This window comes from Lontra canadensis, unplaced genomic scaffold, assembly GCF_010015895.1.
Source record: "Lontra canadensis isolate GAN:19392208 unplaced genomic scaffold, GSC_riverotter_1.0 scaffold63, whole genome shotgun sequence".
Lineage (NCBI taxonomy): Eukaryota > Metazoa > Chordata > Mammalia > Carnivora > Mustelidae > Lontra > Lontra canadensis.
In genome coordinates this window covers 7,237,993-7,310,081 of record NW_022631057.1, presented here as the reverse complement: position 1 = coordinate 7,310,081, position 72,089 = coordinate 7,237,993, and the positions used below count along the sequence as shown (strand labels likewise).

Below are 72,089 nucleotides of genomic sequence, written 5' to 3'. Positions count from 1 at the left end.
GAAACCACTTGAAATTCTAGACATGGAGAAGATCCTAAGTAGGATGCCTTTTACTCAAACCTAAGGGGAAACGTGGGAAAGATACATAACCATCAAAATCAATGAGGATGGATGTGAAAAGTAATTATACCTACATTTTTGCATTTCTTGAAATGTTGCTTTAAATTATACAGTTTTGGGGCACCTGGTTGGTTCAATCAGAAGAGCGTGCCACTCTTGATCTCTGGGTCATGAGTTTGAGCCCCACATTGGGTGGATTACTTAAAAAAAAAAAAATCAACTTAAAAAAAAAGTTTCTATTTAAGTGTAATTTTTTAACTTATTTAACATAATTACTTAAATTCAGTGTTAGTGTTACTGATTTTTTAAAAATTTTTTTAAAAGATTTTATTTACTTATTTGACAGATTACAAGTAGGCAGAGAGGCAGGCAGAAAGAGAGGGGGAAGCAGGCTCCCCGCTGAGCAGAGAGCCTGGCTCAGGACTCGGTCCCAGGATCCCGAGATCACGACCTGAGCCAAATGCAGAGACTTAACCCACAGAGCCACCCAAGTGCCCCTGATATATATTTTTTTTAAGTTTTTTTAAAATTTATTTGAGAGAGAGGGAGCACAAGTGAAGGGGGAGGTAGGGAGGAGGGATAGAGGGAGAGGAAGAAGTAGACTCCCCATTGATCAGAGAGCCCAACACAGGGCTCCATCCCAGGACCCTGAAATCAAGCCTGAGTGAAGGCAGATGCTTAACCAACTGAGCTACCCAGGTGCCCAAAGTATTAGTAATATTTAATGATAGTATTTAATGTAGAGCAATGATCAAATTTAATGAAATTATTTAGTAGCCTAGAGAAAAGCATAACCAAGTGGGACAGTCTGCCAGATTGTTACCTTAGTTATTTATATTCATTCATTCAGTATTATTTATTGAGTTTCATTGTGCCTGGCACTGTGGATGTAACTGACAAGCAGCTGTAGGGCTTAATTGTGGGAGAAACAGATATTGAACAATTAATTATAAAATAAGTGTTTGAATACTATTGTGGGGAGTGCATCAAAGAAGTAGTACAGGAGGCTAAGTACATGTCAGATGTCCTGTTGGAAAGCTGGGAGGTGGGGTATTTTGGAGATGAGGTCGTAACTGAGGTCATAACCATACTTGGATCTAGTAGATGATCTAGTCATCTACTAGATCCAACATCTCCTAAAGTTGTATAACACATACCTAAAGAAGAAGGAAACAGTCTACAGTGAAGATGGGTCCTGTAGGCTCATAGTCACCCCTGGTGGATGGTTGATATAATTGCCCGTGGGGTGGGGGGTAGAAGAGGGAGCAAGAGAAAAATGCACTCCATATAAGAAACACAGAAGAAAAAGTCACAACTTGGATTTTTTCCTAGACTCAGGAATACTCAGAGAGTGGTTTAAAGGTGGTATTGGACTTACCTTAAATGTTACCAAATAAGGTCTCTGATAACAAAGGACAGGAAGCAAATGCCAGAAGATTTAAAAGAGGTTGAGGGAGTGAGAAAATGTAAAAGGGGTTTAAGGAAAATTTGAAAAAGAACTGAAAGAAGAAAGGGGGAATATATGACAACATTTCAAGTTATTATGGGACAACTTATTTAAATTAAGATACTATGTCTTATTTAAATTAAGATACTTAATTTAAATTAAGATATTTGTGGTGAATATTCAACTGAGTGCCTTAAGTGTGCTAGGTAATGTGGTAGGTAGTAGGAATACCAGGGTGAACAAAACCAGACCTTATTCCTGTTTTCATGACGTTTGCAGTAAATCACAAAGTGAAATAAATTATAGGGAGAAATGTATAATTAGAATTGGATTCAACGCGATTACACTGGCTAAGTGCTATGAAAGAAAGGTATCCACAGCTCTGTGAGAGAATGCCCCAGGGGAACCCCTCCTGGTCCAGGCCCCAGGGCATTAGGCAAGTGATAGCTGGCTCAGAAGGAGAAGAAAAAGTATAAGGGTTCCCTAGTGGGAGTGGAGTGGTCCGGGGAGAGGGACTACCCCGTGCAGGGGCTCTGTGGCTGAAAAGAGCATAACGTGTTGAAGAAACTAAGACGTTCGGTATGGCTACAGCCGAAAGCAAGGAAGTGTAGTCCGTGAGACAGGAGAGTACAGAGGGGTCAGGCGGGACAGGGCTTAGTAGATCATGTTTAGGATTTGAGCATTTGTCCCCAGAGCAGGAGGATTTGTTAAAGAGCTTTTAATAACCAGTGCTATAATCCGAATTTTGTAAAGATCTCTACTGTGTGAGAAGAACATACTGGAAAAGGGCTTGAATGGATTCAGGATGACTGGTTGGGACGCAGCTGCTGAAGCCTACAGGAGCGATCCTGGAACTGTGTGCGAGGGCGCTGGTGCTGGGGGTGCCAAGCAGGAGAGGAGCGGACAGACCAGGCTTGGATTTAGGAAGTAGAATTGTCTGGAGTGGAAGAAAGTTTCTGGCCCATGGAACTGGCTGTTATTTCAGGGTAAGGTCATTTCTGGACAGAGGGAAACCTGAAAAGGGACCCGGATGTGCTTCTGAGACAAGCAAGTGGTAGAGATGTCAAACAGGTTGGGTATTTGTGTCTGGTGCTCGAGTAAGTGATCGAGGTTAGAGATAAAAATGTGAGTGCATTGGGCTGTGGTCACAACTAAGAGCCTCAGGTGTGTTCAGTGTGAAAAAAGTACAGCGTTTAGGACTAGCCTTGAAAAATTCTAGCCTTTAGAGTTTGGGGAGGGGGGAATAAGGCTGAGAAGGAGCCAGAAAATAGAGTCCGGATTGCAAGTCTGGCCTTCTGAATTTTGGTAATATATATGTTGATATATATTCATATTCATTCCACTCTTTATGGAAAACAAAATGCCATTATCTCATATTCTATAAACCCTGATCTGTGTCATAACATGTCTTGAGACAAATCTACAGCACTTCACGATCTTTAATTGAATAAAGATATGTTGACTTGCAAAGCATTTAGCTGTTTGGGGGTGAAAAGATGGAAACTTTTATTTTATTTTTTTAAAAATTTATTTATTTACTTATTTGGCAGAGAGAGAGAGAGCACAATGACAGGTAGAAGGAGAAGTAGGCTCCTGAGCAGAGATCCCGATGTGGCGCTCCATCCCAGGCCCCTAGGACCATGACCTGAGCTGAAGGCAGACACTTAAGGACTGAGCCACCCAGGTGCCCCTGGAAACTGTTTTTTTTTAAGATTTTATTTATTTATTTGACAGACAGAGATCACAAGTAGGCAGAGAGGCAGGCAGAGAGAGAGAGAGGAGGAAGCAGGCTCCCCGCTGAGCAGAGAGCCCGACTCGGGGCTCGATCCCATGACCTTAGCCAAAGGCAGAGGCTTTTACCCATTGAGCCACCCAGGCGCCCCTGGAAACTGTTTTTTAAGTGAGTAGAGAGTAAGTGGGAAGTGAAGAAATATGTCAGAAGTACAGATGACTCTTTAGAAGTTTGACTGTAAAGAGAAAGAAAACAATAAGGCTGGAGAAGGATACAAGGTTTAAGAAAAGTTTTTGGGTTTTTGGTTTTTGTTTTTATTGAGAGGGGAGAATCTTAAATGCATTTAAAATTCTTCGGCAAGGGTCCACTCGAAGATAGTGAGGTGAACATGTCTAGACAGAAGAGGGATAATTAAGAGTAACTGAAACTAACATTCCTAAGAAGGGAGGAGAGAATGGGATCCAAAGTTTCTGGGGCACTGGCCCATATGGAACAGAAGGGGAGGGAGAAGCAAGGGAGCTTAGGAAGTGGGCAAAGATGCTCTTGAAATAAGGACTGTGTCTTGTCATTTTGAAAATGAGGAAAATGAAGTAGTTTTAAAATAGGGTAAAAAAAATTCTCCCATTGGATTGTGAGTTCATGGAGGTTAAAGACTCTATCCTAATTATTTTTGCTCCAACAAAAAACACTCAATAAATGTGTGTCGAACTGAATTGATAAAAGCCCTACTATTTCTTAAATCTCTAGCAAATGAGTGTTAAAATCCAAATCCAAATCCTGTGGGCTATTGATTATAATGTAACATCTAAAACATACAGAGCTTTCTTGGCCCAGTGAGAGGCTATATTTTAAAAGTCTTCTGCACAGCAAAGGAAACAGTCAACAAAACAAAGGGGTAACCCATGGAATGGGAGAAGATATTCGCAAATGACACTACAGACAAAGGGCTGATATCCAAGATCTCCTCAAACTCAACATACACAAAACAGATAATCACGTCAAAAAATGGGCAGAAGACATGAACAGACAATTCTCCAAAGAAGACATATAAATGGCTAACAGATACATGAAAAAATGTTCATCATCATTAGCCATCAGGGAGATTCAGATCAAAACCACATTGAGATAACCACCTTACACCAGTTAGAATGGCCAAAATTAACAAGACAGTAAACAACATGTGTTGGCAAGGATGTGGAAAAAGGGAAACCCTCTTACACTGTTGGTGGGAATGCAAGTTGATGCAGCCACTTTGGAAAATAGTGTGGAGGTTCCTTAAGAAATTAAGAAGAGAGCTACTCTAAGACCCTGCAATTGCACTACTGGGTATTTACCTTAAAGATATAGATATAGTGAAAAGAAGGGCCATGTGTACCCCAATGTTCATAGCAGCAATGGCCATGGTCGCCAGACTGTGGAAAGAACCAACATGCCCTTCAACAGGGGCACCTGGGTGGCTCAGTGGGTTAAGTCTCTGCCTTCAGCTCAGATCAGGTCATAATCTCAGGGTCCTGGGATCGAGCCCCGCATCGGGCTCTCTGCTCAGTGGGGAGCCTGCTTCCCTCCTTTCTCTGCCTGCCTCTCTGTCTACTTGCAATCTCTCTGTGTGTCAAATTAATAAATAAAATCTTTTTTTTAAAAAAGATGCCCTTCAACAGACGAATGGATAAAGAAGATATAGTCCATACGGACCATACCCAACTTTTTTATCAACATGGAGGAGATTATGCTGAGTGAAATAAGTCAAGCAGAGAAAGTCAATTATCTTATGGCTTCACTTACTTGTGGAGCATAAGGAACAATACGGAAGACATTGGGAGATGGAGAGAAGTGAGTTGGGGGAAACTGGAGGGGGAGAAAAACGATGAGAGACTGTGGACTCTGAGGAACAAACTAAGGGTTGGGAGGGGGTGGGGCTTGTGCCTGGTGGTGGGTATTATGGAGGGCACATATTCCATGGAGCCCTGGGTGTGGTGCATAAACAATGAATTTTGGAACACTGAAAAAAAATAAAATTTTTAAAAAAAATGCATAGAGGTTGATAAAACAAAGTCTCGCCATATTTATAAGCAGCATTATCACTGACAAATTTTTACTTTAAGCCAGCAGAATTTAAGAATATGTGTCTTGCCTGAATGTGAATTTTAATTTTAGTTGTCCATTTGCCTGATTTAATGCTTGAGCTAATGCTTCAAGACAGCCTCTGACTGGTATGTTTGCATTCTGTAGAGTCTTAAAACTAACCTTATTTTATAGTATTCAAGGTATATGGTGGTACTCAAGGTAGTCCCATAAATTAGGAAGAAGTAATACCAAACAAAAGTCTAACTTGTTGGCAACCACAAAGACAACAACCGAGAGTATTTTATTAGAAGAGAACACTGGATTGTGACTTCTGGTTTCACAATAAATGATTATCATAAGTGACTGAATCAGCAGTAACTCTGGCAAATTTCTAATTCCTTTATTAAACTAGATTTTTGTAGGTAGAGAATAAGCTTACCTTCCTGTTTTTAAATAAAGTTCATCTGCCCCTGACTTAATGTAACCTGATACCTGCTAAGTATCTAACAAGCTGTTTGCATTAGATACTTGCTTGAGTCACTATTGAATGACATCATTAGAATGTTTATTCATGGGTGCTGGATGGCTCAGTTGGTTGAGTATCTGCCTTTGGCTTGGGTCATGATCCCAGGGAGCCTGCTTATTCCTCTGCCTCTGTCTCTTCCCCGTTTGTACTCTCTCTCTCTCTCTCTGTCAATAAATAAATAGAATATTTTTTAAAAAGAATACTCATTCATATTTATTTATATTAATACTAATTTGTTATCCCACATCAAGTTTCAAAGGTGCCCTGTCTCTTCTGCACTCATATAATTTTTGTATTCCCATTTTTTTATGCCTATTTATCAATGCTGAGCACAGAGCCTGGCTTATCAGTCAGTGATTGTCAACTGAACAAATCAGTGCTTCCCAGGGGTACGTGTAGATGTCATGTATGTATCTTCTCCATTCAACAAAAAATACAGGGCAGGAGCTGAATCCCCCTCATCCTTCCATCTCTTACATTCCCAGGCATGCAGTAGATATTCCACAGACATTTGTGGAATAAATGCATAATACGATCATTGTAATTAGCACTGAGTCTGCCTTTAATTAGTAGTAACTCCTTTCATTCATTTTCTTTACTTAATTTTGGTTGGTTTATCCCCCTGCTCGTTTTCTCTCCTTATATTTGGTTAATTTCTCTTTCTTTGCCTTTTCAAGTATATTTTGGTATTACTTGGTTGTAAAGACCCCACATTATCAATAATATGATTAGTATAGTCAGCACAATGACAACCCAGCATGACAGGGAAACACTTGAATGTCCTTCAAAATTTGTCAGCTGAGATGACTTCAGAGTGTGTATGTGGGGAGGTGGGGGGGTGCGTGCATGCCGCGTGCATACAAGTGTGTGTGACAATGTGTATAAATATGTATGTATGTTCCATTCATCACCCATCCCTACTGTATGTAACAGAGATAAAAACCACTATTTCCCCCTTCTCTTTTTGTGGTTTATTGACTCTTCCTTGTCATATATTAATAATAATGCTTTTGGCATTGGTAGGTACCCCTGATCATTACCTTTGTGGCTACCTCAGCTTCACTGGGCTGTTGAATCACCCACAAAAGCAGCTCATTATGTTTTATACTCCACTGCCATGAACATGATTTCTTAAATATACTTTGATTTAGCTCAGTGGGATTCATTTATTTTCGAAAAATAAAGTGACAGTTATAAGTTTTTTGATATGACGAGTCTAATACTCAGGATCATTCTTTTTTTTTTTTTTTTAATTTATTTATTCTTCAGAAAGAGAGAGCACAAGCAGGCAGAGTGGCAGAAAGAGGCAGAGGGAGAAGCAGGCTCCCCGCCAAGCAAGGAGCACAATGCAGGATTCAATCCCAGGACCCCTGGATCATGACCCAAGTTGAAGACAGCCGCTCAACCGAATGAGCCACCCAGGTGTCCCTACTCATGATCATCCTTGTTTGCACATTCAGACACTATTTTTTTAGTCGGAGAGGGGGCTTGAGGAAGTAATGTTAAGCTATGGTTTGAGTCTGTTTTACATCTCAACAAACTGTATCCAGGTGAAGAAGAATTACTGGCCTTGATGGAGTGCTTGCCAAGTGACACTTGTGCTCACTAAGATGGGGAAACTCCTAATTTAGGGGAAGGGCCAAGAGATTTGGCAGGCGGGGCTGGGAGATAGGTGCCAGGACAGGAAATCATAAAGGAAAGATACTATAATTTAACATTTCCAGCTTAATCTTCAGAACTGACTTGCAGTGCCTGCTTTGCCAGCACATATACTACAAATAATTAACAAGCAAAAAAACCCCAAAAAACAAACAAAAAAACCCCAAAAACAAAAAAAAAAAATTCCAAAGAAATAAAATTACTTATAATTTAGTGGGATTATTTTTAGAAAAAAGATAGGGAATTAAGGAAAATAGAAGACAATAAAAATAACAGAAAATTCCACAGCTGGAGAAAAATCCCCGTTACTATTCTGGCCATTCCTGTCAATATTTTTCAGTATCCAAATCTCCATATATTTATATAATTGGGGTCACACTCTTTATACTCTTTTCTCTTAATATTGTATCTGTCATGAGCAATTTTCAAGTTGCTGAAGATTCTTTGAAAAATTGGCTGCATAATATTTTATCATTTAAATGAAACAATTCAATGATTTTTTTTCATCACTGGAATGCTTTCATTTTCCCCCTAATTCTATTCAGTACACCCAATATAGTTTTTATTATTTAAAATTCAACACTACTGAGTTAACTAATCTCTTTCTTTTGTCTCTCAGAAAGTTCAAGGAAGGTTCTGAAAGATATGTGTTTCAGGTTTTTTTTTTTTTTTTAGTATTTTTAGTATTTTTGCATCCTGAGATGCGTGTCCATCTACTGGGGCCCAAGGGAAAGGATATCTCTGGGTACACAACAGGGATTGGGTAATGAGTTTGGCTTAGAAGCATATTATCAGAAAGAATGAATGGATGAAACAGTTATCTTAATAAAATCACAACCAGGGATTTCGCTGAAGCTGCTTTCAAAACATAAATGACCTAGGCTGACATAAGGAAAGAAGAGAGATTACAAGGTTTGATTTCTATATGATTGTCTTGGGGGTTTTCCAGTTAAAAAGTGTTATTTACTAGTACTATAAAAGTATGCCAAAAATATGTCTTCAAATGCAGAAGAGATCATTGGGTTGCATTGTCCCAAGTCAAAAGAAAAAGAATGACTTTCTGTCCAATCTCTAAAACTTTGGCCGCCTGCCTGGTATTTCTCTTCAATTTCACACTTCGCAGTGGCCTCCGGGCAGACACCGTTCAGTATCAGTACCGAAGAACAAAGCTGCCAAAGTAACCTTTCCACCCATTTTTCAAAGCAAACCAGCCATATTAAATCTATAGAGGAGGGATTGCTAAAATTAACCTTTGCTTATGGAAATTATTGTTTTTGTGTCATATTTCTTAGAGTATGCCTATCCCTGATTATAAGCCAACAACATTCATGGAATTTACAATAAATATAAGCTATCTCACCTGAATCTTCAAGCTTATAAAATTTTAACTAGATTGTGCTCATTTCCCCACAAAACTAACCCTCAGCAAATTTTTGAAAAAGACAAAGTATGTCATTGCATATTCTTGCACTGATGTTTTTGGGGTCCTTACATATTTTTTCCTTTTTTCTCTACATGCAAATCATTTACACCAAGTTACAAAGCATCAATACCACTTAAAATGTCACCCCTCCCAGATATTACCTCTACACAATATTTCTCAAAGTTTGGAGTGCAAAAAGTCCTTGTTAAAATGCAGTTCCTATTCTCCCTTCCTGGGTGAGGTCCAGGGATCTACATTATTAATAACACCTTAGGTAAATTGTGTTGCAGGTGATAGAAAACCACACGTGTTGGGCAGGGGGGGAGCTCAGATGGATGGGATTATAATACTATCCAACGGGTAGCTGAATTATCATATTGAATATTGGACTTTTTTCTGTGGTTCCTAAAATGGATGCAGGGAAATACTTCTTTTAAATTGAATTATAACTGACATGTAACATTATATTAGCTTCAGGTGTATAACATAAAGATGATTGGACATTTGTATACATTGTGAAATGATCGCCACAATAAGTTACTATCTGTCACCGTACAAAGTTACGAAATTTGTTTTTCTCCTGATGGGAACTTTTAAGATTTACTTTCTGATGGACGCCTGGGTGGCTCAGTTGGTTGGACGACTGCTTTCAGCTCAGGTCATGATCCCGGAATCTCAGGATCGAGTCCTGAATCGGGCTCCCAGCTCCACGGGGAGTCTGCTTCTCCCTCTGACCTTCTCCTGGCTCATGCTCTCTCTCACTGCCTCTCTTTCAAATAAATAAATAAAATCTTAAAAAAAAAAAAAAAAAGATTTACTTTCTGAGCACCTTTCCAATTTGTGATACATTGTTGATTATAGTCATTACTTCCCCATGACTTATTTTATGACTGGAAGTTTATACCTTTTGATCCCCTTCACCCATTTTATCCACCCCCAACCCTCCCACCCCTCTGGCAACCGCCAGTATTGTTCTCGGTGTTATGAATTGTGTTTTGTTTGCTTTGTTTTTTAGATTCCGCATATAAGTGAAATCAAATGACACTTGTCTTTCTCTAACATTACACTCAGCATAACACCCTCAAGGTCCATCCATGTTGCTGAAAACAGGTAATATTTTATTCTTTTTAATGGCTGAATGTGTGTGTGTGTGTGTGTGCGTGCCCATGTGTATACACCACATGATGGACAATTAGGTTGTTTCCATATCTTGGCTATTGTAAATAATGCTGTAATAAACATAGGGGTGCAAATATCTTTTCAGATTAGTGTTTCCATTTTCTTTGGGTAAATACTCAGTAGTGCAATTGCTGGGGAGTGGGGTAGTTCTATTTTTAACTTTCTGGGGAAACTCATCTGTTTTTCACAGTGGATGAACCAATTTACATTCCCACCAACAGTGTATGAGGGGTCTCTTTTCTCTACACCCTCATTGATGTTGTTACTTCTTGTCCTTTTGATAAAAGCCATTCTGACAGGTGTGAGGTCATACCTCATTGTCCTTTTGATTGGCATTTCCCTGATACCTAGTGATGCTGAGCACCTTTTCATGTACCTGTTGCCCATCTATGTACCTTCTTTGAAAAAATGTCTATTCAGAGCATCTGCTCATCTGTAAAACTGGATTGTCTCTTTGGTTGTTGTTGTTATTGAGTTGTAGTAGTTCTTTATATATTTTGAATATTAGCCCTTTATCAGACACAGGATTTGCAAACCTACCAACCTACCTATCGTTCGGTAGGTTGCCTTTTCATAGTGAAACCATTCCTTTGCTCTTAGTTTGATGTGGCCCCCTCTGTTTATTTTTGCTTTTGTTGCCATTGCCTTTGGAGTAAGATCCAAAAAACATAACTAAAACCAAGGTCAAGAAACTTACTGCCTTTGTTTTTTTTCTAGGATTTTCATGGTTTCTCATCTAACATTCGAGTCTTTAATATGAGTTTATTTTTGTGTATAGTGTAAGATGGTCTGGTTTCATTCTTTTGCTTGTGGCTGTCCAGTTTTTCCAACCTCACCTATGGAAGAGGCAGACCTTTTCTCACTGCAGATTCTTGCCTCCTTTGTCATAAATTAATTGACCAAAAAGCATAGGTTTATTTCTGGGCTCTTTATTTTGTTCCATTGATCTGTGTGTCTGTTTTTATACCAATGCCATACTGTTTTGATTCCTAATACTTTGTAATATATCTTGAAATCAGGAAGCATGATGCCTCCAGCTTTGTTCTTCTTTCTCAAGATTGCTTTGGCCATTCACGACTTTTTGAAGGTTCCATACAAATTTTAGGATTGTTTGTTCCAATTCTGTGAAAAATGCCACTGGAATTTTGATGAGTATGTCATTAAATCTATAGATTGTTTGGGATAATATGCACATTTTAATAATATTAATTCTTCCAATCCATGAAGACAAAATAACTTTCCATTTATGTGTGTCTTCTTCAATTTCTTTAATTGGTGTCTTAGAGTTTTCAGTGTACATGTCTTTCACTTTCTTGGTTAAATTTTGTCCTAGGTATTTTACTCTTCGTGATGCAATTCGAAGTGGAATTGTTTACTTAATTTTTTTCTGATGTTCACTGTTACTGTATAAAAACAGAACAGATTCCTGTATATTAATTTGGTATCCTGCAACTGTTCTGAATTTATTAGTTCTAACAGTTTTTGGGTATAGTTTTCCATTTATTAAAAAAGGGTTTTGGGGCTCTTGGGTGGCTCAGTGTGTTAAAGCCTCCGCCTTCGGCTCGGGTCATGATCCTGGGGTCCTGGGGTAGAGTCTCTGCTCAGTAGGGAGCCTTTCCCCTCTCTCTCTCTCTGTCTGCCTCTCTGACTACTTGTGATCTCTGTCAAATAAATAAATAAATAAAATGTTGTAAATAAAAGGATTTTTTATGTATAAAATCATGTTACACAAATAGTAACAGTTTTACTTCCTCCTCTCCACTTTGGATGCCTTCTATTTATATATTTTCTCTGCCTAATTGCTGTGGCTAGGACTTCCAATACTATGTTGAAGATAAGTGGTGAGAGTGGGCATCCTTGCCTTATTCCTGATCTTAAAAGAAAAGCTATGAGCTTTTCCCTGTTGAGTATGACGTTAGCTGTGAGTTTGTCATTATGTTCCATCTCTACCCACTTTGCTGAGAAAGGAGTCTCTTAATCTACCTTTAGCTAGGTGAAATCTATTCATTAACTGTTTTTTTTTTTTTTAAAGATTTTATTTGACAGACAGAGATCACAAGTAGGCAGAGAGACAGGCGGGGTTGGGGGGTGGGGAAGCAGGCTTCCTGCAGAGCAGAGAGCCCCACGCAGGGCTAGATCCCAGGACCCTGAGATCATGACTTGAGCTGGAGGCAGAGGCTTTAACCCACTGAGCCACCCAGGAGCCCATTAACTGTTTGTTTAACCATTCATTCATTCACTCACTCACTCTCACTCACTCACTCATTCAATCATTTGATACATTTTAAATACATGATCTTTTAGGGAATAGTTGGGGATGGGGAGTGCAAAAAAGAAGAAGGTGGAAAAGACTTCATATTTGCCCATGAATTCTACTATGGAATTTGGGTATCTTAACAAGGAACCATAGTATTAATTTTTTGGAAGTTTTGTTTGCTTATTTCTACCTCATTTGGTTTCAAAAAAATTTGAAATTGAAAAAAAATTTCAAAAAAATCCTGGTGACTCCAAGGATACATGTAATGCAATAGAATGAAAATAAAACAGGAGGAAATCAGAAATATATAAAGGTAGGAAAAGATGATGAAAGCAGAGCCAATACCATACACAAAATGTCCATCTTAAGCATACGTATAGTAATACATATGAGAGATGGGAAGCACATTTGGGTCTGAGCTTTCACAGCTGCCAAAGAAAGAAGTGTCTTATACTGTGGCAAATTCACTATGTCCATAGATACAGTGACTTCTGGGACTAAGTCCTGAGAAAAGTCTCTTTTGTAGGTCTTCATCAGGGATACTTTGTGATGTAGTGGACACTGCTACCAACCACACTCCTTCAAAAGATACAAAGTTGTGTTTCACAGAGCAGTTTATTATAATGCTCAAATGCTTCTCGGTAAAAACAATCCTAGGACAGCCACATGCAAAAGAATGAGTTAGTTCCTTACCTCACACCCTATACAAAAAATAACTCGAAATGAATCAAAGATCTAAAAGCAAAATCTAACAGTGGAAAACTCTTAGAAGAAAATGTAAAGGTGGATCCTTGTGATCTTGGATTTGACAACAGGTTCTTTGATATGACACTAAAAGCACAAACAAGTACATGAGACTACATCAACACTGATTTTTTTTTGTTCTTCAGTGTGGCAAATCCACAGTGGAATATTATTCAGCCATTTAAAAAAAAGATGAATACTGGGGCGCCTGTGTGGCTCAAGCAGTTAAGTGTCTGCCTTAAGCTTAGGTCATGATCTTGGGGTCCTGGGATCGAGCTCCCTGCTCAATGGGGAGCCTGCTTCTTCCTCTCCCTCCGCCCTTCCTTCCTTCCCAACTCACTCATGCTCTCTCTCTCAAATAAATAAAATCTTAAGAAAAAAGAGATGAATAATATGACATGCTACAACATGCTGAACTTTGAAAATATTATGTTAAGTCATGAAGGAAGCCAGGCACAGAAAATACGTGTAATTTTTTTATATGAAATGTCCAGAATAGACAAATCTGTAGAGATGGAAAGCAGTTTAGTGTTGTTTAAGACAGGTGGAGATAGACTATAGAGAGGTGATAACTAATGAGTACTTTTGTTATTGTTGTCATTAGATGATAGAAATGTTCTAAAAATTGATTGTGTTGATGGTTATACAACTCTGTGAGTATTCTAAAAATCATTGAATGGACACTTCTTTAAAAAATTTATGTATGTATTTATTTATTTGTCTTAGAAAGGCGGGGAAGGGCAGAGGGAGAGGGAGAGAGAGAATTTTAAGCAGGTTCTAGGCCAAGGTGCAGTCCAGCACGAGGCTCAATCTCATGACCCTGATACTATGACCTGAGCCAAAACCAAGAGTTGGGTGCCCAACTGACTGAGCTACCCAGGATCCCCTGAATTGTACACTTTATTATATCTCGATAAAGATGTTACTTAAAAAAATGCTGCAATCAACTACATGGCTGCCTGATGGTTTGCCTTGGCCCCAGACAAAATCGAGAGTATCTAGGAATAGACAGGCTGTATATCTTTCTGGAAATTGTCCATTAATATCATTTCTTATGAGTGGGCTGTGATAAGAAAGGGGTAGCAGAGAACTCAAGTTACATTTTCTGGCAGGATCCTAAAATGCAGTTATTTTTTGATGACTAAGGATGAATTCACTTACTTTGGCAATCCAAAAGAGAATTCTTTCTACACCTGAAACTAATATAACACTGTATGTTAACTATACTGGACTTAAAATAAAATTTTTAAAAACAGAATTCTTTCACCAGGCCTGAAAGTTTAGATACATTCTATTGAATGTGCTTTGAGGTCTTCTGATTCGAGCACTGCTCAGTATTGAAGAAAGAGCATGGTGATTTCAGTCAATAGTCAGAATAGCTGTTCTCAATGCAGAGTGGACTTTTAATGATTAAACTAGCAGTGGTCCCAAGTAATACAATGAACTAAAACAAAAAAATAGTGGTATCTATTGTGGTTTTCTTAAAGTTTTTAAGAACCACAATAACTTAAAAAAAAAAAAAACTTTTTAAAGATGAGTATTCAGGGGCGCCTGGGTGGCTCAGTGGGTTAAAGCCTCTGCCTTCGGCTCAGGTCATGATCCCGGTGTCCTGGGATCGAGCCCCACATCGGGCTCTCTGCTCCGCGGGGAGCCTGCTTCCTCCTCTCTCTCTCTGCCTGCCTCTCTCTGCCTACTTGTCATCTCTGTCTGTCAAATGAATAAATAAAATCTTAAAAAAAAAATTAAAAAATTAAAAAAAAAATAAAGAGTATTCAGCCAGACCAGCAGAGGGAGAGGGAACAGGCTCCCCACTAAGCAGGGAGCCCAATATGGGGCTCAATCCCAGGACCCCAAGATGATGACCTGAGCTGAAGGTAGCTATTCAACTGACTGAGCCACCCAGGTGCCCCAAAAGCTCCCTAGGTATTTTGATAAATAAACGTATAACGCATTAAATGTGTAGAAATTTTCTGGGTAGTATAGACATTTTAATAATATTCTTTCAATCCATGAGTGTGGGATGTTTTTCCATTTCTTTGAGTCATCTTCAATTTCTTTCATAAGTGTTTTATAGTTTTCAGAGTACAGATCTTTTACCTCTTTGGCTAGGTTTATTCCTAGGTATCTTATCTTTTCTGGTGCAATTGTAAATGGGTTTGGTTCTCTGATTTCTGTTTCTGCATCATTATTTACAATGATTTATACATCATTATTGGTGTATAAATATGCATGTTTTTCCACAGAGCTAGAACAAACAATCCTAAAATTTGTATGGAACCACAAAAGACCTGAATAGTCAAAGCAGTCTTGAAAAAGCAAAGCAAAGCTGGAGGTATCACAATTCTGGACTTCAAGTTATATTACAAAGCTGCAGTGATCAAGGCAGTATGGTACTGGTACAAAAAACAGACACATGGATTGGTGGGACGGAATACAAAACCCAGAAATGGACCCACAACTATATGGTCAACTAATCTTTGACAAAGCAGGAAGAATATCCAGTCGGAAAAAGACAGTCCCTTCAAAACATGCAAAAAATGAAACTGGACCACTTTTTTACATCACAAACCCCCAAAATTCAAAATGGATGAAAGAAGAAGGAAGCCTGCTTCTCCCTCTCTTTGTTCCTCCCTCCAGTCCTGCTCTATCTCCCAATTTCTCTCTCTCCAATAAATAAGTAAAATCTTTAAAGATAATAAAAATTAAAATTTAAAAAAATGGATAAAGAGCTAAATATGAGACAGGAAACCATCAAAGTCCTGGAGGAGAACATAGGCAGCAAGCTCTTTGATGTCGACCATAGCTACTTCTTATTAGATATGTCTCCTGGGGCAAGGAAAACAAAGGCAAAAATAAACTATTGGGACTTCAAGATAAAAAGTTTCTGCCTGGGGCACCTGGGTGGCTCAGTGGGTTAAAGCCTCTGCCTTTGGCTCGGGTCATGGTCTCAGGGTCCTGGGATCAAGCCCCACATCGGGCTCTCTGCTCAGCAGGGAGCCTGCTTCCCCCCTCTCTCTCTGCCTGCCTCTCTGCCTACTTATGATCTCTTGTCTGTCAAATAAATAAATAAAATCTTCAAAAAAAAAAGTTTCTGCCTAGGGAAGAAAACAACAAAACTAAAAGGCAACCCTCAGAATGGGAGTAGATATTTGCAAATAAAGTATCTGATAAAGGTTTAGTATCCAAAACAAATAAAGTACTTATAAATCTCAACACCCAAAAAACAAATAATCCAGTTAAAAAATGGGCAGAAGACATGAATAGACATTTTTCCAAAGAAGACATCCAGATGGCTAACAGACACATGAAAAGATGCTCAACATCACTCAACATCAGGAAACACAAATCAAAACTACTAGGAGATATCACCTCACACCTATCAGAATGGCTAAAATCAACAACATAGGAAACGACAGATACTGGCAAGGATGTTGAGAAAGAGGAACCCCTCTTACACTGTTGGTGGGAATGCAAACTGGTGCAGCCACTCTGGAGAACCGTATGAAGGTCCCTCAAAAAGTTAAAAATAGAAACGCCCTATGACCTAGCAATTGCACTACTAGATATTTACCCAAAGGATACAAAAATACTGATTTGAAGAGATATATGCACCCCAATGCTTATAGCAACGTTATCAACAATAGCTAAATTATGGAAAGAGCCCAAATGTCCATCTATTGATGAATGGATAAAGAAGGTACAATACGTATATACAGTGGAATATTACTCAGCCAGAAAAAGGAAGGAAATCTTGCCATTTGCAATGATGTGGATGGAACTGGAGTATATTATGCTAAGCAAAATAAGTCAGAGAAAGACAAATACCATATGATTTCACTCATATATGGAATTTAAGAAACAAAACAGGTGAACAGAGGTGGGAGAAAAGAGAGAGGGAAACCATAAAACAAACTCTTAACTACAGAGAACAAACTGAGGGCTGCTGAGGGGAGGTGGGCAGGGTGATGGGTTGAATGGAGGATGGGTATTAAGGAGGGCACTTTGTTGGGACAAACACTAGATATTGTATGTAAGTGATGAATCACTAAATTCTACTCCTGGTACTAATATTAGGTGGTATATTAACTGGAATTTAAATAAAAACTTGAAACTACAAAAATATAAAATAAAATGAAAGCTCCTCATATGATTATAAAACACAGCAAAGTTTGGGAATTGCTGTATCACATGTTTACTTTTCCAGATGAATTTTAATAGGATTTTATGAAGTCTTACCCCTCTCCAGATTCCTATTGTTCCTATTGTTATTGTGATGGGAGTGCATTGCACTTTGAAATTTCGAATTGACTTAGGAAGAACTGATATCTTTACAATGTTTAGTCTTCTTGCCCAAGTCCAAGACACGTGGCTTTACATGATTTATATTTTTCCATGTGCTTGAAATCTTTTTTTATGTTAAATTCTTCAGGACTTTGTCTTATTTGTTACTATTGTGTATGGAAGACTTTCTTCTATATTATTTAACTATCTGAATACATGTTGGAATGCTAGTGGTTTTATTTTTCTCACCTGTTTTTTTTTTAAGATTTTATTTATTTATTTGACAGACAGAGATCACAAGTAGGCAGAGAGGCAGACAGAGAGAGAGGTGGAGGCAGGCTCCCCACTGAGCAGAGAGCCCGATGCAGGGCTCGATCCCAGGACCCTGGGATCATGACCTGAGCTGAAGGCAGAGGCTTAACCCACTGAGCCACCCAGGCGCCCCTTCTCACCTGTTTTTAACCCACTTCTGCTTTCTTTAGCCTCCCTCGCTTTTACACATGGAAATGAAGTTTCCTTTCCCATTGTTTCATATCATCTATTTCTACCTCAAAGACCCAAGATGCAGTGTGCCTGGGTGGCTTAGTTCCTTAGGTGGCCAGTTCTTTTTTTTTTTTTTTTAATTTATTTATTTGACAGACAGAGATCACAAGCAGGCAGAGAAGCAGGCAGAGAGAGAGAGGAAAGCAGGCTCCCTGCTGAGTAGAGAGCCCGATGCAGGGCTCGATCCCAGGACCCTGAGATCATGACCTGAGCCAAAGGCAGAGGCTTTAACCCCCTGAGCCACCCAGGTGCCCCAGGTGGCCAGTTCTTTTTTTTTTTTTTTTTTTAAGATTTTATTTATTTATTTGACAGACAGAGATCACAAGCAGAGAGGCAGGCAGAGAGAGAGAGAGGAGGAAGCAGGCTCCCTGCTGAGCAGAGAGCCCGATATGGGGCTCGATCTCAAGATCCTGGGACCATGACCTGAGCCGAAGGCAGAGGCTTTAACCCACTGAGCCACCCAGGCGCCCCAGGTGGCCAGTTCTTAATCTCAGCTCAGGTCTTGATCTCAGGGGCATGAGTTCAAGCCCTGCACTGGGCTCCACACTGGACATGTAGCCTACTTTAAAAAAAAAAAAAAAGTTAGGATTTAGTAGCGTGCTGTGGGAATTTTTCCTTGATTCTGTGTTGAATCTTTCTTCTTCTGTCATTCATAATCTCCTACTATGTGCCAGGAACTGTCCTTATTTGGGTGGAAGCAGATGAGTAAAACTCAGAAGCCTTGGACTTTGCTGCCTAGTAGACTTTACAGGAAAGCATATAAGTAATAATAAGAATGATAGAGTATTATCATATTGACTATAGCAGTCTGAGTGGAGTTAACTAGAAACACAAAGGAAAGAGCAGTGGATACGAGGTGGGAGGCACTGGGAAAGGCTTTACAGAGGAGGTAACCCTTGACCTGAGTCTGTGTTTGACCTTTTTATCAAGTACGCAGGTTAGGAAAGAAGGTGTGCTTATCACATTTACACATAATACAAAACTTGGAGAGACAAACCAGATGACAAACTCAGGAATTAACAAAAAAAAAAAAGTGATAGAAATACTTCTAGGAATGTATACAAAGAAGATAATCACAGGGAAAGTCTGTTTATCATAGTTCTGCTTATAAGAGTGTAATTTGGAAACACATTATTTATTTTTTTTAAAAGATTTTAGTTATTTGGAGAGAGAGAGAGAGAGAGAGAGCAGCAGACTCCCCACTGAGCAGGGAGACTGATTCGGAGCTCAATCCCAGGACCCCGAGATCAGGACCTGAGCCAAAGGCAAACACATAACTGACTAAGCGACCCACCCAGGTGCCCCAAATTATTTGTTTAAGTGTGCTTCACAAATGCAACAGAATATGACACAATCGTTAAAAATAATGTTTAGTTCTGTATTACCTGAAAAGATGTATATGCTGAGAGAAAGCAATATTACGACGGAATACAGTGTGATCCCATTTTAAAAATTGTGCATGCATATCAATATGTGTGAAGTTATTTTTTAATTAATAAAAGTGGAATCATACTTCGGCAACTCACATTTTATATGTGTTACACAATAGGCTTCTTTCTATACTTGAAAATGACAAAATTACCAATGCAAAGTAAATTTAGGATTATAAATGTTTTCTTTGATACCATTATAAACATATACTTGTATGTTGATTTTTTTTTTAATGTCATCACTCCTAGATAGTAGAATTTGGGATGATTTTACTTTCTTCTTGAAGTTTTTACAATGAAAAATAATTGCTTAAAGCACCAAACTACTCTTTTAATCATAAAAAGCTACCTCCATATCAAAATAAGCAAGGTGAAATAAAAGAGGGGTATTTCGTATCTTCCAAATAAAGGAAACAAAATGGGGGAGGGGCGACTTGATAGTTTACATGAATAAGAACTGGAATTTTAATTATTCATCTAATTACATGTGTATTGTGCATAGCCCCATGATATGAGGTAGTTGCTAAATTTGATTGCAGTTTTAGGCTACATTAACAGAATTATAACATGGCAGCCAATGGATTGTGAGCTTGTCCAACCACGTGTGGCTTCAGTTCCAGCTTTGCACTATAGTGAGAGACATTATAATTTAGGGTGTGTTCCATCAGCAGAGAGAGATCAGAAACGGTCATAGATCAATGTTGAGAAAACTCACAGCAATTAGCCTGGGACAGAGAAGATGCAAGAGGGCACATGTCTGGTATTTTCAAATATTCTGAAAATAGGGTACAGCATAGAGTTCTGTGTTGCCCCAAAGAGCAAAACGGGCACAGGAATAGGATTTATAGAGGAGCAGGGTTCAGCCCAGTATCAGAGTATAAATCAGAGCTGCTGCAAACAGACCCGACTGCCCACAAAGCAGGAAATGTTCAAAGCGGGGAAGTGATCATTCCACAAGGAGGTGGTAGTGCTGGGAAATGGTTTCAGATGACATACGGATGAAGGTCCCTTCTGTTTTTAAGATTCGATGGTTTATTTTTTTTCCTCCATAAATAGGAATCCTCATTGGCCCCATATTTTGTTCATTTTTGACAACATCTTCATTTGACCCATCATTTTAAACTACAGTTTCATAGGGGCGCCTGGCTGGCTCAGTTGGTAGAGCATGTAACTCTTGATCTCAGGGTTGTGGGTTTGAGCACCCATGTTGGGTGTAGAGATTAGTTAAAAATAAAATCTTAAAAAAAAAAAAAGCTGTAGGGGCAGCGGGGTGGCTCAGTTGGTTAAGTGTCTGCCTTTGGCTCAGGTCATAATTCTGAGATCATGGGATCGAGGCTCATGTCTGGCTCCCCATTCGGTGGGAAGTCTGCTTCTCCCTCTGCTCCTGCTCATTCTCTCTCTGTCTCTCAAATAAAATCTTTTTAAAAAACGTTTTTAAAAATTACAATCTCGGGGCACCTGGGTGTCTCAGATGATTGAGCGTCTATTTTCTGCTCCATTGTGATCTCAGGGTCCTGGGATCAAGCCCCATATCAGGCTTTGTGCTCAGCGGGGAGCCTGCTTCTCCCTCTCCCTCTGCCTCTCCCCCTTTGCTCATGTGCTCTCTCTCTTTCTCTCAGATGAACAAATAAAATCTTTTTTAAAAAAGATTTTATTTTTGTTTATTTGAGAGAGAGAAAGAGAGAGCATGAGAGGAGAGAAAGCCAGAGGGAGAAGCAGACTCCCTAAGGTGCTGGGAACCCAATGTGGGACTCTATCCCGGGGCTTCAGAATCATGACCTGAGATGAAGGCAGTCGCTTAACCAACTGAGCCACCCAGGCTCCCCTCAAATGAATAAATAAAATCTTAAAAAAAAATTTACAATCTCATAATCCTTAGCTTGGAAAGCCCACGACCCATTGATGATTATTAAGAAGATATTTCTTGGTATAAGTTCATGCCAAAAGAAATTGGGAAATGTATCAACCTTGTGTCTTTTTGCTTATAGGATTTGTCTCAATAAAGGAAAGTTTTGTTAATAAAAGATATGCAGTGATACCTTAAATAGGTGATGATAATTCAGTTTCCTTCCCTTGATGGCCCATCCAGATCACACAGAGCAGGTCTCCTATGGAGTGTACCACCTTCTCTTGGCAAGGATACTTTTACAGGAACTACTGATGTTGGCAACAGTTACAATAAGTTTACCAACAGTTAGTAAGTTATTAAGAAAGTTATTCTAACATAGGTATTTAAAGATGATCATTTTGACAAAGTATCCTGTGCAAGAGACATTCTAAATACTTAATGCCATCCTTGAACCTACTGCCAGTTCTACCCAATTTTCTGTCCCATCCCTGAATCTTGTCCCATCACACAACCTTATCAGTTCCTTTATCCCTACTCTATGACAGAGCCTGAGCTTATCCTCACCCTCCCCCATCTAGGGAAAGAGTGTGGTTCCTTGGGAAACTGAACGGAGAAGGCCTAAGGTAGGTAGGTGGGAGAAATAATTTCTCATTTCTCTCTGAAACTGCTTTCTTAGAGGCAGACATCTGGAAGACAGGATGTCTAATGAAAGAGGGAGTTAAGGGGGGGTGCTAAGATAGTGCCCACCACAGGGAAGCAGGCCATCAGCTAGAGTGGGGTAAAATCTCCAAATTTCTGAGCGGAAGATTAATTTTTAAGCAAGATTATTTATTGCTACAAATCCACGTATTTCCTATTATACTCTATAATGTTAAAGCCTTTATTTAGTCTTTAGTTAGAGTTAGTTAGAATTTAGTTAGAGGCTTTATTTCCATCTGATGATCTTAACTGAACCATTTATTACTTTGTTGATTTGTTCAATCATTCATTCACTGATCCGTCAAAGATTTACTGAACACTGCAGTCGGCAGCAAGAACACAAGAAGGAACAAGATACAGACCTACCTTCAAGATGCCCGTGCTCCAAACTGGATGGGATCTCCATCCTTGATGCTCCCAGAATAAAAAAGTCAAATTCTGGGGGAGTGCAATGGACCAGCAGTCATTTCTACTAGTGAATTCTCTTCCCAAAGGCGAATCTTAAACACGTGGGGTTTTGTTAAGAATGTAGCTCCCGGGTGTGTGTGTGTGTGTGTGTGTGTGTGCACATGCCTGGATGGCTCAGTTTGTTGCGCATCTGACTCCTGATCTGGGCTTGGGTCATGATCTCAGGGTCATTAGATCGAGCCCCATATTGGGCTCTGCACTCAGTGCAAGTCTGCATGAGATTTTCTCTCTCTCCCTCTCCCTCTGCCCCTATCTCTGTTCATGCTATACCTCTTCTAAAATAAATAAATAAATCTTTAAAAAAGAATGTACCTCCCTGGGAAACTCCTATTCATCCTTTGAAATTTAGGTAAAATCCTTAGGATAGTGCCTGGCATTGTATTTAGGAAACCTTCCTTGACTTGCCCTGATACTGAAGTCGTATGACTCATCCCCCAGACCACTTTGTACTTCACTGTTGGCCTTTCTGTCTCCTTTTCCAATAGTTAATCCTCAAAAGGAGGGACTGCATTTTAGCATGACTGTATCCTAGTGCCTGGCAGGGTTCCTGGCACGTAGCTGGTGCACAGTAACCGCACCCCCCCACCCCAGAAATGAACTCCCCTTAAGACTTTGTGGTCTGCTGTTGCCAAAGCAATCGACTTCCTGGTGTTGGGGTCACCTCTGTCTTCAGATGATATCTCTCCCCACACAATCTGGATACCAAGGTTCGTAGACTTGATGAGTCACCACAGGAGAGAGACTCGGAGGAAACCTTTCTACTTTAAGGAACAGTTATTTTCATTCTCTTAAATGTCAGCATGGTCGCTGCTTCCATTTTAAGATTCCAAATAGGGAGCTCTTATATGTGGGAAGAGCTGATGGTAGCTCAGTCGTTTCTGGACACGTCTGTCCTTTATCCAGAGTACCACAGGATGGAATCCTTGTGTTTTCACACAGGGTTTCTCTCCTCTGAACCCAATTTGCTGTCCTGAGCTATAAAAAGGAGTCATTATCATTAAGCCTGTTATTCAGGATGACCTCTACTGATGCTGACAAGGTTTTGCAAACCAGAAATCAGAGCTCATGTTCAGTTGAAGAGGGAAATAATCATAGGTTGAGGCAGAAATTAGGACTGTCACAAATAATTGGGACATAGGATCACTGGGTCTAGCACTTCCCTCCCCAAATAGAATTCTCCTGAATGTCAAGCATGTGCTGTACTCTCCAAAGAGCATACCACGATCGTCACTAGATACACTGCACACACACCCCCGCCTTGTTCTTCCATCTAATTCCGCAAGAAGGCTGTGTGGTCTCACAGAGTTTGAATTCCTGGTTTTGTTACTTACATCTTGTGACTTTGGGAAAGTTGGTTTGCTTCTCTGAGCCTCTTTTCTTACCCACAAAAAAGGTTATCTAGGGATGAAGTGCATGTCTAGCAGACACCATAAACCCTTGATATATCCTAAATTCTCTTCTGTCTTCTTTAGCTCCTGTGAGATACTGAAATGATCACTTTATAAAAACAAACCAAACTAAATCAACACAAGATAAAAATAAATTTTAAAAAATAAAGTAAAACAACAACAACAACAAGAGCCTGCTTCTCCCCCTCCTTCTGCCTGCCACTCTGCCTGCTTGTGCTTTCTCTCATTGGCAAATAAACTTATAAATATTAAAAAAAAAAGACAATAGGTTTAAAATTCTGACTTCTTGAGTATTTTGCTCCAGGAGCAGTAGTCACACACAGAATAACCTGGGCTACATCTGGGTTGAGGCCCAATGGCTCAGTATGGGCTCCAAAATAGGACAGTTTTTTTGTTCATTCATTTTTTTGTTTGTTTTTTATTTTATTTTTTATTTATTTGACAGACAGAGATCACGAGTAGCAGAGAGGCAGGCAGAGAGAGAGGGGGAAGCAGGCTCCCCGCTGAGCAGGGAACCCGATGCGGGGCTCGATCTCAGGACCCTGGGATCATGACCTGAGCAAAAGGCAGAGGTTTTAACCCACTGCACCACCCAGGTGCTCCTGTTTGTTTGTTTTTAAGATTTGGGGCAGAGGGAGAGAGAGTCTCAAGCAGACTCAACACTGAGTGCAGAACCTGACTCGGGGCTTAATCTCGCCACCCTGAGATTAGGACCTCAGCCAAAGCCAAGAGTCAAATGCTTAACCAACTGCACCACCCAGGCACCCCTGGACATTGTGTTTTCCTTTGGGTTGACTGTGTCCAGTTTCCCTAAATCAAATTCATGAGACTTGCCATGTTGATTCAACTTTTGTCATGTATATTGATAGATGCCTTTCAGAACACAGTTCAAAATTTTGTCCAAATTGTATTCTCCATTCCTTCAAATTCAAGTAGTGAAATTTATGGATCATCATTTTTGGTAGAAACCCAAGTTCTCTGTAGAGCTCCAATGCTAACATTTCTCAGCAAGTAAAGTTGTGAAAGATCGGTTTTTGTCTAATAAGTGTTCTTTGTTTCAAAATCAGTTAGTTTGTTATTAGTTTCCTTAAAAATGTTTTCAAGTTCATTCTTGATGGTTTTTCCCTAAAATTTTCCAAGCTGTTCAAGTGAGGCTGACTAATACATTATGCACAATGTAAACAAAACTGTGAAAGGAAAACAATTGAACTTAAATTTAAGGACAACACAGATATGTTTATAATACGTTATGTAAAAACCACGGGCTATAAAACACAGAATGAACTTCAACTTCCCTTCAGACACAATAGGTATATACATTTGAGTATGAAAAAAGTCCAGAAAGATATGTATCAAAGTGGTAACGTTGGTTATCCCTACATTACAGAATTAAAAATAACTTAAACATTTTTTTCTAGTTTCTGATTTATGAATCAGTTGACAGGTAGTCTAAAATGAGCATATCCCATTTGTTTAATATAGGGTAAAAAAGCCCCAAAAGTTATTCGAGTTTTTTAAATCTTTCTTCCTTCCTTCCTTCTTTTCTTTTCTCTCTCTTTTTTTAAAGGTTCTATTATTTATTTGACACAGAGAGAGAGCGCACAAGCTGGGGAAGCAGCAGAGGGCTAGGGAGAAGGAGACTCACCTGATTCCAGCTTGACCCCACGACCTTGAGATCATGCCCTGAGCAGAAGTCAGATGCCCAACCAACTGAGCCACCCACATGCCCCTAAAATCTGACTTTCAGAATGCTAAGCTGGTTGGACAATTGTGTTAATGCTATTTATATCTCAGGCTATGACATTTTAAGCCACTAACCCAGCCCAGATAACCATTTGGTGAAGCTCCCAAACCCAGGCACAGAGCTTCCAGGCAATTTTTTTGCGTGTCCCTCTCTTAAATGATCAGACAATTTTTTAAATACCCCCAAATTCTATTATTAATATCATTAGTATCCATTCCACCAAGACTGGTGGAAAGAGTTCAAAATATAGCTTACAGAAATTTCACTTTGAATTTTGAATCAAACATTTCTTGGAGAAGAGAGGAATCTTGTTTCTTCATCTTCCCTCTCCTTTATTGCTTTGCAGTCCTTTTTTTTTTTTTTTTCTTTTTCTTTTGCTGTAGCATTTCTTCCCTTTTTTGGGTGACAGTTTTTTTTTTTTTAAGATTTTACTTAATTATTTATTTGACAGACAGAAATCAAAAGTAGGCAGAGCAGCAGACAGAGAGGTGGGTTGGAGGGAAGCAGGCTCCCCGCTGAGGGGAGAGCCCCAAGCGGGGCTCGATCCCAGCACCCCGGGATCACGACCCGAGCAGAAGGCAGAGTCTTAACCCACTGAGCCACCCAGGCACCCCCACTTTGCAGTACTGATTGTTTAGCCACCAATTTGGTGTATATAATACAATTCTGTTTAGTTCTCTAGTAAGGTATTAGAAGTCTGTTTACATTTTTATTTTATTTTTTTTTAATTTTTATTTTAAGATTGAGTGTCATCTTTAATGTGGAAGCGTTTAAAAACAAATACCGTTTCTAGCTTGCAAACCTTTATCTGTAATTTAGTTAAGGGCCGATCCCTATTTTTAAAAAAACTCATCAGTATTGCATGACTGTAGAACTGGTACTTCGACAGGGTTAAAAATTATTTTGTAACCTAGAGGACCAGATCTGTAGTTGTGTTGGCACTGCCTGTTCTTGAGCGTAGGGGAAATGACTGGTCACAGAGCTTTCACAAAGAAATCACTAAAAGTGAATGGTTTTTAAAAAGCCGAGCAAAACTTGTTAGTTTAGCTTCACTTCCCACGAAACTGCCACTACAAGAAAATAATATCTTGCCACAGTAACTGTCGGGTTGGCGTTCTGCTTTATGACTTAAGTCACTTCTTACCAATGTTGAAAGCAGTAACTAAATGCAAACCAAATTTTCGTTCAAGTACAAATATTTCTCTCTCTACTGTTCTTTATTTTTGTTCAAAACATTTCCCTCTCTCATTTAACTCTGTAAGCAGCCTTAGTCCAGATTAACAGAGGTGGAAATTATTCAGAGAATTGCCATCCATTGAAAGAATTAATTGACAGAGGCAAGATTATTTCCAGAATAAAATATTGCTGCTTTAGGACTAGTTAGGCCCGTTATTGTCATAGTTCATTGATGGGTTACAGATCTGCAGTTAGATGATTGTTACTATTGTGTGTGAAATGAGGATAAGAGACTGTTAAAAAAAGATTCAGAGAACAGGGCGCCTGTGTGGCTCAGTGGGTTAAGCCTCTGCCTTCGGCTCAGGTCATGATCCCAGGGCCCTGGGATTGAGTCCTGTATTGGGCTCTCTGCTCAGCAGGGAGCCTGCTTCCCCCTCTCTCTGCCTGCCTCTCTGCCTACTTGTGATCTCTCTCTCTGTGTTAAATAAATAAATGAAATCTTAAAAAAAAAATTCAGAGAACAAAACAGTTTTTGGCAATTAATATATGATATGACAAACACAATAAAAGGTAGGAAGATAAAGTCAAGGAAATAACCCAGGAAGCAGAATAAAACAATAAAGACAGGGAATATGAAGGAAAAAAAGATTAGAGATTCTGTTCAGGACATCCAATATTCAATTAATGGGGCATTTTAAGAGTGGAGGAGGGGACAGAGAAATTAGGAGAAGGGAGAAGAAACTATTGAAGAAACAAGAAAGTTTCCCAGACACAAGAGGTAAGTGTTCTCCAACGGAAAGGGCCTCCAAATGCCCAGCTCAAGGAATGAGACTTCACCCACATCAACAGCACTATCAAACACTGGGAATAATGAGAAACAAGCTTCCAGATGGAAGAAAGTAGGTTTCACAAAAAGGATCAAATATAAGAATGGCATCTAACTCCTCATTAGCAGCCCTGAAAGCTAGAAGGTAATTGATAAGCATCTTCAGAATTCTGAGGGAAAATGCTTTCCCAACTAGAATTCAGTACTACTAATTAATATGAGGGAAAAATAAAAGTATTTTAAGATATGTGGGATTGCAACTTTGCCCCCCATTTCTGGGAGCATTCTCTCTCAGAAAGCTACAGAAGGATGTTGTCCAACAAGAATGAGGAGTAAACCCAGAGAAAGGAAAGCAAGGGGTCAGTGAGGCAGAACCAAATTCACATTTGGTTAAAGAACCAAATTCACATTTTCCATTGTGGCCGGTCAAAGATAGAATGGAAACTGAGCAGGGCTTGGCTGGCTCCGTCAGGGCTGTGAGTTCAAGCCCCACATTGGGTGTAGAGATTACTGAAAAAATTTTTTAAAAATTAAAAAAAAAAAGAAAACTAAAAAGTAGGAGGTAGCAATAGAAGCATGTTATTTAGACATTGAGTTAAGCATGAAAACCAATCAGTGAAAATTAGTGGCCTCTGGGAAGTGGGAACCAGGAGGTGGAGGTCGGTGTTTTCTTACTACATGTCTTGAAGAACTATTTGATTCTAGAAACCTTACGCATGTATAACTTTGATAAGAATAAAATTAAATTTAAAAGTCAACACAGAAAATGTCATTACTTACTGGAGGCACTTTTGTAGGGGAGCAGGGCCGATGTGATCTGAATATATTGCTTTCTGATAACCTAACTTACTTTCTTTCTTTCTTTTTCTTTCTTTCTTTCTTTCTTTCTTTCTTTCTTTCTTTCTTTCTTTCATTTGTTTGTCAGAGAGAGAGGGGGAGAGAGAGTGAGAGCACAAGCAGGCAGAGACAGAGAGAGAAGCAGACTCCCTGCCGAGCAAGGAGCCTGATGTGGGACTTGATCCCAAGACCCTGGGATCATGACTTGAGCCGAAGGCAGAGGCTTAACCCACTGAGCCACCCAGGCGTCCCCTGATAACCTAACTTTATACAGAAATAGCACTCAAATAATTAGAACTGTTGCCATATCCTACAGGCCGCCTCTCACAAATACCAGGTATCTCCAAAAAGCCTTTGGCAAGTTCTAGGCTGCAGTGCATGGATGCCTGAAACCCCGTCACAGGCCTATGGAGCTGATATTCCATACTGTTGATGGAAGGGCGTCCAGTGAGCCTAGAAGCCCGCTGTATGAGTAAGGCAGAGCCATCCTTTCCTTGTGCCATACTGACAGCTTCTGTGGGGGCGTCTGGGTGGCTCAGTCGGATGAGCAGCTGCCTCAGCTCAAGCCATGATCCCAGGGTCCTGGGTTCAAGCTCCTGGCTCGGCGGGGATCTTGCTTCTCCCTCTCCCTCTGCACGCCTGCAGCTCCCACCCCCGCTTGTGTTCTGTCTCTCACTACCTCTCTCTCTCTCTGGGTCAAATAAATAAATAAAATCTAAGAAAAAGACTTTTGTGTACTCTTGCAGATTGTGGCTTAGCATACTCGTACATGGATGTGAGGGGAGAGGTACATGCACATATGCTTTAGAGGACTTTTAGAGCACTAGAGAAGTCCAGAAATGTCTTGCAGTAACACAGAGGGTGTTATTTTGCCCTGAAGAACTCTTACCTGAAAAATGCAACCTAACAGGGCTCTCAAGATGTCAGCCACAAAAGCATCCCCAAGTATCTGAGTATCATCCCACGGAGAGGTCGGTTCACAACTACATAAATGTTTAAGAGGTCTCTTACAACACTCCTACTGTCCGTATATTTGACGCTGAGCTGTTGCTTCCTGCTCCAAGAAAGTAACTGGATTAGTTGCTTCTGAAGTCAGCACCCAGGTGAGAGAGAACTCTCCAGACCGTCCGCTAAGAGGTTGGTGTTACTCAGTTCATAGACTAACCGCTATTTAACAACAAGTTAAAGTAATGAGCCTCCAACAAAGCCTTATTTTATACTTTTTAGGACTGAAAGTTCTTTCTCTGATTTATTCAGTAATATTCTACAAGTTTTTATTTTTTTTTTAAGATTTTTTTAAAATTTATTTATTTGACAGACAGAGATCACAAGTAGGGAGAGAGGCAGCAGGGGAAGCAGGCCCCCCACTGAGCGGAGAGCCCGATGCAGGGCTCAATCCCAGGACCCTGGGATCATGACCCGAGCCGAAGGCAGAGGCATTAACCCACTGAGCCACCCAGGCGCCCCAATATTCTACAAGTTTTTTAAAAAATGGCTACTAGTCGAGGATTTAAGGACAACTTACTGTTCATGGAGTCAAGAACTAAAAGTCTGGTTATGTTGTGGGGATCCACACTGCCCTCAACTACTCATGGTGAAATACAGCACAGTGTAAGCTCTCGTGGACCCACTGCCTTTGCAAGCTACTCAATCTTCTCAGGAGACTGTAGTTTGAGGGGCACCCGGGTGGCTTAGTCAGTTGAGCATCTGACCCTTGATTTTGGCTGGAGTCATGATCACAGGGTCCTGGGATCGAGCCCTGTGTTGGGCTATGTGCTCAGTGGGGAGTCCACTTCAGGATCCTCTCTCTCTCTCTCTGCCCCTCCCCCTGCTCTCTCTCGCTCTATAATAAATGAACGTTAAAAAAAAAAAAAAAAGGAAGGGAGGCCTGGGTGGTTCAGTCAGTTAAGCATCTGCCTTCAGCTCAGGACATGATCCCAGGGTCCTGGGATTGAGTCTCCCACAGTCCTGGACAGTCCCTGGTGGACCTGGGCAGTCGTGGAATCAAGTCCCAGGTCAGGCTCCTTGCTCAGAGGGGAGTCTGCTTCCCCCCCGCCCCGCCTGCTCTGTCTGCTGCCCCCATGCTTGTGCTCTTTCTCTGTCTCTCTGACAAATAAGTAAAAATCTTTTTTAAAAAATTTTTTTAAATTTAAAACTAATATAACACTGTATACTAAAAATTTAACATTCTAATTAAGTAAGTAAGAAAAGATGGGTTAGGTAAGATTTTAATTCCACCTTGGGAATTTTTATTTATATACTACCTTCTACAAGAAATTCACCGGTGAATTTTTGGCCTGCCGAATGAAGAAAGCAAAGGTGATGACTGTAAATATAAAACAAAGAGAAACACATGAATAAGACATTTTACTGGTTAGGTGGAGTTGTGCACTAGTAGAACAAATGCCAAACTAAGAGCCCCGAAATCCAGGTTCTGTCTTGGCTCTGCTACTTTATTTTGTAGTGTGGGTCAAGTCACTTATTTTCCTCATTTTTCAAAAGGGATTTAGTGAGTCCAAAATGAGACCATGCTCCATAAAAGCAACTGACAAAGCATCAAGTCCTACACAAATGTTTAAAAATGAGCAAATTAAATGTTGGGAACTAGAAAAGGGAACTCGAACGGGGCTAGCCTTAGGAGTTCTGGCTCTTACAAATATTATGACGAGGATTACAGACTTCAGGGGAGATTTCCAAACATTTTGGCCTTGTGCCATTTTTATTGTTGATTTTTTAAATTTCATACTTGTTCTTTATTTCACAGTGTGTTTTTTTGATATATATAAAATACACCAAATTTTACACCAGTTGGCATGTGTGTAATAGAGAGACCCTTGGATTTGATGAAAAGTCTGGAAACTAGAATTCTGAAGGTGGAATATCCAGGTTATTTAAACACTCGGCGGTGTATGTTCATAGTAAGCACTCAACAATATTTGTTCAGTGAATGTAGGTCCTGATGAAGTTCAACCTGAAGGGTACGTCAGGTCAACACAGCACCTTGACATGAGAACGCTAGTGGACTGCACTCTGAAGTCCAGATGGTACGCATTCCAAGAACAGTAGTTGGCTTTGGCAAAAGATACAGGTTGGTTCAACTTGCCAAGACTTTTAGGCTTTCTTTGTTTTTCAAAAATTTCCACAGACCATGGCGATTACTAAGTTAATTTGTTTGCCTGGAACAATTTCCCCAAATTCCCCAAAGAGGCTACTGCAGCCTCTTTTTGGTTCATATCAACAACTTGTCTCCTCCATGTACTGTCACCAGATGGCAAAGTAGCATAATACCCCTATGTAATTATGTCTACTCCGTGTGATTATCTCCTAGACACAACAGGAAGTACGGAAGTTGTTGTTAGCTCTGATCTTCTGGGAAGTTCTAGGAAACTTAACAGGTTGTTAGTTTCTGCTAAAATGTTAAGATGCTTTTGTAAAACTCTTTCCTGGAAATGTGTAGTGACCTTTCAAAATGAAAGTAGAGGTTTGGATTTATGACAGATATAGTTCATGCATAATTAGCAGAGCAGCTACTCTGGGCATTTCAGATTTATTAGGTTTTTTGTTTGTGGAGTTCTTTTCATATTATTTGGAGAAGCAGTTCTGATTATAAAAGAAACATAAACCCATTGGAGAAACGGAGAGAGAGAAAGGATAAAAAAATGCAGGAAAAGACATTTCGTTAAATTTTACCACATAGTAGCAATACTTAAACATTTTGGTGTATTTTTGTCCATTTTTAAAATTTGTTTCTTACATAGTTATGACTATACTGTGACACAAATTTATATGCAGATTTATCTTATTTAACAGTTTATAATATTTATTGCCCCATGCTATTAAAAATCTATTAACATCTGGGGCGCCTGGGTGGCTCAGTCAGTTAAACATCTTCCTTCAGCTCAGGTCAAGATCTCAGAGTCCTGGGATAGAGCCCCATGTCAGGCTCTCTGCTCAGCAGGGAGCCTGTTTCTCCCTCTCCCTCTCCTTCTCCCTGCTGTTCAGCCTGCTTGTGCTCTCTCTCTGTATGTGCTAAATAAAATCTTTTTAAAAATTCAGTAAAGGGGCACCTGGGTGGCTCAGTTGGTTAAGCCATTGCCTTCGGCTCAGGTCATGATCCTAGAGTCCTAGGATCAAGTCCCATATCGGACTTCCCCTGCTCTGCAGGGAGCCTGTTTCTCCCTCTCCCTCTGACTCTCCCCCTGATTGTGCTCGCTCTCTCTGTCAAATAAATAAATAAAATCTTTTTTAAAAAATTCAATTAAAAATAAAAATATTTTAAAATCTATTTTTAGAAAATATTTTCTGATAATAAGAGATTTGGAAACTTTTAGAAATATATAGTAGTATAAGGAAAATAAAAATTATCCACAATCCTACAACTCCAAGGTATTCATCAATACTTTGGAATTTTCCTTCCTGTCTCTTTTTTTTTTTTTAATTCTTTCTTTTTTTTTTTTAAGATTTTTATTTATTTATTTGACAGAGAGAGATCACAAGTAGGCAGAGACGCAGGCAGAGAGCGAGGAGGAAGCAGGCTCCCTGCTGAGCAGAGAGCCCGATGTGGGACTCGATCCCAGGACCCTGGGATCATGACCTGAGCCGAAGGCAGAGGCTTAACCTACTGAGCCACCCAGGTGCCCCCCTTCCTGTCTCTTTAAATGCACTTCCTTTTACACAGAAAATACTTTTAATACTGTTTTTCTTCACTCATATTCTTAAGGAGTTTCCCATATGATTAAAATCTTTCCATAAAGCTTATTTTCAATGCCTCCATAATGTTCTATCGTATCCATATACCATGATTTGCCTCACCATTCCTTTCCTTAGGGCTTTTTTTTTTTTTAACAGTTCAATTCTTTCCTTGAATGACCCAGCAGACCTGAATTTTATATTAATTTTTTTTAAGATTTTATTTATTTATTTGACAGAGAGACAGACAGCAAAAGCAGGAACACAAGCAGGGGGAGTGGGAAAGGGAGAAGCAGGCTTCCCGCCAAGCAGGGAGCCTGATGCAGGGCTCGATCCCAGGACCCTGGGATCATGACCTGAGCCAAAGGCAGATGCTTAACCATCCAAGCCACCCAGGTGCCCAAATTTTATATTAATTTTTTAACAAATAATGAAATAGCTTGAGAAATTTACAGCAATAAGCTATGAAAGAAAAAAATGAGTCATTACAAATATGAAGTCAGGATGTAGTCATTCATAGGGGTGCCTGGGTGGCTCATGTAGGCAACCAACTCTTGATTCAAGTCATGATCACGGGGTGGTGGGACTGGGCTCCGAGTGGCATTTGGCTCTGCCCTCAGTGGGAGTCTGCTTGGGATTCTCTCTTTCCTTCTTCCTCCGCCCCTCTCCAACCTGTGTGCAACCTCTCTCTTTCAAATAAATGAATAAATCCTAGAAAAAGAATGAAGATGTAGTTATTCATAGTCACAGGTACTGAGCTAGACTGTAAATATATTGCTTGGACATTGATTTCTCACCTTTTCCAAGGAGGATTTGAGATGGTTTATGGAGATACTCAGAATTTAGGACAAAGGGGGAAAAAAAAAAAGGTGCTAATGGCAGGCCACAAATTTAATTCTGAGCATCCAGCAGCCAAAGAAATTAATGTTAAGATTCACAATTTCCTTACAGTGAAACCCAAGTTCAACTCAGAAGGGCCGCTTCCTGGTATTGGAACGGAAGCTCAATCTTTACAATGGGGTTCAAGATGGGGGGCATAGTCTGTGGATTATAGCTGAGTCTAGGAAATAGGGTGTCTGAATTCTAGTACTGGCTTTGCCACTATCCGGCAATGCAAACCGGGTAAGTCACTCAGTCACTCACTCAGTACGGCCCTTATTTCTGTCATTTAATGTTCATTGGTAAGTACCCATTTTGTGCCACTAGGGTCACAAAAGCAAGTAAGAAGTTTATGTCTTTACAGAGTACAGATTCTCTTTGGGAAGATGAGCTTATAAGCTGCTTATGTGGATAAACATCACAATAACATCACAGGAGAGGGGTGCCTGGGTGACTCTGTCGGTTAAACGTTAACCTCTGTTGACTCAGGTTATGATCTTGGAGTCCTGGAATGAGCCCCACAGCCAGCTCCGCGCTCAGCAGGGAGTCTCCTTGTCCCTCTCTTTGCTCCTCCCCCCACAAATGCTCGCTCTCTGTCTCTCTCACAAATAAATAAATAAAATCTTAAAAAAAAAAAGAGAAACATTATAATAGAGGTATGAACAGGGATGTGAATGTCCCTTCTGATGTCCTGACTTCCAGGCTAATCTAGACACCAAATACTACCTTCTGTAAAGTTCCATTATGTTTGTTAAAATCAATATCCTGAATTAAGAAATATTAAAATCTTAATAGGACTGAGCTGACTAAAGTGTCAACCGTAGAATCGTATTACCGTAGAAAGCTGGGTACAGGCACACGACAGAGAAAAACGACTGTCCTTTTCCCACTCGCTTTTGTAATTATAACGTGGGTTGTTTTGCAGAATCTGTTCCATCAAAGGATTGTCTTTTTTAATTGTATGCTTTGTCAGAAAACCAACGCTCTCTATTTCTTTTCTTTTCCTACATCTTCTCGCTCTCTTTCTTTTCCTATATCCTCTTGTCTGCTTCTCCTGGAAAATGGTCTGGCTCAGCTCTCCTTTCTTCTTCTTTTTTCTTTTTTAAAGATTTTATTTATTTATTTGGGTGGTGGGGAGGAGAGCAGAGAGAGAAAGAGAGCATGTACGCACAGAGGGAGAAGCAGACTTCTGCTGAGCAGACAGTCCAGTGCAGGGCTCATCCCAGGACCCTGAGATCATGACCTGAGCCAAAGGCAGACGCTTCACAACGGAGCCACCCAGGGGCGCCCCTCAGCTCTCCTTTCAAAATCCCCACCAAATGCCCCTCTCTGTCTTCCACATTGTTACTACCAATCTCCCTTTTCCATTTTACATTCAAACTTAACATATTCACGTTTCCTTTGCACTTATTTTTCCCTGGCTTCTTGTTCCCAGTCCATCAAATTCTACAACTCTTTTCTGAAGGACACGTTCAGATGTTTCATCTGCCTCTGTTGTCACTGACAATTCCTTGCCTTCCTGGTGGTAAACTCTCCTTTGGGATCCTCTAGTATCTTCGTGCGGTTCTCGGCCTTTGTTTCCCACAGCCCATTCTAATTATTTCTATGCCTCTTTCTATCTCTGGCTTCTATGGTGATTTAATTCTTAAAATTCCTTTAACAACGCTGCCGCTTTGCAGAGTAAATGACTAATTTGGTCTTGATAGAAAACGACAAAGACTGATCGGGATTCTTCATCCAAACAAGTTTCATTGCACACATGCTCTCTTTTCACATAATCTTTGCCTCTCAGATGTGAGACCTCTTATTGGTTACTGTGATTATTTCCTCTCTTCTTTTTTTAAAGATTTTATTGCAAGAAAGAGAGAGAGAAAGTGTGTGTGCGCACGCGATGGCGAGCAGGGGGAACAGAAGAGGGAGAAGCAGACTTCCTCTGCAGGGCTGGATCCCAGGACCACGACCTGAGCTGAAGCCAGATGTTTCACTGAACCACTGAGCCACCCAGGCACCCTATTTCTTCTCTTTTAAAACTCAGAATCCCAGTTCTCCCCGGATCCTTTAATATTTAACTTTGTGTGTTTATAATACCGTAGTCCACAGGTATAAGCCTTTATTTCATATGAACACATTTCTTTCTTGCGCTTCCCCACTAAGCTGTGGGTCCTGAGGATAGTGACCATATGTGCAGTAAACACTGACTGGGGAAGCCAACATTCCCCAGGTGACTGCTTCTATCCAAACCCCTTCCATCCTCCAGCTCGAGAGCTAAGTGGTTTGAATGGAAATGGTCATCTTCTTTGATGATCTTGCATTCCTGATCACAGGATTGGTTAAGGGGTAGACTTGTAAACCAGCATGAGCCAACCATAATCGCTCATTCCCTGGACCACGGTGAGTGATTCAGAGGCACATGGGACCCAGATGGGGTCAGAGTCATATCTCAAGAGTTGAGAGAGAAAAGCCAGTTTTTCCCTTGAATTAAAAACTGTAAGAGGGGCGCCTGGGTGGCTCAGTGGGTTAAAGCCTGGGCCTTGGGCTCAGGTCATGATCCCAGGGTCCTAGGATGGAGTCCCGCCTTGGGCTCTCTGCTCAGCAGGGAGCCTGCTTCCCCCCCCCCCCTCTGCCTGCCTCTCTGCCTAGTTGTGATCTCTGTCCGTCAAACACATAAATAAAGAATCTTAAAGAAAGAAAGAAAGAAAGAAAGAAAAAGATCTATAGAATAAAACTCTGGTTGTCAAAACTGTCTAAATTCTATCCTGAAATTCTTCCTAATTTATTTACTCCTTAAGCCTTTTGGTTACCATACCTGAAAGTTGATGCAATACAGAATTCCTTTCATCTTCAAATAAAGCAAATGCCTATACTTCTCTAACATTATAGACTCTCTTATTTGCTGATTATGCCTTAAAACAGTGATTTGTTAATTTTACATGACAAAGACATACAGAAGGCTTATTTTGAGCCAGGTGTTGTGCTAAAAATTCATCTCTTCAATCTTCCCAACAAACTATTATTATCTCCATATTCAGTGAGAAAACTGAAGTGCAGAGAGATTAATTTGCCTTAGGTCACAGAGTTAGTACATAGTAGAGCTGGAATTAATTCTTTTTTTTTAAGATTTTATTTATTTATTTGATACACAGAGATCCCAAGTACACAGAGAGGCAGGCAGAGAGAGAGAGAGAAGCAGGCTCCCTGCCGAGCAGAGAGCCCAATGCAGGACTCGATCCCAGGACCCTGAGATCATGACCTGAACTGAATGCAGAGGCTTAACTCACTGAGCCAGCCAGGCGCCCCTGGAATTAATTCTTAAATTTTATTATGCATCAGAACAACTCGGACGTGTGTTAAAAATGCAGATTCCTGGGACCTGCTAATTCAGAATCAGACCAAGGAAAGAGAAGACTGCTTTTCAGATTTTTTTTACCTTTACCAAAAAATTTGGATCTCTCCTCTCCAGCCTTCAGCTATGTTAAATTTGAGACTACATTTCATCTTCTTTGATTTTGGTAATAGAATGAGATTCTGCCACACGTGGACCTGGTATTTAAGTTGTACTGACCTAGCTTCAATGAATAAACTAGAGATCTTAATCTTGAACTGACTGCCCCACGGCTCCCGCAAAGGAAGAGTAGAAACCGGTATTTTGAGAAATACTTGACCCAAGAACATGCTCACGACTTAATCCTGTAGCGTTCCTTACTCTGTCACCCAAATTGAATAAATCCCCCACAGATCCACACACTTGGACTTTGTCAGGTGGGTTCTCTGTGGAAATGCTTTCAGCCTTTCTCAGCCTCTCTCTCTGTTAACTACCTCCCGTTCAATGCTCAGCTTCCTACGGTCTGGTATCGTCCCCACCATGCTTCGGAGCCGCTGCTCCTAAGCGCACCAGCAGCCACCTGCAGACAGTATGATTTAGAAGTTGTGGAGGTGTTCTCAGGAGCCGGTCCAGCTCAGTTCAAATCCTGCTCCCTCCACCTCCTGCCTCCGGCACCTTGCTAAGCCCCTCCATGCAGCTCAGTGTTTTTACTCATAAAAATGAGGATAATTTTTGGGACCTCGATCCCGGGTAATTGTGAGGAACGAGCAAGGTCGTAATGCTTGCCAGGTGATTAGAATAGGGCACACAGTACAAACTCAATACATGCTTTTCACCAGAATAGAAGCTCCTCGAGAGCAAGATCAGTGTTTTGTTCATGACGGTCTCCTCAGTGCTTGACATAGAGTAGGTACTCCAACAGAAATGCAAAGAATCAGGAACTCCCCAAGTCCAATGTCATTTTCAGGTACTTTCTTAATTGATCTTACTGTGACAATCAGTCAAACACTCATATAGCAAAGACCTGTGCTAGGCGCTGTTCTAAGCACTTTACAATCACGAACTCATTTAGTTCCCGTAACAGTCTTACGGAACAGGTCTGTTACTGTGAGCATTTTATACATGACGAGAGTGAGGCACAGAGATGTTTAGGAATTTGCCCTAGCTCGCACAGCTAGTGAGTGGCAGAGCTATACTGGGACCTAGGCAGTTTGGTTTCAGAGTTTACGCCTTTAACCTATGTTTGCCACTCATCATTACTTCTTTGAAACTTTTTTCCATTGGCTCTCACGAAAACATCCTCTCTCATCCTCTCTGATTCTTCCTTCATTGGTGTTTTTTTTTTGTCTCTCTCTGTTCAACTCTGAAGCAGGGATGACATTTCCAGAAGTCTGTCCAAAGCCATTGCCTTTTTTTTTTTTTAAGATTTTATTTATTTATTTGACACAGAGAGAGATCATGAGTAGGCAGAGAGGCAGGCAGAGAGAAAGGGGGAAGCAGGCTCCTTGCTGCACAGAGAGCCTGATGTGGGGCTCGATCCCAGGACCCTGAGATCATGACCTGAGCTGAAGGCAGAGGCTTAACCCACTGAGCCACTCAGGTGCCCCCCCAAAGCCATTGCCTTTATTTACTTACACACTCCCTAGTCGAGGGCCTCCACTTCCGTCCATACTGAGATGATTCCCAAACCCATATCTCTATCCCAGATATCCTTCCCAAGGCTCAGACTTCCGTGTCTAATTACTGTCTCTCTAGTCACCCTTCCTTCTCCTTCAAGAATCAGATCTTCAGAAAAGTAGCAACCAAAGGCAAAATGCAAAACAAGTCATCACTTAATAGATTTTCGCTCCCTTGCCCCCTGGTACCCTCTTTCCCTGGCAAAATTAATGATGTGTTCTCTTGTATAAACTGCTCATATTTCTTTTAGTCTACTAATCACAATGAATATACATTTATTATTAAATTATAAACCCATTTAAAAATAATAAATTCACTTTAAATAAACCTACTTATATCTTTTTAAATTCAAACGTATTATACTCTTTATATCAAAATAATAGGGGGCACTTGGCTGGCTCAGTTGGTAGAGTGTGGGACTCTCGACCACAGGTTATGAGTTTGAACCCCACATTGGGTGTAGAAATGACTTAAAAATAAAATCTTGGGGCACCTGGGTGGCTCAGTGGGTTAAAGCCTCTGCCTTAGGCTCAGGTCGTGATCCCAGGGTCCTGGGATCAAGCCCCACATCAGGCTTTCTGCTCAGCAGGGAGCCTGCTTCCTCCTCTCTCTCTCTGTCTGCCTCTCTGCCTACTTGTGATCCCTATCTGATAAATAAAATAAAATCTTTAAAAAAATCTATATTGCAATTAAAAAAAAACTTAAAAGTTTATAGTAATAGGGTACCTCAAGTCAGCTAAGTGGCTGCCTTTAGCTCAGGTCATGATCGAGCCCCATGTTGGGCTCCCTGCTCAGCAGGAGTTTGCTTCTCCATCTGACCCTCCCCTATCTCATTCTCTCTCTCTCACTCTCTCAAATAAATGAATAAAATCTCTAAAATAAAATCTCTTTAAAAAATAGTAGGAATCAAGAAGAAAAACCCCACAATCTTATCCCAAATCAAGTCAATATTTTATTTATCCATTTTATCTTTAGATCCTTATCCAGTACAGATCCTGTGTTCCACATTCATATCTAATATGCTCCAAAGAATTATATATTCCATCTCTTTTGCTAAGGTCATGCATGTTTCTCTGGTGTGCTTCTATAGTGTTTGACTTGCCTCCTCTCCTCTCGTCCTTTCCAATGGGGAACTAGTGACAACAGTTTGGTGTGCACCTTTCCACACCTTTCTCCTGTTGAACCAGGTATATTTGGAGTGGGGAAGGGAGGGTTTTGTCATTTGTTTTACAAAAATGAGAGCGTATCACACATGTGTCTTCTTGCTTTTCTCATTTAACAATGCACGGAGGGGCGCCTGGGTGGCTCAGTCATTAAGTGTCCGCCTTCGGCTCAGGTCATGATCCCTGTATCCTAGGATCGAGCCCCATATCGGGCTTCTTGCTCAGCAGAGAGCCTACTTCTCCCTCTCCACCCGCCCCATGCTTGTGTTCCCTCTCTTGCTATCTCCCTCTGTCATAAATAAATAAAATCTTAAAAAAAAAATGCATGGAAATCACTCCAAGCCAATAAACATAGCTCTACCTCATTCTCTCAGCCGCCAGATATCATAAGGGATGAAGGTATCACAATCTGTTCAGCCACTCCCGTGTTGAACGGCACTCGGGTTGTTTCCAGTTCTTTCCCACGACACACAACAAGCAACCTCAAACGCACCTAGCCTTGCACACGGATGCTTTTGTTTCTATGGGATTTAGTCCCCAAAATAGGAATTGGTATAGAAACTGAGCATGATTTGTAAATAAACAAAAGCACACGGCCTAGTGCCATACATTCAAAGAAGTTCAGTAAATGATGCTAATGATAAAGGGTATTTGACTATGTGGTTACCTAGCAGCATTTTGATGGGAAAAGATATGTTTCCAGGCAACTAGCAAGTATACATCATTGAAGGAGAATTTGTAAGGAAAGTACAAAAGACAGAACCTGGCACATAGCAACTGAGAGTGATTGTTGCAAAGCATTATTTCCTGTTGCACTTGCTAGGGCCTCTTAGACTGGGAGGGCCCCCGGGTGGCAGGGGGGTGGGGGTGGGTTGAAGCCCTATTACTGCATAGTGAGTCCCTGACCTTCTAAGCTAATCAAACAGTAATACGCTTTGAAAAAAGCCTCAGCTTTGAAAGATCTCCCCAGTTGTGTTACCCTGACGCTGGTGACTTCAGAGTTACGCAGGTGTCTCTATTTAAGGCAGCTGTAGGGGAAAGGGAATTAGATGAGGAGTCAGAACACTAATCCTTGCCTCTGCAAACTTGTCAGCACTGTGGCATTTTGAGCAAGCCTCAAAATCCTCGTATATTAAAAAAAAAGCTAATAATACTCATGCTGCCTACTTCGCAGTATTGTAGTGAGGAACAAATGGAATTATGTAAATGAAAGTGCTTTGAGAGTGCTATACATATATTAGCATTGTTAATATTATTCTGATTGTTGAGTAGGCAGTGTGCTACCAAAGTACAGAACAATCCATGTAAAAATAACAGACTCGATGTCAGCCATTGAATCTATCGGCCGACATTATTCAATGAACATTTTTGACAATGGAGATATTCACAAAGCTGCCTCAACTTTTAATGTTCCATATATAAATGAAAATAAAATCATACAGTATGGTTTCCCCCCCTCTATCCTTTAAGTTTCTATTTTTAACTCCCCTACAATATCAGATGTAATACCCTTGTGTTCTTTTCCTAGTCCTGGCTTCTACCCACAAAATACACACATGCTACAGGAAACTAGGCATAACCTGGGAGGCTTCCTACCCAATTACTGTTATTTTTATTGTGATTAAAACATTGAGAAATTGGTTCCATTATAGACCGATACTCCATATCTATTATTGATGGAATAGCAGAACTACCTAACAGACATGATGGGTCATTCATTTCAGAAATGTGGCATACGTATAGTATTCACTCTGGGGTGGGACAGAATGTTCGTGTAAGGAGTTCAGAAACCTCAGTGCCAGTTGAAATTTGGCAGTTGGTTCCGCCCCGCTGTTCTTAAAGGTATTCTCTCTTCGAAGATTTAAAAGTGGCTCCTAGCCATGGCTTAAGATTTTTATGTTTCACTGTTTCTGTTTAGATTCTGCAATATGTATCCAGTAGTGAAGGGTTATGAAGTTCCCTAGAGTTAGAGCTAAATGATCACAACTGTCAATAGTTGGTAAAATCCGAGGGGAAAACAGTCATATAACATATACAATTAAATTAACTAATTAACTAATATTGTTATTAACGTTTTACCTTTTGACAGGTGATAGTGGCATCCAGTAGACAACCCACAAGAAGGAAAAGCAGAGATTCCTTGGAGTGGTTTCAAGTTTCAGGCTTTGTCAGGGTCTTTGAAGTCATCATTTTGGGGATTGCTGGTCATGCTCTCCAGTGTGCATCTGTTGAAGAAAAAGGAGAAAGAGCCAGAAAACTCTGAGATTGGAGCTGCCTTTATTTAAAATCGTTTTTCTGTCTAAATCCTTTTTTCAAAAGGGAGACTTCTGTTGTTGATCATTTTCTATTCCTTTGAAGAGTTAAATGTATTGAAATTTAAAATATGTAATAAGAAACATGAACGTACTATAAATAAAAATATTAGGACATGCTCCATATCCTCCTCACTTTACCGAGACATGGAGAATAAATGTGATTTTTTTAAAAAATTCTGTTTTCTTTTAGAGCAAATTGAATTTACAGAATGGATAAATTATAGGAGTGATGGTACACATTGTAGAAGGGCTATTTGATTTTCAAAGCACCATATAGACTTCATGGGAACAGCTGAATTTCTTAACATATACAAATCATAGTGCATACTGTTCAATATACAAGACATTATAGTGAAAAACTCTATTGCACAAAGCAAAATACTCCTATCTCATAAATAGAAGTAAAATTTGAGTGGCCTACTCTTAATTTTATATCTATATAACACAACATGAAATAAAAAATTAGCAATATGAAAGGAAGGAGGACTGTTGATTATCTTATACTTTTGCCATAAATGAGAGGACACTTTTCTTTAAAAAAAAATTTTTTTTAAAAGATTTTATTTATTTATTTGACAGAAAGAGAGATCACAAGTAGGCAGAGAGGCAGGCAGAGAGAGTGGAGGAAGCAGACCTCCCTCCAAGCAGAGCGCCCGATGCGGGGCTCGATTCCAGGACCCTGAAATCAGGACCCAAGCCAAAGGCAGAGGCTTTAACCCAGTGAGCCACCCAGGCACCCCGAATTATCTAGAATATAGGTAGACAAGTAGCCTATAAAATGAGTACCATCTAAGCAGCCTGAATTCACTCTGCACTATGTAGACCTTGAGAAAGGCTACTTGAAAGATGGACTTGAGTGTTGGCGTTGAGCTATGGGACATCATGTATGCACAGTGAGAAAACTCCCACTGTGTTTGAATTTTTAATAGTTTATGACCCAATGGATACTTTTGGTTGTTCAAAACTCTATCAGTTTTTCTTCTTAATACAAATACATATAATGCAAGTTTGTTTCTGTAATCCTATAGAGAGCAGTATTGAAAACTACTAAGATTAATTGTAATGAATATACATTTGTAAAATGTATATGTAATATAAAACGTAAAATGTATCAAGGACACCTATCTGGCTCAGTCAGTAGAGCATGCAACTCTTGATCTCCGTGCTGTTATGAATTCAAGCCCCATATTGGGTGTAAAGATTACTTTAAAAAGAAATTTAAAAAGTAAATTTAAATTTTAAATTTTTAAAGTAAATTTAAAAAGCAAAACGATGAAGGGCACCTGAGTCACACAGTCAGTTAAAGATCCAACTTTTGGTTTCAGCTCAGGTCCTTATCTCAGGGTCAGGAGATTGAGTCTGCTTAAGACTATCTCTCCCTTTCCCTCTGAAATACATACATACATACATACTCTTTTTTAAAAAGTAAAATTATGGGGCGCCTGGGTGGCTCAGTGGGTTAAGCCTCTGCCTTCGGCTCAGGTCATGATCTCAGGGTCCTGGGATGGAGCCCCACATCAGGCTCTCTGCTCAACAGGGAGCCTGCCTCCCCCCACTCTCTGCCTGCCTCTCTGCCTACTTGTGATCTCTCTGTCAAATAAATAAATAAAATCTTAAAAAAAAAAAAGTAAAATTATGATTAATTGAGGAAACTGGGTGTGGGATACATGCAAACTCAGTACTTTCTTCTCAATCTTTTTGTAAATCTAAAACTGTTCTTGAAGTACCTGGGTGGCTTGTTGTTACGTATCTGCCTTCAGCTCAGGTCATGATTCTAGGGTCCTGGGATCGAGCCCCATATCAGGCTCCCTGCTCAGCCGGAAGCCTGCTTCTCCCTCTCCCACTCCCCCTGCTGTGTTTGCTCTCTTGCTGTCTCTCTCTCTCTGTCAAATAAATAAAATCTTTAAAATAAATAAATAAAACTGTTCTTAAAAAATAATGTCTATTACAAAAGAAATAAGAGCAAAACTTTTTCTGTTTTATTCAATCTCGTTATAGGATTTTTTCCATTATCTGTAAGATGTTAAGTACTCAGATATAAAACAAACATTAAGATAGTCCCGTAATATTTTCCTTTTGAAACTGTCAAATTTCTTAACTTTTTGAGCCATTTCCAGAAGTTAGAACACCTCTATCTAATATTTGGTTTGCTAATACCTAACAAGAAGAGGACAATATAGATTTTAACTTCCTCTGTAAAGCAAAAACACATGGAAGATTTCTTGCTATTATCTCTAAGTTTATTTACTTAAAAACTTTAATCTTTTAGATTTAAGAGTGAGATTTATTTTATACTTTACAATTAAGTATTTTCTAAAACTAAGGACAAATAAATAGCAGATCTCTGAACTTTTTTTTTTTTACAAAGGTTACAATAAAAATGTGTGTAATCTTCCAAGTAGTAATGTGAAATTTTACCTTAACTTGAAGTAGTATTTTAAATATTCCTCAAAAACTACTCATATTTATTACCCTAAGTTTATCCATTTAGCTGTTTTAATTAAAAAAATTTTTTTTACCCCATTGAAGATGGTAATAAATATATTCTAGTTGCTGTATTCCAAAACAGTGCTTAGAAATACTGATGCTGAGCGCTATTTCTGTGATTACTTCGATGACATTTCCAGAGACTGGCATACTGATTTTTAAAACTAATATTCTGTGTACGAGGAATGGTATTCTTACTTTCTATTTGTGGAGAATTGAACAGCACCACCACTATAAGTGATGTGCTGGTATGTTACCTTATAAATGCTCAAGGTACAGCTTCTAATGTTGAAAAATAGAAAAATAAATTGACCTTGATGAAGTGTGTCTTCTTTTGTCTGTTCCCAGGAAAGTTTATTTCAGATATTTCTACTGCTGAAATGATTAGCGTTAACAGCTTTTTCCCTCCATTTTATTTTACAGGGTCTCTTCATCTTCCTGATATATGGGGTATACAACACAGAGGTAAGTCTGCTTGGAGTATCTCAAGGCTGACAGAGTGAATGAGAGAAATGACAGGTTTCTTATCTTGATAACTGAAGAACAAAGTTGGCTTTTCATATGAGTGTCCTACTGCCCTTCATGCTTGGACTAGCTTATATGCATCCCAGCTTACCATTAAACACTGACACCCTGAATAAAGGGACAGCCTCATTTCTCATAGGCATTGACTAATATTTTACTACTGCCTTAAGTTTTTGAATTTTCAGGTTTCTTTTAACACTTAACTAGACTTGACGGTATTAAAGTTTCACAGTTTTAAGTGGTAGAATGCTTATATGTAATTGCATGGAATTAGAAAAATATTCTTTCTTACCTCAAAGTGATGATTAAATATTATCTTTTAAGTTTTTAAGCAAGCTAAGAGAGTCCTGTAAGGAGTAATGGATGATATTTATGGTTTCAGTGGTGGAATTTCTCAGAGAAGTCATTTATTATTTAATTATGAGAAGTTATTTAGCTAGGAATATTATTGAGAAATTTGACTTGGAATTTCATTAAGAAAATATACTATGTAAGTAAATTATTGTCATAGTTCTAGTTCTTTTATGAAAAAATACTGTGATTTATAAATAGTCTGTTAGGCAAGTTGCTGGTTTAGATTTCTGCATGCTTAATTTGAAAGTGAGTGCTCTGTGTATATTCGGCACTGAGTAAAGACCTGTTTGGTTTTTGTTGGTCTCTGATTTCAAGATTTTACTTTGTAATTTTTCCTTCAGAAAAAATTCGTAATTTCGCATGCGTTTCTCAGCATTCTGTGCTCGGGGAGGGCAGGGTGAATCCTGGTACAATCTTAGAAGGACCTAGTAATCAGTTTTTCTTAAGTAACGTAAGGGGCTAGGCAACAATATAACATAGCAAACAGACTCATTAGCCAGACTGAAAAGGTATGTGGGCATTTAAATAACCTCTGATGATGATGAAGTATGTGTGTGGGCGTGTTTTACAGGGTTGCTGCACCTGGATTACACGCGGTTTCCTTTTCCAGTAGCCTTCAGGTAGGTTGGCAATTAGACAACTTTTTTTTTTTTTTTTTGCAACGGTACCTCTATTGCGGTTTCAAAGCAGTCTCCTCCTATAAATGCAAAAGCCCATTACTTTTTCCAAACTAAGAGGTTTAACAGAAGCAATGGTTTTAATAAATGTTGAGCACCTGAAGTTTACTGCTTTTAGGTAGAACCAAAAGTGCCCTAAGTGATCCACTTCTGGGTTTGGATTTTGATTCCATACCTGGACTGCAAACTGTAAAGCACAGAAAGCCCCCACATTCAGTCCTCAGTTTCCCCCACCTCTTCTACCAGGCTCTTTCTCTGCAGCCCCCAAGCCACGCTGCATTACGGTCCCGCGTAATCCCGCCCCTTGGGTTCCACCTCCTGAGCGTCCTCCCCCAGAAGCCCTCATCCACGTCCATCTCCGTCAGTGCAGCCCACCAATCACGCCTGCTCGCCTGGAAGCCTCTTTCTGCAGGGGATCCAAATCCCCACCCCTCGAGCTCCGGGCCTCCCCTCCGCCCAACCGCCCCAGTGATTGACAGGCAGGCCGGGCGGAAGCTGTGGCGCAGGCGCCCTGGCTCCACAGAGCTCCCCTCTGGCTGGGTTGAGGAGTTCCCAGCAGACACCGCGCCGCGGCTGCGCAGTACAAGGGAGGCTTTTAATTCCATTGTGGAGAGGACGGCGTTATTTTTATTAACTGGAGGCGACGGCGGCTGCGGCGGCGGCGGTACCCGTAAGTGTTGCCGGTGGGCCGGAGAGGGAGAGAGCGAGGCCTAGGGAAGAGTCACAGGACCTTGCGTACCGGTGCCGGAGGCAACAGGGCTGGGAATTAGTGCTGGGCGCGTTGCGGTCTGGGCGGCGGCGCGGCGGGGTCCTGGGCGCTGCGGTGGTCCCGGCCCGGGGCCCGGTTCCACCCCCTTTCCTCCCTCTTCCCTCTTCCTCCTCCTCTCCTCAGCCAGGCCTCCTCCGGGGTATGAAAATCGGCAGTGGGTTCCTGAGTGGCGGCGGTGGTACCGGCAGTAGCGGTGGTAGCGGCTCCGGCGGCGGTGGTAGTAGCGGCGGCGGCAGCGGCAGCAGCAGCAGGAGGGCAGAGATGGAACCCACCTTTCCCCAGGGTATGGTTATGTTCAACCACCGGCTTCCCCCGGTCACCAGCTTCACCCGGCCGGCGGGGTCGGCCGCCCCTCCCCCGCAGTGCGTGTTATCCTCCTCTACCTCCGCAGCCCCGGCCGCTGAGCCCCCCCCTCCGCCAGCCCCGGACATGACTTTCAAGAAGGAGCCGGCGGCGTCAGCCGCGGCCTTCCCCTCGCAGAGGACCTCCTGGGGATTCTTGCAGTCTTTGGTCAGCATCAAACAGGAGAAACCCGCAGATCCTGAGGAGCAGCAGTCCCACCACCACCATCACCACCACCACTATGGGGGGCTGTTCGCTGGGGCTGAAGAGAGATCTCCAGGCCTAGGAGGTGGGGATGGGGGGAGCCACGGCGTCATCCAGGACCTCAGTATTCTCCACCAGCATGCCCAGCAGCAACCAGCCCAGCACCACCGCGACGTATTGCTCAGCAGCAGTAGCAGGACTGATGACCACCATGGCAATGAGGAGCCAAAGCAGGACACTAATGTCAAAAAGGCAAAGAGGCCAAAGCCAGAATCTCAGGGAATCAAAGCCAAGAGGAAGCCAAGTGCATCTTCCAAACCTTCTTTGGTTGGAGATGGAGAAGGTGCCATCCTCTCCCCAAGTCAGAAACCTCATATCTGTGATCACTGTAGTGCTGCTTTCAGAAGCTCCTATCATTTGCGGAGACATGTCCTCATTCATACTGGAGAAAGACCTTTCCAGTGCAGCCAGTGTAGTATGGGTTTCATTCAGAAATACCTACTGCAGAGACATGAGAAAATTCATAGTAGAGAGAAGCCATTTGGATGTGATCAGTGCAGCATGAAGTTTATTCAGAAGTATCATATGGAGAGACACAAGAGGACACATAGTGGAGAAAAGCCATATAAATGTGACACTTGCCAACAGTATTTTTCAAGGACTGATAGACTGTTGAAGCACAGGCGCACATGTGGTGAAGCCATAGCTAAAGGAGCCGCTAGTGCAGAACCTGGGTCATCAACCCATAACAGTATGGGTAATCTGGCTGTGTTGTCTCAGGGAAATACAAGTTCTTCAAGGAGAAAAACGAAGTCAAAAAGCATAGCTGTTGAAAATAAGGAACATAAGACTGGTAAAACAAATGAATCACAAATTTCTAATAATATAAACATGCAGAGTTACTCAGTAGAAATGCCTACTGTGTCTTCCAGTGGAGGCATAATTGGCACTGGTATTGATGAACTACAGAAAAGGGTGCCAAAATTGATCTTTAAAAAAGGAAGCAGAAAGAATACAGATAAAAACTACCTTAATTTTGTGTCACCATTACCAGACATAGTTGGACAGAAGTCCTTGTCTGGGAAACCAAGTGGCTCACTTGGCATAGTATCGAATAATAGTGTGGAGACCATTAGTCTTCTCCAAAGTACGAGTGGCAAACAAGGTCAAATAAGTAGTAATTATGATGATGCCATGCAGTTTTCAAAGAAAAGAAGATATTTACCAACTGCCAGCAGCAACAGTGCCTTTTCTATAAACGTGGGACACATGGTCTCCCAACAGTCCGTCATTCAGTCTGCAGGTGTCAGTGTTTTGGACAATGAGACCCCATTGTCCCTTATTGACTCCTCAGCTCTTAATGCTGAAATTAAGTCTTGTCATGACAAGTCTGGAATTCCTGATGAGGTTTTACAAAGTATTTTGGATCAATACTCCAACAAATCAGAAAGCCAGAAAGAGGATCCTTTCAATATAACGGAACCACGAGTGGATTTACACACCTCAGGAGAACACTCAGAATTGGTTCAAGAAGAAAATTTGAGCCCAGGCACCCAAACACCTTCGAATGATAAGGCAAGCATGTTGCAAGAATACTCCAAATACCTCCAACAGGCTTTTGAAAAATCCACTAATGCAGGTTTTACTCTTGGACACGGTTTCCAGTTTGTCAGTTTGTCTTCACCTCTCCACAACCACACTTTATTTCCAGAAAAACAGATATACACTACATCTCCTTTGGAGTGTGGTTTCGGCCAATCTGTTACCTCAGTGTTGCCATCTTCATTGCCAAAGCCTCCTTTTGGGATGTTGTTTGGATCTCAACCAGGTCTTTATTTATCTGCTTTGGATGCTACACATCAGCAGTTGACACCTTCCCAGGAGCTGGATGATCTGATAGATTCTCAGAAGAATTTAGAGACTTCATCAGCCTTCCAGTCCTCATCTCAGAAATTGACTAGCCAGAAGGAACAACAGAAAAATTTAGAGTCCTCAACAAGCTTTCAGATTCCATCTCAGGAGTTAGCTAGCCAGATAGATCCTCAGAAAGACATAGAGCCTAGAACAACGTACCAGATTGAGAACTTTGCACAAGCGTTTGGTTCTCAGTTTAAGTCGGGCAGCAGGGTGCCAATGACCTTCATCACTAACTCTAATGGAGAAGTGGACCATAGAGTAAGGACTTCAGTGTCAGATTTCTCAGGGTATACAAATATGATGTCTGATGTAAGTGAGCCATGTAGTACAAGAGTAAAGACACCCACCAGCCAAAGTTACAGGTAAGGTCCCAAAAGTGACCAGGCTGGAGGTCTAATGTAATTTTGTTTTATTTTGAGAACACTGCCATTGGAATGTTTCTACACGATCCTATTAAGAATAATGTAATGCCCTTTCAATGCAACTTTTCATATTTAGTTTATTTTGTTAGCGTGATTTTAGCTCTGTTTGTATTATGATTTTTAATCAAAATCAATAGATTAAAAATAGTTTGACATTCAAAGTGACAATGTTTAGCAATCAAATTTACATGTATAGATCGTCAGGGAATAGCCCAAAAGTTTTAAATGCAAAAAAAAAACAAAAAAAAAACAAACAAAAAAAAAAAAAAAAAAAAAACAAAAAAAACCCCAAAAAACAAAAAAACCCTACAAAAAAAAAACAAAACAAAACAAAAAATACACAAAAAAAACTTTGTTGCTAGGATTAAGGTTATTCTAATTGCTTTACTCTCAGGAAAGTGTAATAACGCATGGGAATTCTGTACGTTATCACTGTAATGGAATATCCAATTTACAGATAGTATGATATACATTTCATCATTTAAGTAAGGGATCGAAAACATTTCAAATTGCTCTATCTGGGCTGATAAACATTTCATCATTTTTAAGTAAGGGATCGAAAACATTTCAAATTGCTGTCTCCATCTAGGCTGATCCAAAATTCTGAGATGTTGGCTACCTATATTTTGTTGCAGCTTTTAAATGTACTCTGAACTTCCAAACCGTTCATTCCAGCCTGGTAGAACAAATATTCTTGGATCTTTGATCAAAGCCTGGAATGATAGCTTTAATAAAAGAAGAAAAAAAAAATAGCACCCTCTCCTTATCCCAACTGTAACAAGGCTGTAGTTCCATTAGAAGTTAATGATATCTGGCAGTGTTGATGACTGAGTGGTTCGTTGGTACCAGTATTAGAACCCAAGTTGGAATTACATAATTCTTTGAAATTTGGGGTATGCGTTATTTATTATACATGGCTTAAAACATTGTTCTCTTGTCTGTGTTATTACATGTCACCCACACTTCTGTTTTTTTGTTCTTGTTCTTGACCTACCCTCTTTCTTAGAGTTCTGAGCCTGCCTTGTTTCCTCTTCTATCTGGACAGTTTCAATTTTAGAATGATTTACATTCCATTAGGTAATTCATTAGGCATTTTATATGCCTTATGGCATTCAAATACTAAACAATGGGATAAATAACCCCCACGTACCTTTTTAAAAAAATAAAACACATACAGATTTCCATGTATAATAAAGCCCCACATACTCTGAGCTATAGATATTACTAAGGTTGTAATTCCAACCAGTGATGTTTTTTTTCTAATGTGAGGGGTAAGAGTGTCTGCATTTAGTAATGACATCAGAACCTCTTTGTGTAATTGCAGCCTTTAATGTACATTTTAAAAGGGTGCATTAGTCAGTATTGTACAGGGGTCTTGTAAAGTCATCAAAACTTGCTATGAACGCTAATTGCCATTTGAAGCTACTGATAAGACAGTAGCTCTGCTCTAAACCACTTTTTAGCAATTGTATTTTTTTCCTGATTATATTTTTTAATGTACTTTGATGTTTATGCTGATGAGTTTTTTATGTACTTTCGGTGATGTTTCAGTCTTATGTACTCTTCTGACGTCAGAAAAGTACCACTGGTTGTTTGCAGTCTTATTGTGTAATCAGCCTACCACAGGCTTCCATGTATAATAAAGTAATTAATATTGTGCAAGTGTAAAACACTTCTGTTATGAAAGCAGTGTTTGGAAAATAAGAAATTATTAAAAATGGTTACAAAATATTAGTTAATTTCCTTTCCCCACTTTCCTCCCTTAAGTCTGCTTACCAGCTAAAGGTCACTGATTTGTCATTGCAAGATTCTTAGAAAATGTGTTTAATCCTTTTAAATACACTCAATACTAAAAAGTCTGTATTTCTTATTTTGGTAAGTGCGGTAAGTTCTATTGGGTACAGAGTACAAGCTGTAATCAAAGGATGGAGAGGACCTTTACCACTGTATCTCTTAAGCTGTATGATTTTTCTCCAGTGTTTGTTTTATACAGGTTTTGAATTTCTTTAACTTTTATTGTGTGTACTGAATACTGCATATGTATTATTCTGATTGTTTGCTCTAGTTTACTACCAATAAAAGACCTGTTAATCACAAAATTGAAGAAAGGAGATATCACTTAATATCCAGTAACATTTTTCAGGGTTTTTTTTTTTTTTTTTTTTAGTGACGACATTTTCTAAAATAATTCACATCAGTGTTACAAAACTGCATTTTAGGGACTTGTATTTTTATTGTGGGGTGTTTTTCTTTTTTTTGAGCTCAAGTATTTTCATATTTCTAGGTTTATTTTACGTGAAAACTGGGTGACTATTTTCTGTGTTTGAGGTGTACTATATATATATGGAAGTGTAGAAATTGAATATTATGTAAATCAGAACATGTTTTGTTGAAATGGGTTTACCTATCCTAAATATTATACCAGAGAGAATATTTATTGAGACCTCATTTAAAATCAGATTCCAGTATCTTTTGGTTCTAGATGAATCCTTTTTGTCTCAAGAAGGTTGTAATAAGATAACAGTATGACACAAAAAAACGGCCTTGAGCATTTCTAGTAGGAATTAAAAAGTATTAGTCATAGTTTAACCATTTTTTAAAAGGTTGAAAGTATAGATAGCGGAAGGAGAAAAGTAAGACATATAAATATTAGAGATGCAGAAGAGATGTTTGGAAGTGTCTTTTAATTATAAGTGGCTATGTAAAATCAGAAAATTGTGCTTTAAAATTCAGTGGCTATAAATGAATTCAGGAGTAAAAATATTAATGGGTGGAATAGGTCTTTGAAACTGCTTTTTTTTGGCATATGATACTATTGTAGGGAAATGGTAAATTATATTAAGCATAAACATGGATTTTTCTGTAGAGAAATATCTACTTTTGGGCCCACATGATTATGAAAAGTAAATTCCTTTTTTGCCAAGGTCATTTCCTAGATTTGGACATTTTCTTGAACAAGACTGCCAAGCAGAATCTCACTGAGTCTGCTTTCAAGTCCAACTCTTGATTTCTCTGCACAGATGACTTCTTCATTCTAGGTTAACGCTAACTTTTTTTTTTTTTTTTAACCCACCTATCTCCCCCCTTAGTTTCTATCCGTGGAATGTCCTTATCTGAATATGATCTTTTTAAAATTAAGATTTTTACTTTTAAGATATTTGGGCATGAAATAGGAAACTGTTGTGTTGTACATTCAGGATGAGGACTGCCATAATTTAGTAGTTGCTAGTCCATGATTTGTGTGGTAATTCAATAATGAAAGCAGAAATACGTGGAAGAAAATCTGTACTTTAAATTTTTTTTTTTTTTTAGTAGGCTCTACACGTAACTTGGGGCTTGAACTCAATCCCTAGGTCAAGTAGTGAGCCAAGCACCCCTGTGCCTAAAATTTTTAATATTTTAAAATTGTGAACAATGATACAAATGTTGGTACCTCACATTTAGTTTTATGTATTGCACTAATCAAGTAAGAAGGGCAAAACTTTGTTCCTTCCTGCTATGTGGCATTTTGTAGTTTACTTGTAAGTAGAAGCATTTAAGCCTGAACTGGGTGACCGTTTGAGCAATATGACCTCATGAGGGCATATACAATCCTTAATTTCCAGATTCATATGTCTTGTTAAACTGAAGAACTTGCGTTAGAAAAAAAACAAGGTTCTGAACTTGAGAGAGATATTTTTAGAGTAAACTACATCTGAATATTATCATTTTTTGAGTTTTGTGGTATTCATGTTTTTCTAATCCACAATGACTAGATTTTGATTTTTAAAATGTGATGCAAGATTGTTAGTGCTATGTGATCCATGCATCATGTTGTGTGAGGCTGTCAGTCGCACTCTATGGATATTCTTGTTATGGGATCCCTTACCACAGAAGAGGATCTGTGGTGGTTTGCTAATCTTCTTGTAGTTCCTTATGGGTTTTGAGGGAAAAAATTGTGTTATTTGCACTTGTTACGTTATTTACATTCTTAATAATTGATTACTTGAACGTTAGCATGAAAACACCGGGAATTCTCTTGTCTTACCTTTGATCAAAAACCTCTTAAGATAAATCCTCTGAGATTACAGTGAGTTTAAAAAGAGATTAAGCTATAAAGAGGACATACACTTTTTAAATTATTTCCTTCTGTGTACCTGTTCTGCTTTTTTAAAAAAAAGTATTGACTGCATGTGAATGACTTACTTGAGTAGATCTATTTAAATTTTCGATGAGCCTTGGGCTCACTCTGGCGAAGAACCATATAACATTTTTAGGGTTACAGACTCCTTGGGGAGCAGATGACAGAATTGATATCATCCCACCCCCATTCACTAGAAATATATTTGCATGTGAAAATTTACGAGCTTACCTGTACGCTCACAAGGACCACCCCCCTCCCAAAAGAAACCTCCCAATTAAAAATTCTTAACCTGTGGACCTTAGGTTAAGAATCCCTGCCTTGGGGCCCCTGGCCAGCTCTGCGGGAATAGCGTGCAATTCTTGATCTCAGGATCATGAGTTTGAGCCCCATATTGGGTGTGCAGAGATTACTAAAAAAAAAATAAACTTAAAAAAAAAAAATCCCTGCCTTAGAATACTGCCTAAATACTGAAATTTTATTTTACAAATAGTGGATACCTAAACTAAAAAAGCATCAGATATTAAGAGTACTTAAAAGTTTCTTTATATGCAGTTTAGTTACTTAGCATTTATAGAACACATTTAGGTTACATAAGGCCATAAAGTTTTATGGTAAGCTACTCAAATCATGAGTTGAGTCTAATTATGTGCAGTTTCTCATCTGATAATAAGTGCCATAGAGATGCTAGACTTGACAATAGTTCAGTATTTTCCATCAACAAAGACATGTGTTAACAGTGTATCATAACTACAGTCAACCACTGTACTGCTTCAGCTGCACAGGAGTGCTTTCCTGCATAAGCATGAATATTGGCAAAAATGAAAGCCCACAACCAAACAATACCTTTTTGCCTAGAAAGAATAATAATTGAGTTCTGATAACATGAAAACTCTGCTTCATATAGCCTGAGTGTGACTTGCTAGGTTGAAATACACTGTGCAAGATAAGCCTTAAAAAGTATGTCGTTACATGTTGAGATAGGTATCTCTTGGGAAATGTAGATAAACAGCTGGAGAAAAATGTAATGATTTGGATCTTACACTCCACGGGGAAAATTTTGTTTCCTGTGTTTGTAGGGAGTAAAAGAATAATGGGCAGACGTTGTGTGTTAAGGGAGGTAAGGACTATGTTAAAATAGGGGAAGGAAAGGAATAGGTTTGCAGGAAAATAGGGAATATAAATTTACTCCAGCATTGACAGGGGTCCTGAAGAATTTAAGTAACTAGAAGGGCAAAGGAGAGCTTTGAAAAACTTCTCATTCTGTCATTCTTTCGTTCAGACGTCTTTAGGTACTTTGGTTTGGCATGAACTTTAGTACTATTGTGGAACAATTAATAAATAACTTAACAGACAACTGTGGTGAACTTCTGTTTACATTCCCAATCTAGGAAAAAAGATGGCTAATCTTTGTGTTTGTATATTAAATCTTTTCTTTAGTAACTCATAAAATCAGACAGCTTCCATTGGTTGGTGAGAATTGTAAATAACTTATCAAACCAATTCCAGTCAAAATTATGGTCATATATGGTGAAGTGAATATGCACAGAATTTAGGAATTAAGACAGAATTAATTTAGGAATTAAGACAAAATCTCTGAATCTACATCCCCAACTCACCAAAGGAGAATGTACAATACTCAGTATAAAGGCATATGGTGTTATGACAAAGGAAAAGTGTGAGTGATTGTAACAAGTTGGAAACTCCCTAATTAATTATTGTTTCTTAGGTTTTGATTTTGAAAAGGGTTGTTTAATTTTAACTTGTGACTGACTCATTTGTTCATTCTACTTTCTATAAGATCTTGTTTTTAAAAGCATTATTGGAAACATGAAAGGAGCTAAAGTTTTAATCTTGAGTTTTGAGATAGATACAGCTTTTTAAGTCTGAAAGTGACATTTTTAGATTAACTTTTTAGGAGTGCATTGCAAAATTAAATGACAAGATCAGCAATGTAACTATTTTATGTTTGGTTGCGCATAAACTAGGCTCTTCCTACAAGGAAGCCAAGTATAAACATTTGAAAGAGAGTTCCTTCTTTTTGGAAGATAATGAGAACTGTAAATGGGTATCATTGTGGGTCTCCATGAATAGACAACCCATGACCTTGATCAGTTTAGTAGTGGAACTGGAACTACCCTCTCCCAGGCTTCAGTTTCTTAGTGGCCCGGAATAACAAAAGTGCTAAGTAGAGATTAGAAAGCAGACTGAAGTGGGACCTGGAGTTTTCATCTTGCAAATGGATCAAGTACAGAAATGAAAGTTATTATGAAAATGTATTTAATAGACCCAGCATGTAAATTTTACTCAGTCATAACCACAACATTAGAAAACTGAGTAAGGTTCATGGTACTGCATATGTGCATTAAAACATTTTAAAAAATTGGTCTTATATGATCCACTTTTGTTTAAGTAGCCTTTCAATGAACATCTTAAAGTTGTGTTAATAGTGTTGAAAGGTTATGTGGTTTCTAAGGTAAGTTACTGTGGGGTTTCATTTTTTTGAATTTGGGAGACAGTGGTGCAGAAGTTCCAAACATTTAATTACTTTTAAGTGCAGTCCCCTAAAATATCATATATGTTTCTATACTCAATCACATTTGGAATAGTCAGCTATATATATTTTTTATGAGTGTTAATATTAGTGATTTGGCTATCTCTTAAAAGCTTGGCTAAGAAAATTTATAAGAGTAATCTGAAACCATTACAGTCTTTATAATGGCCTCATTTTTAGTAAAGAAAAAATTATGATGAGACTTAACATAGTTCAGGATTTATTTGAATATAAAATAAGAATGTTGGACATAGCATAAAAAGAAAGTATTCAAACTGTTGTGACAGATTTGTCTTTGAAAGGGAAGGAAGGACTGTTGTGTAAAGGGAAAGTGTAAAGGGATGTAAGATTAATATTAATGGACATGTTTACCACAGTCATATAGTAAAAGATCTTAAAGATTTGAATGAGATACATTTTAGAGACTGGTAGTAGTTGTAATCTGATATGGTTTACTGCTGGTGAATCATAGTAATGTATTATGGAGGGAAAATTAAAATGCAGTTTGGGGAGATTTCTAGAGAAGACTGGCGAAATGCATAGAAAACTAGTGTTTCAGTTTGTTAACTCTTTGATTTTATTAAACTTCTAAAGCAAATTGACATTTGACAAAGAAAAGGTATATTAATGAATGATACTATGTTATTTTTGCTGATAATGCTAGTATGTAGGACCTATGAAAAGAAAAGGTATTTAGGAAAAGATGGGAGAAAAGGGGGCATCTTGCATAATCATACATTTCTAATAATATTTAAAATTTCCTGTCTTGTAAACTGTTAGATTTTGAATTACTGTAATTTATTATGGATGAACATCTCAATTTGTTAAAAAATGCTGTCACAAACAACTAATAGATTAATACAAGGTAAAGAACACTTTCATTCTTAGCTAAAAATTTAGTAGCAAAGAATTACAAGAGGGAACTTTTTGCTTTTAAATCCTATTGATTTCATCTATGTATGTAATTGAAATCTTGTATAACATGCAAGTAAAATTTTATAGGATTGGATACATAATTACAAAGTAATTTCAAGGCTCCCCATGGCATTTGATGATAGAAATTATTTTTCTGGTTTCCAAATCCAAAATAATATGCATTTTATAATTTAATAAGAAATCATTCTGGATTATACTTATTCACCCAACTAAACCAATACTCCATCTGGAGCCAAAATACAAAAACATTTTGAACGGACTGAAAGTACTGCTTGTTAAAATTGTTCAGTACTGAAATATCAGTTGGAATTTTGGCAGCCGAATAGGAGAGCAGAAATTCAAAATATTTGTAGAATTGGCTTTCATAATTCAGTTAGTGATTTTGTTTATAAGCTACATATAAATAATTATTTAGCTGATCAAGTTTATTCTCACTAACGCCCCCTTCCCATGTACTTGCTTTAAAATAAAATACTCAGAACACAGATTACTGGGGCCGAATATGTTAAGTGAGAATTATATTTTCAGATGGAATACTAGCAGGAGCAGATGGTAGGGACATTTCTCGGCAATAAATAAGATTAATGTGTTTAGAGCTATTAAGATTGTAAAAAGAGACAGGAACAAAGTTTAGCCTGTCAATAGGAAGCAAACCACTGCCTAAACCTGACTTGACTTGGTTTGAAAAAGTTCATTTCTCATAAACAATGGCTAGAGAATTGAGCTTCACAGAACAGATAGTATTTTTGAAATCTTTGTTCATATACAGCTTAAAGTAGAACCAGTTTCTTCAAATCTTTTTGGAGGTTTTCAAATGTTGGAGAGCAGCAGTTCTGGTTTATTATAAAATGTGAGTCAAAGATCTTTTTTTCAAGGAAGCTGAAATTTTTCACATGGTAAAATTAAAATGCATTTCCAGAAATGTCTGTTGAAAGATAAAATGAAATACTTTATTTAGTATTTACATTGTGAACATGTGAAATGAATTATTCTCTTAAAATGGTCACTACAGTGTATTTTAAAGACTAGAACAAAGAAATCATAAATTTAGTTTATACTTTGGAAATGGATGTCTTCAAAATTCTCTTACTCCTCTCTGGCATTTGTTCGATGAAACCCTTATGTTGGTTGAAGCCTATTACCTTAACTAATTTATAAATAAGTTTTAGTCCTATTTTTTCTCAAATACAGCATCATTGGATTTTAAATTAGGAGTAGATAAAAAGAAATGTTATGATAATTTTACAGTTGTGCTTTGCTGATTTGATTTAAAACGGTCTTTGTAATAAAAATAAATTGAGCATTTTACTGTTACCAGAAGCTCTCGTAAGTAAACATAATTTTTAAGTTGGAAACTACGGTGCTGAGTGCTCTTCTTGATTTTGATCCCAATTATGTTTTTACCCAAATTGAAACTGGAGGGACAACTGCTTAGTCTTGAATTTGGAATGTATATAGCTTCTCCATTTAGCTCATTTTTAATCTCATAATTTTTAATCACATAATCTCTCAACTGCTTATAACCTACCAACTACAAAATTCAGAGAGCATACTATGTGTTGGATTAAGCATTAAGTAATGTTGAAGCAGAATGTGGAGAAGGCTTTTGCTAATCAGTGAAATCAGATACATTAGTCATTAGTATTTTGCATTATATGTAATCAAATCAAACTAAATATGTTTTTGAATATCATACATTTCAGCATATTGCATGTAGATATTCATTACATCATGAAAACGATGCCATAGAAATATGAGATAATTTGGTACTGAGATTTGCAGATTTTTCATTCCATAAAGTATTCGATGCATCTGTCTCATCCATCTTAGAAACTGAAAAGAAGGCGATACAGAGTAGTATGGCATGTACTTTTCGTTAGCAAGTAACTCATCTGCTTAGTCTTCTGCAGTCCTGATTCTTGTCTCAGTGAAAAGTTGTTTTAGAATGTTTTAAACATTCATCAGTGGTCCAGCACCTTCTCTTTCGCTTTCCTTTCTCGTCTCTAATCAAAGTCCATCATTTCCACAGGTCCTTAATTCCAGTTTTCTGGTTTCATTTTTGCATTATTTTGTTAACTTTTATTATTGCAGTTTTATTGAAATGTAACATTATATTAGTTTTAGATGTACAACATGATGATTTGATACATGTGTTTTGTGAAATGATTCCCACACTGAATTTACTTAACATCCATAACCACACATAGTTACCATCTTTGGTTTAGGGTTTGTTTGTTTGTTTGTTTTAATTTTATTTTATTTTGTTTTTAAGTTTTATTTATTCAGGTAATCTGTATACCCAACATGGAGCTCAAACTCACCACCTCAAGATCAAGAATCACACGCTCCTCCAACTGAATCAGCCGGGCACCCCTAAAGATTTATTTTTAAGTAATCTCTCCACCCAATATAGGGCTCAAATTTTTTTTTTTCAGTGTTCCAAGATTCATTGTTTATCTACCACACCCAGTGCTCCATGCTACATGTCCTCCTTAATACCCACCACCAGGCTTGCCCATCCCCCCACCCCCCCTCTCCTCCAAAACCCTCCCAGTTTGTTTCTCATAGTCCACAGTCTCTCATGCTTTGTCTCCCCCACCGATTGACCCTTCACTTTTCCTTTCCTTCTCCTAATGTCCTCCACATTATTCCTTATGCTCCATAAGTAAGTGAAATCATATGATAATTGACTTTCTCTGCTTGACTTACTTCACTCAGCATAATCTCCTCCAGTCCTGTCCATGTTGATAGAAAAGTTGGGTGTTCATCCTTTCTGATGGCTGCATAATATTCCATTGTATATATGGACCATATCTTCTTTATCTATTCATCTGTTGAAGGGCATCTCGGCTCTTTCCACAGTTTGGCGACTGGCCACTGCTGCTATAACATTGGGGTGCATGTGGCCCTTCTTTTCACTCCATCTGTATCTTTGGGGTAAATACCCAGTAGTGCAATTACAGGGTCATAGGGAAGCTCTATTTTTAATTTCTTATGGAATCGCCACACTGTTTTCCAAAGTGCCTGCGCCAACTTGCATTCCCACCAACAGTGTAAAAGGGTTTCCCTTTCTTCACATTCTCTCCAACACTTGTTATTCCCTGTCCTGTTGATTTTGGCCATTCTAACTGGCGTAAGGTGGTTTCTCAATGTGGTTTTGATTTGAATTTCCCTGATGGCTAATGATGATGAACATTTTTTCATGTGTCTGTTAGCCATTTGTATGTCTTCTTTGGAGAAGTGACTGTTCATGTCTTCTGATAGGACTCAAATTTAACAACTCCGAAGTCAGGGGTTACATACTCTGGCAGCAGAGCTAGCCAGGCACCCCACAATCTTTGGTTTTTAAAAATCCACTGAGCAAACAGCTGGGTGCCCACTACAAGCCAGGTACTATTCTAGGTGAGTAGAGGTGAAAAGAGAACACAATTAAGTGTCTTTAAAGTCTCGTGGAGGAGCTGGGTGAACAAGAGCTTCCTGTGGGGTGTGCTAGGAAGAAAAATAAAGGGACCAGAAAGTCAAAGTGAGTAGGGTGCTCTTTCAGATAGGGAAGTCCTGGAAGGGGTAACGTTGGAACAAAAACTCAAAGGAGTTGGGAATGTGAATCTGGGGAAGAGATTTTAGGGTGCTAATAGCCAATCGTGAGGATAAAAAACCATTGGTAATTATGCTTGTATGTCATAGTCCACATGGTACTTGTGTGTTATAGGTGGGAGTATTTCCCCCAACTTACTGCTTCTTAAAATCACTGATGGAGGGATGCCTGGGTGGTTCTTTCCATGGAGCATCCACCTCGGTTTCAGCTCAGGTCATGATATCAGGGCTGTGAGATTGAGCCCCACCCGCATCAGGCTCCATGGTTAATGGGGAGTCTGTTGAAGATTCTCTCCCTCTGCCTCCTGACCCCTCTAAAAATAAATAAATAAACTTTTTTAAAAAAATCACTGATGAAATATTAGAGGCATCTGTATGCTTTACTCAAAGCTCTAATAATTCTTGTGTATTCTGGATAATTTCTGGGTCACTGTAATGGTAGATTTAGGATTATTATATGGAATTTAGAGTTTAAGATTAGCCTAATTTCTTTAATGAGAATAAATCTATTTGAACTTAACTAAAACGCCCTCTTTTTATATTTTCATATTTATATAAGTATGAAAATATAAAAAGGGCGCGTTTTAGTTAAGTTCAAATAGATTTATTCTATCTAACATTTAAAAAATAAATTAGTCAAGGAAGAGATACCTAATCCTTCTTTCATTCCAGGACTCTTTTAAAGAAGAAATCTCCTTAAAGACAGGTCTTATTCTGTATGCAAGTCCTGAATCGCTTTACGCAGCATGCCGCTGTGGCAGAGGGATGGAGTAGCAAGTAGTGCTTCAGATCAGTAGCAGCTATGGACTCAGATGAAGGAAGGAGCAATGAAAAGTGGCTTCTATGTGACTTGAGACTCTAGTCCATCAGTTGGAAGATCTGATTTGGGAGCTGAGTAAACCAGAAGAACCCCTGATTGTTGTGTGCCCTGCTATACTGGGATAGAGTATACTAGTATACAGAGTATACGTCCTGAAGAACACAATGTTGCTGCTCATGGAAGTTGGCACAGCCCGTTGTGGCTCTTGGGTATTCACATTTGTTAACATCTACTTTATGGCTGGAGACCTTGCATACTTTACCTCATTTAGTTCTCCTGATGAGCCTGAAAGACAAGATCCTATTCGTTCCATTTTACAGATGAACAAACTTGTGTCAAGACACTTCCAACAGAGAAACACTAGAAACAGTGGGCAAGAATGCAAACGTAGGCTTAGGTTAACATCCCTGACACTTTCCTATGTGCTCCCTTTCCAGCCTGGCACCAACTTTCAGTAGAAGTGGATAGAGATCAAGCCTACAAGTCCAGAGGCTCGAGTTCTTGGAGCAAGTCCCAGCTCCAGAACTTTTAAGCTGTGTGATTCAGGGAAACTGCTAGACCTTTCTAGATTACTTCTTCCTGTAAATATAGAAATACTTGCCTGCCGTTTCTCAGGACTGTGACTATCACAGCAGAGAACAGGAAATTACTCTGCAATTAGTAAGGCCTTAGGGCCCAAGGAATCCTACTCTGCCTGAGTTACATAAAAGAGGTTGACTGGCAGAACTGGGCTAACAATGTGTAGGAATGAAGGGTTTCTATTTTTATTCATTCTTTTTTACAGAATCTTTCCGTGTCCTATTTGTGATTCCCCAGTTAGGCACTGTCTGTTCTATTGTGCTCGGCAGTTTGTTTGCAATTTTCAATGTGTGTAGTTGATAGGACTAATATTTGGAATTTGCACAGTGGGAAAGTTTTTTTGAGGGAAGCAAATTTTGTAACATGAAAAAGATTATTTTCTATCTCTATGATTTTCAGATTATTTTTATAGTTTCCACTGGAAAGATGAATATAAAGGAAATTTAGTATAAATATTAACCACCTTCCTCATTTTGTTTCCCCAAAATGTAACACTTTATAAATACACTTGACTCTTCTTGTTAACCTGTCATAACATTCTTGCTTAATAAATATTAATAAGTAGATAAAAGGAAATATAATTTTCTCCCAAATAGAAATTATATAATGATGTCAGTGTTGTTTATATACTGTGTATATAAACATGTGATTTGTTTTCAGACTATCTACTTTAGAGGAAAAATAGAAAATAAGATAATATATTCAAGAGTAAAAACTAGTGTTATTTAACTGCATTTTGTGAGTTATAGTCTACTGAGGAATTTTTGCTGAAGAAGTTTAATATAAGACTTGTTTAGAGAATGAACTGAGAAATTGAAGATAATTTGAGAAAATTTTAAAGTTTCTTAAAACAAAAGTGCCACATGGTTTTCTACTGCTTGTGTTTATTATCTGATGATAATTTTTTCTGGGAGTCTTCGTTGTTTAGCCAATTGGCCATTTAATTTTTTCCAGGAAAACAAAATTTGTTGCTTGTATTTGGGATTTGATTTCAATATTCTAAGTACATGAATGTCAACCATAAAGATATAATTTAGGAGAGCATAGGCACTTCTAAATGCAACCCAGTATTTTGTTATTGTCATCTCATTAAGATGCAACTCATACTTTTTCATTTTTAAGGATTTATCTTGACTAATACACTTGGTGATTTTTAGCAAAAAAATTTTTTTAAGATCCCTATGTAAGATTAATAATATCATAATTATCTGGAACAGATTTTCTTCATTGTTGAGTCCTCTCATTTGAACATGCTGACATACACTAACCAGTCTTTTCCAGTGGTTATATATTTAATTTTTATTTTTAAAAGATTTTATTAATGTATTTGACAAAGAGAGAGAATGAACACATGCAGGGTGAGTGGGAGAGGGAGAAGCAGGCTCCCCACTGAGCAGGGAGTTTGATGTGGGGCTCCATCCCAGGGCCCTGGGATCATGACCTTAGCCGAAGGCAAACCTTAACCAACTGAGCCAGCCAGATGCCCCAATGACATAAATTTTTAAAAGATAATTTTCAGGGGCACCTGGCTGGCTCAGTTGGAAGAGCATGTGACCCTTCATCTTTGGGTTGTGAGTTTGAGCCCCATGTTAGGTGTAGCGAGTACTTAAAAATAAAGTAACTAAAAATAAATAAAAGGTGACTTTCACTATTAGCTTTCTACAACCAAAAATTGCCAAAAAGGAATAAATACATGTACATTTAAAATGGTCCGTGTTTCAGGGGGTGCCTGGTTGGCTCAGTCTGTTAAGCATCCACCTCTTGATTTCAGCGTATGTCATGTGATGGAACCCTGGATCAGGCTCTGTGCTTAGTGGGATACTGTCTCCCTTTCCTTCTCCCTCTGCCCCTCCCCCACCATGCTCACCCTCTCTCTCTCTCTCAAATAATAAATAAATCTTAAAATGGTCCACATTTCACATATTCCGTGTCGCTCAGTAGATCCCCAGGTAAACCAGAATAGTTGCATCTTTATGTCATTGGTCACAAGGGAGATGAGAAGGGCTAATCAAGGTAAAATCAATCTGTGCTGGCGGTAAGCCAATTTTATATCACTTTCCTAGTGGGACAGTCTTTACATGCAAAGAATAACAAACAAGGCAAGTTTGGTGAAAGATCTAATGTTATGGTTTCACTTTTCAACTAAAAAATTACTCTACTTTTAATATTTCCATTTTTAAAATATGATATTACCCGATAACAGTATTAATTGCATGCCAAGCACTACGAGCTGCTGGCACTAAAGTTAAGAATCAGAGTTCTTCCTCTCGAGCTTAATTAAGGCCTAGTGAATTTTAAAAAAGGGGGAGAGCTGAAGCAGAATATAATTAAAGAGGTGAGGATGCTATAGCTGTGGATAGTTGGGAATTTACCCTAGTTTAGGAATCATGGAGACGTGAAAGATGAGAAAAAGTTAGCCAAAGAATAAGTGTAGAGAAAACAAGTGCCAAATTTCAGAAGGACCCTGACTGTACAGCAAGTGGTAGCAGGTGGAACGGACAGGCCTAGATTTGCCAGGGCAACGATTGGAAATGGAGGTTTCGAATGGGGTAGAATCCAAGCTGGATAGAAGGGGACAGGGAGATGGGCAAAGGAAAGAGCCCTCAGAAGTTTAGAAAACAGCTGTGGTGGTATTAGATGAGGAAGACTGAAGACGAAGAGGTCCCAGTCAGAGTGGAATGCCAGAATTTATTTCAGAGAGAGCAGGTCTGGACCCGACAAGGTCTCGAGTGCAACTGTGAGAGACGTGATTGAATTGAGGGAGGGCAGAATTATGATGGTGATAAAGGTGGTCAAGAACAAGAGGGGGAGAGTAATGGATGGCTGGTTCCCTTGGATCTTGAAGGTACTCCGAGAGATAGCAGGACTTGGGGAGGAGAGGGGCCCATTTCCAAAGTGACCCTCTAGGACAAGTCTAAGTAGTTAATAGATGTCCACTAAGAGAGATAGTGGACAGGGATATAGCCAAATGCCATGAGGTTCAAAGAACTAGCTTTGCAGACAAGCAAAACTTTTAGAAAGTTTTTAGGAAGGAGCTGTGTGGGAAAGGAGGACACTGACCTCACCTACCCCAAACCCGAGTCTTCCTTAATTCTCCCCATTTCAGTCTACTGGTATAGTCTACTGATTGACCTCCAGAATGTGTTTTCAATCAGTTCTCTTTACTTCCACATCACTCTTCAGGTTCAAGCCACCAGCATTTCTCATGCAGGTGGTTCAACTGCCTACCTCTCCTCTCTATTCATTTTTGCCACCACACAATCCATTTCCTCTAGATCTACTCAGACCGTGTCATTCCCCCCACCCTAAACGCTTTAGTGGCTTCCTACAGCTCTTCAACTACAATCCAGACTTTCTGTGAGGCCCTGCAGGGCTACTCTGCTGTTGGCTCTACTCTCCTGACACATGGGTTTCCTCTGTCCCTGCAGGAAGGCAAGCCCAGTGCCAACGACCCCATTCATGGTGCACATTGTGGCTCTTGGAAGGGACTCGGTATTTGTTAAACAGGTGAAAGAACAGTATCCTCTTCAGAGGACTGTGCGAGAGAGAGGTTTAGATGAATGCCAGGAGGTTAAGGCTGGAGAAGGGTTTCATTATGGAATGTGCTCCAGAGGAATCAAAGGAAGGCCTTGGTGACTAGTTAAGTGGAAGCACAGGGAATTTTGAGGTTTGTGGTACTAGCAGACTGTACAATTAGGGTATAACAGGTAAACTAAGTATTAAGAAATAGACCAGGATTTAAGGTGGCCAACCTGCCAACACTTTTCATATTGTTTTGGGCAACATAAAACTTCTGAAGTTTTAAGATTTGGGTTAGGGCATAATTATAGAACCCTCTGTGTCAAGTAATTTTTTTCACACTTTCTAGGAATACTTGGGGATTTGATTTTTTATTAGGGCGAGGAACACTAGTTTGTGGATGATTTCATTGTTTCTCTATTATATTAGACTAGAAGCTCTCAAACTTTTTTTCATGGGCGCCTGGGTGGCTCAGCGGGTTAAGCCTCTGCCTTCGGCTCAGGTCATGACCTCAGGGTCCTGGGATTAAGGCCCGCATTGGGCTCTCTGCTCAGCAGGGAGCCTGCTTCCCCCTCCCCTCTGTCTGCCTGTCTCTATGCCTACTTGTGATCTCTCTCTGTCAAATAAATGAATAAAATGTTTAAAAAAAAAACACAAAACTTTTTTTCATGACCCCAGAGTCAAAAATACATTTCGTATCACCTGTTGTACAGATCATATAAGAGATACAAGGTTTTTACACAAAATAATGTCTTTCTTATTGTCCTCTCATAGATTTTTTTTTAAAGATTTTATTTATTTATTTGACAGGTCACAAGTGGAGGGGGGGAACCCACTTTAGTGGGACCCACTAAAAACTAATCTGTAACTTGAAAAACATTATTCTAGAAGATGAGGAGTATCATTTCTCTGAATGATAGAGTGGCTTATACATCTGTTTTGATTTTGTCCCTTCTAGAGGGAGTGGGGAGAGAGAGAGAAAGGGGAGAAATAGGGCTTTTGGGGTGCCTGGCTGGCTCAGTGGGAAGAGCATGAAACTCTTGATCTCAGGGTTGTGAGTTTGAATCCCACATTGGGTGTAGAGATTTTTATATCAGTAAAGATGATAGGTTCATAATATTTTTGGGCTAATAACAAATAATTCAAAAGGCCTCTGTCCCATTGTCTTTTTCTTGCTCTGTTTGCAAATGCCCCTTGCACAGGCCAGTGAAATGGGGAGTGAGTAACTAATTCTTTTCTTTAGATCTACTTTCTGTCACTCTTAATTGTCTTTATTAAAGTGAAACCTCTTTTATTGCCACACATGTCATAGGTAGGCCTTGAACTGCAAAGTTACTGGGCTGTTAAAAGCTCATATAAATTTTCCCAAAGAAAGTAAAATTTGAAACACTTTCACGAACTCTCTAGAAATTCTGTAACAGCATTTAGAAGCGAAAGTATTTTAAGTTATAGTCCTTTAAATGAACAGTATCCATTAACTGTAAGCTAAAATGCCAAAGATAAAACCCCAGGACTCTCAGAGGACTTGTAGCATTACTACTGAAAGAAATGAAGCTCGACGATGACATAGGTTTTACGATTCTTTTATTTTTTTCTGATATCATGATGATGTTTATTTTACAAAGTTGGAGGATTAAAAAAAAAGATGCTTAAGTGAACTTTTGTTATATTTTCTTTCAGTTTTCCCTATGAACTGTAGTTTTTTTGTGTTTTTGTTGTTGCTTTATCTTTAAGTAAACACTACACCCAGCATGGGACTTGAACCCGCAACCCCAAGATCAAGAGTGGTATGCTCCACCAACTGAGCCAGCCAGGTGCCCCATGAAATGGAGCTTTTAAATCCTATTTGAATTCATCAGTATCTTATTACCGGTCATTGGTGATTTTTCACTGTTACGATGAAATATATAATACTTGTATATAATTCTTAATACCTGTCTCTGGATTATTTTGGTGTGATAAAGTCCATAAGTAGACTACACTAGGTTAAAGGGTTTGAAAATTCTTAAGGCTTTGATATTGCTAAATTGGGCTCCAAAAAGTTTGTGTCTGCTTACTTACCAGCAGTGTGTGAAAGTGCCCATCTCATGCTCTTTTCCTCTTGCCAACTCTAGATATTTCTAAGAAATGTTGCCATTTTGTTAGAGGAGAAATGTAATCATTTTAATTTGCATCTTTGTGATTATTTTGAAAGTTGTTTTCTTATGTTTATTGGCCATTTTTCTTTGTTCATTGATACTGCCTACATCTAAGACATCATTTAAGTTAAACACACTGTTAATGTAACATCCCTTTAAAGTGGACTAAACTTTCCATTTTGTAGTTTATATTAGGACTGCTTTCTTGGAGGTTAGTTTATATCAAAAGACTTAAAATATGGGGTACCTGGGTGGCTCAGTGGGTTAAAGCCTCTGCCTTTGGCTCAGGTCGTGATCCCAGGGTTCTGGGATCGAGCCCCGCATTGGGCTCTCTGCTCATGGGGGAGCCTGCTTCCCCCTCTCTCTCTGCCTGCCCCTCTGCCTACTTGTGATCTCTCTCTGTCAAGTAAATAAATAAATAAAATCTTTAAAAAAAAAAAAGACTTAAAATATGCATATAGCATTTGAGGCACCAATTACAATTCTAGGGACATTTTCTATGGGACTATTGTGGGATGTGTACCAAAGATGAGCAAAGATGTTCATTCCAGCACTGTTTATAGCAGTGAAAAATTGAAACATTCTAAATGTCCAGGCAAGTTAACTAACTTATTATATTTCTATAGAGTGCAATCATTAAAAATGATTTTGTAAAAAAAAAAAAAAAGATTTTGTAAAAATGGAAAGATATTCAATATTTATTCAGCCTAGAAAAGAAGTTGTAAAAAACAGGATGATAACTTTTTTCTTTTTGTAAGAATGTGTACATAAGGATCAGCCTAGAAGTATTAACAAAGTATTATGTCTGGGTGATGGGATTGTGGTTTTTTTTTTTTTTTTAAGTCTTTGCTTATTTGTATATCCTTATTTGTCTACAGTGATACTTGTATGTGTACAAAGTAAAGCTCTGCACAAATCAACATAAAAGAGGGACCTAAATTTCATAAAGTATCAATATCTTCGGAAGCAAAAAACATACTTGATATGAAGTTGTAGACTGTATCAATACATGGTTACTTATTTGCAATATTATATTTTAAAGTAAGCTATGGTAAAGTATCTTTAAACTCACTCTCATCATTCATCAGAATATCATTTGTTCCACTTTAAGTTAATGTGAGATTTAAATTCACTTTTATGATTATTGATAGATCCCTTTTTAATATGCTAATGTGAAAAGTTCTTACCCCAGCTTGACTCACATAGCCAGACATCTGAGATCTTCCCTTCCTATGCAGAGAGGAAACATTGATGCGGGATTATTAGAGTATGGTCAGAGTTTTTCTGAACTCTTAGAATGGTTGCAGGATGGTTCCATGTTTGGTAATAAATCCCATATCTTTTTTCTTTTTGAAGGACAATTAATTTTTAAAGGGAGACTGAATTGGGTTGTCTCTTTAACCACATGAATATTAAAGAATATAGAAATTCATTTTAGTTATATATCACCTGTGTCCTTAATAGATTTGATCACTGTTACATTCTTTAAATGAGCTCTACCCGTTCACGATGATTGTTTCTTTATAGCTACATCATTGTAGCTTTGAAAGACCAACATATCTGGAATTTTACTCTAGTTTTTGTCATTGTGAAGCCACAGTATCACATTTATTTATTTTTGATGCATCTATTTGCGTTCCGTAGTTACCAAAAGCCACACGTGAATGTTGCATACATAGAGAATGACGCGTGGCTCAAGAAAAGGCATCTGGGCCTCGGTGAAATGTGAGTGGGTAAACATCTCTATTAAATTGGGAAAAGTGTAAAGTTTGCTGAAATCTTTAAGAACTCTTTTGTTAGAAATCTTTCTAGAAAGTCTCACTGAGCTTTCTAAGGATGGTTTATGTTGAGGAGAACGAGGATTTGAATGCAAGCTTCCCCGCAGGGGCTCACTAATGTACTTCTGTTACCTTCCTTCTGTGAAATGGGTTCTAACCAAGAGATTTGTAGATTGCAAAGTAAATTAAGATTCTATGAGTGGGGAGGGTGGGGAATGAAGCCCCAACTGATACCTATGTAGTGAGTTCATTTCATCTTCTTAGCATTCATTACATGGATTTACTCAATAAATAATACCTAATACAGTAAGTACCCCCACATACCACATGAAAGTTTGTTTTATATCACTTCGCTTTTACGGGCTTCTCTGCCTACCTGTGATTTCTGTCAAATAAATAAATAAAATCTTAAAAAAAAAAAAAGAGAGAGAGAGAAAAGAGAAAGAAAAAAGAAAAAAAAGCATCTTAAAAAAAAAAAAAGAATTTATTTCTTTGAGGGGCGCCTGGGTGGCTCAGTGGGTTAAAGCCTCTGCCTTTGGCTCAGGTCATGATCTCAAGGTCCTGGAATTGAGCCCCGCTTTGGGCTTCTCTGCTCAGCAGGGAACCTGTTTCCCTTCCTGCCTCTCTGCCTTCTTGTGATCTCTGTCTGTCAAATGAATAAATAAAATCTTAAAAAAAAAAAAAAAAGAAAAGAATTTATTTCTTTGAGAGAGAAAGAGAGAGAGAGAGAGTTGAGTGCACAAGCAGGGGGAGAACAGCAGGCAGAGAGAGAAGCAGACTTTCCACTGAGCAGCGAGCCTGACATGGACTGGATTCCCCAGCCCCGAGATCATAACCTGAGCCAAAGGGAGACACTTAACTGACTGAGCCACCCAGGTGCCCTAGCTAGTATCTTTAAAGCTGGTTTCTGAGTAGGATGTGCATTTAAATAATTTAAATAATTTCATGAACTCCAAAGTGGTGCTAAAGAAAATCAAGATGTTGTAGGGGCACATCTTGTAAACTGTCTCAGGGGACCACAACTTCCCATAAATTCCTGGGCTGGATGGACCAGTCATGGGATAGGACTTCTTTCCCACTTTTCCAGTGCTTCACTTGATATAAACAAAGCCCATCGTATTTTAACATTCATCATATACTTCATGGAACACCCATATTACTCATATTTCTGAGAACAAACTTTTAAATCTGGGTTGAAATGTCATCAAGATGTGAAAATGTTCATATTCTTTGACTTGGAAATCCCAACCCGAGAATTTGTTTCAGACTCTAATAAGATGTATCTGTAGTGTTGTTTTTGATGGTGTCCCCCAAACAAAGAGAAATGCCTAATATCCCACAGAAGGAGCATTTTAAAAAATCACAGAATTTTAACAGGTGGTATATTTAACCACTGAAAATTATAAGTAAGAAGTATCTGGTTACATGGAGATATATAAAGCAAAAAGGACAAAATTCTAAATAGCATGTATACTATGAATGCAATTTAAAACTGTGTTCATGTAGGGGCACCTGGTTGGCTGAGTCAGAGGAGCGTGTGACTCCTGATCTTGGGGTCATGAGTTTGAGTCCCCCATTGGGTGTAGAGATAACCTAAATAAAACTTAAAATAATAAAGTTGTGTTCATGGATTGATAAGGAATGAAGTGTTTGATGTGGTGCAATGGTAGTATTATGCCATTAATCCTTTTTTCCTTTGTACTGATTTCCGTTAATGCTGCTACAATATTTGTACAAATGTAAAACAGCTGAGTTAATAACATCCATGCTATACCTGGTTTGGGAATGATTACCGATGCAGGCGAAAATTGTGTTATATTGAACCCAGTGTATGGGGAGGTGGTGAAAACAAGTAAAACTGCTGAAAGTCAATGTTGAATTTCCATGCTTTCTTAATTTTTAGCTAGGCTTTGATTAGTAACTACCATGATGATGCCATGAAATACCAGTCTCTAT

General features: G+C 39.1%; 1 protein-coding gene across 2 annotated transcripts; it reads left to right on the top strand.

Annotated features, from left to right (window-relative positions):
• Window positions 1-47,052: 47,052 nt before the first annotated feature.
• On the top strand, window positions 47,053-50,340 carry ZNF281 (zinc finger protein 281). Of its 2 annotated transcripts, none has more exons than XM_032878211.1 (2): window positions 47,053-47,111; window positions 47,338-50,340. In XM_032878211.1, the coding sequence occupies exon 2, from the start codon at window positions 47,352-47,354 to the stop codon at window positions 50,037-50,039; it is 2,688 nt and encodes an 895-aa protein (XP_032734102.1). In that variant the 5' UTR covers window positions 47,053-47,111; window positions 47,338-47,351; the 3' UTR covers window positions 50,040-50,340. The 2 variants fall into 2 exon arrangements, with proteins under 2 accessions (XP_032734102.1, XP_032734101.1); XM_032878210.1 differs by having other exon boundaries at window positions 47,054-47,111; window positions 47,334-50,340.
• Window positions 50,341-72,089: the final 21,749 nt, after the last annotated feature.

Bases quoted from the DNA above. Each gene is read 5' to 3' on its own strand.
- ZNF281 (XM_032878211.1), top strand. From the start codon at position 47,352: ATGAAAATCGGCAGTGGGTTCCTGAGTGGCGGCGGTGGTACCGGCAGT.